The 72,089-nt window shown below is 41.5% G+C and overlaps 1 protein-coding gene across 1 annotated transcript; it reads right to left on the reverse strand.

The window, feature by feature from the left end:
* Nucleotides 1-431: 431 nt before the first annotated feature.
* fbln2 (fibulin 2) lies at nucleotides 432-53,295 on the reverse strand. Its single transcript, XM_070839351.1, has 16 exons — nucleotides 51,471-53,295; nucleotides 32,490-32,613; nucleotides 30,933-31,071; nucleotides 29,760-29,946; nucleotides 26,857-27,066; nucleotides 26,240-26,359; nucleotides 24,664-24,765; nucleotides 16,026-16,160; nucleotides 14,016-14,153; nucleotides 12,609-12,752; nucleotides 9,548-9,676; nucleotides 6,702-6,827; nucleotides 5,395-5,511; nucleotides 4,267-4,395; nucleotides 2,870-2,993; nucleotides 432-854 (listed from the first exon to the last, which is right to left on the reverse strand). Exons 1-16 carry the CDS (start codon nucleotides 53,293-53,295, stop codon nucleotides 494-496), a joined length of 4,110 nt encoding a protein of 1,369 aa, XP_070695452.1. The 3' UTR covers nucleotides 432-493.
* Nucleotides 53,296-72,089: the final 18,794 nt, after the last annotated feature.

A 72,089-nucleotide genomic window follows, 5' to 3' on the forward strand; every position in this document is an offset into this window, starting at 1 on the left:
CCACAGATGACAAGTGCTCTCAACTTCTAGTGCTGCAAAGGTTTATTAGTTTCCTCAGACTTTCATGCATAATTCTCATGAAAATGAACATTTACATAGGGAGGTTTTAGTCAAAGAGCAATTCTTAAGGAGAGTAGAGCAGAGCACAAACCACCGACCCAGACTTGTGCAGTGACCTGTGAAAGCACCGAGCCGCTGTGTGCATGAACCAACAGCTTGACTAGACCCTAACGATGGTGGTGCATAAAAGCTAAATTGAAAGCTTGAAAATTGAACAATACTTTGGTAAATACAAATACAAGGTATCTCAGGAAATTTGATTGTCACAGAAAATCTGCAGATAACCTGCCAAAGAAAAACAGTAAAGTCTTTGGCGACATTTGAAAGGATTCTTGTAAATTGCTGGATTGTGGGGAGGGAAGAGTCTGCACATATAAAAGTATAGCACCATGTGAAATGTCCGGTCCCTCTTGCTGTCTGTTTGTTTATGGTGTTACAGGGAGCCGGATGTGATAAAGACATAGATCCTGGCGAGGAACGAGGTGAACGTCCCCTGCCTCAGCAGCTTCATCTCCACATCTATCATGAAGTCTTTGGGCTCGCGGACTTGTCTCTGCAGATAGACGGCGCCCGTGAAGCTGTTCAGCTTCCTGGTGCTGAAGTAGCCCTCCTCGTTGCCCTTGACGATGCTGATGACTATGTGATCGCCGGAGTAGGCGGGGGACGGTCCGATACGAAAGATCTGGGCGGGAATGATAATGTTGGTCTGGAAGCTGAGCTGGTAGTACGTGATGCGGATTGGGGAGTTCTGACAGTCTAAGGAGTTACTGGGACAGCTAGTCCGCTCACAGCGTCTGAGGAGGAGTCAGGAAGGAGAAAGAGAAAAGAAAAGAGTAAATGACCAAGACATTATGTTTAACAAGACATTATACTGTAACATGAAATTGTAAATGTTTTATTGGTAAATATAATAAGTATCTTCCTCTTGTCAAACTTCGCTGTGAGTCCTGTTTTTGTGTGTTTCTCCAAGGCTGCATTTGTAATATCAGTGTAAAATAGTTTTCTCCCCCTCTATTGTGTATGTGCTGTGGGTTAGCATATAAGCTAAGCAGGCTGCACAGAGCTACAAGAGGCAAAAAGCTACTCAAAAGGTAAAGGTTTATATTTATCTGCCTAACTTTATAATTAACATAGGTACAACAGCTATAATAATTATTATTCTTTATTTTGTTTTTATATTAACAAGGTTGTCTAATCTTGTTTTATCATATAGAAATGTTACCAAATTCAAATCTGAGGTGCACAGACACTGAAACCATCTTTCCATCATCGTATTTATGTAACTATAATGATCTCCTAACAGCCTAGCCTGATCCCAGACAGATTACTGTCAACTCGTGACCCTCCATTTCCATTTTCAGTCTGACTCTGCCTCCACTCTAACTGATTTTTATGAGTAGAGGACTTCGATTTTGCCCAATCAACCACTGCAGACAAACGTAGCCACCTAAATCTAAACTTGTTTCAAGTATAAAACATATTGGATTTTAAGAGTGAAGGGAAGTGAAAGTAAAAACAAAGTATGATGTCGGGCAAAATTGAGAAAACATGCTGTCTGTGTAGTCATATCAGTCAGCATTCATTAACGTCATTAACAGGCATACATCAGAACACTCACAACGGACCAACCAAAATGTACTAAATGTAGCAGCAAGAACACTAACAAAAACTAAAAAAAGAGGTCATTTTAGTCCTCTTTTAATGTTTTGACATTGGTTTCAAGTTCATTACATTTCATTGCCTGGCCCCAAAGCAGATCTCTGAATAACTCGCACCGCATCAACCTGGATGCAGTCCGAGGTCCTCAAGCAGGAACTTGCAGAATCTGTAATGTGGCAATGCAGCACTACCCTGCTCTCTCGTGGAAAAAAAAACTGCTTGCTCCTTGCATTGCTAGTCCCTATCACCGCCCCCTGCTGTGAGGATTCAATGAAAATAGAATTGAGCTCAGAACAGAAAAACAGTGCCAGTGAAGGGAGCACAGGTCCTCCAGTGGCCACTTGCAGGGCTTTTCTGGCTTGTGCTCTGATTTTCTGTGACTGCTTATCCATCACATATCACGATTTACAGCCAGGAGTAAAGCTTGATGTAGTGCACCATAAAATTTGTACAGCTCATGCCAAAACAAGAGTGTCTTGGAAGCTGCTCCAATGAATCACAGAGTGGCACTAAAGGCACCAGGAGACATTTTAATCTCAGCTGTGTGTCTGTGGCTGCCAAGTCCACTCATGAATGAAAGATGCGTCTCCATGCCGAGCCAGGCTGCGTCACACTGGGGTTAATAAGGTGTCTCCTCATAGCATTGATAAGACGCCTCCTGTGGGCTGAGGGGAGACTGTGGGAGCTGTTTCTGTCCACTGGACTGCAGAGAGCTTTGGAGACGGCCCCGGGAAGCACCAAGCTGATCAAAGCCATCTGACTTCATCGTACTGCTCGATGGGAGTCATGTTCGCTTACCAGACGGCCACTATAGCTGCCACAGGTTCACAGCTAACAAGGCCCTTCTGTACTGTAAGGACATGGATGTACAGTACTTCTCATTAGAGGAGCACTGGCAGAGAGGAACTAAAGGGAAGCCCATCAAAAAATCCCACAGATATAGGTCACTGCTTAAAGGGACATTATGTAAGGTTTTTATTGCCCAGGATATTGTAAAATAACATAATAAAGTACATTTGTGAGCAGAGACTTTATTGGACCTATTTACCAATAAAACCTAGAAAATGATCTGCGGAGGCTTAACTTGACAAAGAAACATTAGAACAAAACATTTTAAGATTCTAAGGATACAGAGAAGAACTTCACTCACGTGTCTGACACTTTCTTGTAGTTGTGAGGGCAGTCAAAGGAGAGACATCTGAAGCTCCCCTGGAGGTTATAACAGGTCTGTCCGAAGGAACAGTTGTGGGTGCCAGTTGTGCATTCGTCAATATCTGGAAAATAAATGATGAATTAAAAGGATAACCACACTGACAGTGTGAAGCTGTTTGATTTTGAACAGACAAAAAATGGTCTTTTGAGCTGAAAATATACATTTGAATGTAATTCATTCACCTACAGAAACAGGTGACACAGGTCTCAAGATCTACTTACTAGCTGTTTCCTGGTCACAAGGTCTTCATCAACAGATTGATGTTTGAACTCTGTATCTACTAAGATTCCATTAACTATATTAAGGGACTTCTTGTTGTCTTAAAATTGAGTTAAAGGAGTGTTTAAACATTGTGAGAAACATGCATTCAATGTCCTGCTGAGAGTTAGATGGCAAGATCGTTACCATCGTTACCTGTCATGTCTGTCTGTTAAATATGAAGCCAGCTAGTGATTAGCTCAGCTTCGCATAAAGACCAGCAGCAAGACTCTCTAAAGTCTCATTGTCCAACAGCAACAACAACAATAATCCATCCATCCATCCATCCATATATTGTCTATACCGCTTATCCTTCAGGAAAGACCCCAGGTTCATCACATTACACATTAACATTAACATTAACATTAATTGTACATTATTTGTATAGTACTTTTCCTAACAAAGTCACAATGTGCCTTTCAACATTCTACAAAGTCACAGTCACAACTTTAAAGATTGAAAGTCACTGATGAAATTGTAGAAGATACTGAGCTTGCAAGTCAACACCGTGACAACATCCGCTGGCAAGTCTAGTTTACTGGCTGAAGAAGCTAGTAGGAGCTGGGATTGTTTTATTGACCTGCATCAAACTTCTGTCTGAATATGAATGAGTTATGTACAAAGGGTTTTTAAAGCAGGACATATGGTACTGTTTCTCTCATTAGTCCACTCTATTCTTTTAAACAGGCAATAATTTCATTAGTCATTATTTTTACACACACAAGAAACATTAATGAGCAGCCATTTCCTGCATTTTAACAAGTTCCTTTGCAGTTTTATTTTTATTCCCTTTAAGAAGTTTTTTTTCTAAAATTAGATATAAGATAAATGAATAAATCAGTGTTCCAATGAATTCAACTGCACACCATCTTCATAGGTAAGATGGAAAAATACATAAAAAATGGGCATCACAACTTCTTCAAAAGTCTTTAGGAGTGGTTTTCAGTAGATGAGGAAAACAAATATGTAACACTAAAGTAATAAGACGTTAGAAATGAGAAATCAGTGGATACAATCCATTTCATAATGTGTTCCATAACATTTAATAGACATGCCCAGGGTCACTGAAGCCTTACCTCTACACGTGCGTCCATTGGCAGACATGACATATCCAGTCGGAGGACAGGTACACTGGTAGCTGCCAGCAACATTAACACACTGGAAGGCACAAAGGTTTCCGATGCTCTGCGAGCACTCATCAATATCTGTTAGGACACACACATCTCGTCAGTCAGATTAGAGCCCTGTGTGGGAGCCAAAGGCAGCTTCACATAAAGCAGTGGGACTTTTCCTCCTTATCTGTGTGTGCATGTAAATGGTAAATGGTCTGTATCTGTAGAGCGCCTTTCTAGTCATTTTGACTACTCAAAGTACTTTTACATCACATCCTCATTCAGGAGGATTCTAAGTTGGAGGAGACTATTCTTTCACACACACTGAAGCTGCTTCAGGAGCAAGTTGGCGTTCAGTGTCTTGCCCAAGGACACTTCGACATGCTGACCGCTGAACTTCCAATTGATGGACAACCTACTCTACTTCTGAGCCACAGCTGCCATGTGTGTGTGTGTGTGTGTGTGTGTCTCCACCTGCGTGACTATGCCTTCCTGGATTAGCGACAGAAGCTACCTTGAGGCCCTGTCACCCAAAACAAAATAACATTTCTTATTTAATTTAATGTAGATCTTTTCATATGACTATAACGTCTCTGTCTTCCAAATAATTGACTAGATTAGATCCTTGAGTTGAGTTGAGTTGCAGGACAAAGGGTGTAGGGGCTTTCATACGTGTCTGCTACATTGTCTTTGGAATTTAAGGGCTTAAAAGCTGCACAGTTCTTGTTCTTGTTTCAGCCACTTGGCAGCAGACCAACTTCCCAGCCACATTATTAAGTAAACCTGTATAATCTAATGCATCAAGTGCAACAGCTCTCTCACATGTACATTTGCAGTTTGCAATCTGTTCATGACTGGAGTCGTAGTTAGTGGTGGTGTTAGACTCAACACCACTGCAAGCTACGACCTCAACAATAAACATGTAGTTAAAGAGGTACAAAAGTGAACATCATTAGCTGATGGCTGAGCTGTAACATCAAGCAAAGCCACAGAAACAAGTGGCTCATGGAAGTCCAGTATTCACTTTCGTTTTAGATTTGTTTCTGTCACCAACTCTACCAGTCTTTACCTAGTGGCTTTGGTAGGAAATACCTTCACAGGTGTGTCCGTCCTCTTTCAGGTAGTAGCCTTGGCGACAGTAGCACTGATAGGAGCCATAGATGTTGGCACACTCCTGGCTACAGGGGTTTTTGTCACATTCATTAACATCTAAGCACAGAAAAGAAAAGACATGATTAGAGTTGTTCCCGTTTTTTTATCTTCTTAGAGGACAAGGCTGAACCTATTCCACGTTTCTCTTACTGTCAACAAATCCTCTGAAAAGAAAAAAAAACTAAAAATGCGTTAACTTGTCTCTCAATACTCGTTCATCTCTCCCCTTTTCTGACCCACTGGCTCCTACTGAAGATGTCAATCTTTAAAAATGAGTCAGAAAGTCTCACATGTCTCAGTACTTTTCCAAAACAGCTGGTCTCTCTAATGTTTAGCAAATATTACTCACACAAAGGAAATAGTGCATTTGTTGTTTTCAGCTGTGACACGTTTGGTGCCCTAATGAGGATGTCTGGCTGCACGGTGCTAAATGCAGGATTGAAAAATAAACAACACAGCGTGTGTTCATGGTGATCGATGAACAAGTCTAACGACATTATTACGTTCAACAGTATGATGGATGTACACACATGCACACTTGGATGTAAATCCAGCATTTTAACAGGCAGAGAAATGAGAAATGAGCAGCACCTACGGAAACAGCATCAAATGAAAACGAAGACCTAATGTAGTGTTTCTGGGGAAGTGCACTATGGACTTACCACTCCAGTCATTTTGAAGGTGTAACGATGCTTTCTAATGCTATTTGTTAATAAATTGAGTATCTGGAACGAATTAATCTGAAAAGCGCTGATCAAAATCTAATCATGTCTCTTAGACGAGCTTTTCTAAAAATGCAAAGCTTCACCTTTGGATCGTGACCAGAAACCATAACAACTTGATTAAGTTCCCTGAATAACGGCTGTGACAAGCTGAATATAATGTGAATCAAACTCCTGGTCAGCTGCTCTTTGAAGCACAGCCACGTCTTCAACACATTGAAGACTGATGGCGCCTGAACCTGGAAACCATTATGTATGCACATAAGACGCCTCCACAACCCAGAGATGGAGACTAAATTAAATTCCAACAGAAAACCGTTTTTGCTGATAACAGACTTACAAAAGACTCATAAACAGTTTTCTATCAGTGTATAATCTCGAAGTCTGTGCAAAGGCTGCATTTGTCTTTTGTTCTTAGAGGCTTACCCATATGCCTTATTCACTCTTCAAGAAGAACAAGACAGGCCATCTAAACGAGCATTCAAATTCTTAATATAGAGGAGGAAAAAAAACAGCCTAGCTTACCTTCACAGTTCTTGCCATCAAACGCTAGAGAGAAGCCGGCTGTGCATGAGCATTGGTAAGAGCCTGGGGTGTTTTCACAGGTCTGGGCACACAGCCTGCCAGGATACCGCCAGCACTCATTTACATCTGTTAGTGCAGAAGTAGGAGCTATTAGACTGCAGACAGATTCCTCCGGGCCACTGAGGACTCATGTGTAGAGTGACCTTTTCACCTTGTTAGCTCTTTTTTTTATTAGTTTTCTTGTTTTATATATTTTGATTAGTTTTTCATGTCCCTACATACATCTGTTTCTCAATAATTCAAACATTTCACAGTGGTTTTTAAATCAAAACAGTGTGGAAGCAGAAACATTCAATCCTATAAAATGTCTTTCTGTTTAACAATGGAGGATGGTGGAAAATACAATGTCCTAAGTTTATATGTGGATATTCTATTATGGGTTTTATTAGGATCACATAAGTAATGCTGGCAAAAAAACAAAACAAATAACCCCCTAACTCTCTCTCTCCCACCCACACCCAACACGACCCCAGACAGAAAGCCGCCCACCTCTGAGCCGCACTGTGTCTGAGGTTCCTTCCTGTTAAAGAGGAGTTTTTGCTCATGTGGAAATTTCAGAATCCTTAATTTTGAATTGTTCTTAATTTAAGAGTTTGGTCTTGACCTGCTCTATATGAAAACTGTACTGTGCTGTACATCTTCTCATGTTGTTAACACAGAATATCTCAGTCATTCTGCCTTGTTTTCAGTCCCACTGTGTGTGCACATCTCACAATGATATTGGGTGGAAACTCTACCCTGCCTTAGTTTCACCTGCCCATTTATTGTTATAATAAATGTCATTAGATTATGTAAAAAAACATGCTGTTTCATGTTGTTTTTAATGTACAGGTTCATGTTCTTTTACAAAAGACAGATGGTGATTAAGCTGGATATGAGCTCTGCATCCAGGATTACTCCGTTCACAGTTCAGTGTGTCTGCCAGTCTTCCCCAGTCTCATATTTCATTTTTTGTCCTACTCAATATATACAGACAGGTTTTAAGAAAAGCTGTCTACAATTTGCGTGTAATATAATTACATTTTTTCAATTATTGAAAAATTATCATGGCCTTATGATCTTATCTTATTCTGGGTTGGATCACTTGGGAAAATGAAACACTGGGGAGTTACATTTATCTCAAAAATACAAATTCAACACACAGTGTAGTGTCATATATTTGTCAACCCCATCTCCTGCCAGTCTGTTCTTGTTCCTGAGCCTGCCTGTCTGCCTGATCGCTCCTGCTGCTGTTTTTGGTCCTCTACCAACCTGCCTTGTGTATGAATGCACTCATTGGTCAGCTGCAGTTCTGTGAATATTATGATTTGAGAGAACTGAGATAAATAGCTAAAGATCCAGCCTGGTGCCATTAAACCTTGCAGAAGAAGAGGGCACAACAAGATGACGTCATTGAGAGAGCTCCACTCAAACCTAAATTAAAAACTGAATGGAAAACAATGCAGAAAACACGCTAGAAATTGGACATTTGTGTTTATTTAACTTATTTATTGAGGAAGGTTAAAGTCTCCTCATCGTCCACACAGATCTGATGCCTCCATCTGCTGCTATTTTCTTCAATGGATGGGAAGCTTCAGTGGACATCACATGCCTCATGTACCTCATAACTTATTCACTCAGTCTGTTTCTATTATACTTTGATGCATTTTGCTTTTATCAATACACCACCTTTTCCACCTTCACTAAGCACACAAACTTTTTTTCAATTTCATGTGATGGAAACACACATTGTGTTTGGGTCCTCTTCCCTTTTTTTTTTCAGTTAGCAAGAATAAAAGATGCTTTTTTCACTGGCCTTTCGATTACTGTTATTTATTTATTTCACCATTAGCCTCTTTCACACATGCATAGCAACCCTGAACTTATCTAAACATTTCCTGGAGGGTCTGTACCTGAGAACGAGATGTTTACACCAGTCGGCACGGACATTGAACGGACTGTACCCTGCCAGCTCCCTATTGCAAACTCCATGTGATGTCCAACTGAGCATGTGTGAACAGAACAGGTCACTGTTCCGAGAATTACAACGAGCGGCTGTGCGTGTTGATGACGTTTTTATCGCGTAACTGGCACAAAACTGGAGGAATATAAACACCCCAGGCCTCTAGTCTTTGCAAGTTGCCTGCATACTGCTTTCCACTCTGCCACTCATACCTCAGTTACACGTAGTATTGATATCAGTGGAAAAAATAACATTATCAAGGAAGTGTCGATAGTATCTTCAGTGTACTGTAAATGAAATGCTGCTATTTCTACAGCATACTACTTGTGTTACGTTCTGTATTTCCTGTAGGTGAGAACACGTTTGACATGAACAATCTGCTGCTGTGTGCTCCATGTGTGAAAGGGCAACTCTGGACATTGTCCCAAATGGATTCTCAGGACATTGTCCGCATTTCATATGATAAATTGGCTATATATTGAAAAAAGAATGAAAAATGTAAAATCCATACCCAAAAATACTTTGAATGTGCAGACAGTAAACCTTTTTTGCTTCAGTGTTTGAAATTTGTTCCCTATTTCATTTAAAATTAGATCCCCGTGCAACAGTCCCCCAATATCTGGAAATTCTCACCTAATTAGCACTAATTAACAGAAGGCTGAAAGGAAGTGTCACCCCTGCCCTGGTTATTCACACTGGACATCACATGTAGCACATACACGTTGTTTTTTTCTCACTCTGATCTCTGGGATTTAATTGAACCAGTGAGTTATTTTCTTCAAAAACAGTTTGGGCAGCTTAATGCTACAATCTCGTCTCACAGCCCTGACACAGCCATACGTACCGGTGCAGACTTTGCGGAGGGCATCGTACTGGTAGCCTGTCTGACAGTCACAGCGGTAGCTGCCAGGAAGGTTGTGACAGATCTGGCCCATTCCACAGCGGTGTGTCCCCATCTGACACTCATCAATGTCTGGACGGGCAGATAGAGATAGAGAGATAAAGCACTTCAGCAGTGACCCACTCTGCACCTGATTGGGTCGATCTTAAACACAGGCAAACTCCTACTACTGTACATAGTACAAACACAAACACTCAGACAGTCAGACACATTTCTTTCTCATGCTCACTATCTGTCTCTCATTCATATAGGGTCACAAAAATCACAGCAATTGACCTTCAATTGTCCTATTTAAACTCTTCAAACCCAGAAGACCACTGTGTACTAACCAAACTGTGTTAGATCAAAACTAGAGTGTTGTTAACGACAGTTCATGCACTGTGTCTTACAGCATCTGGCATGCTGGGAAGGCGAGTTCAACTGGCAATTCAGAAGCAGCCACTGGTACTGTTGGAGCCACTTCATATGAATATTTCAAAAACTTATCAGTTGAAGGATCCAAGCAGTCTTGGAAAATATCTGCGACTGAATGATGATCAATGAAGGGCACGAGCACGAGCCAACAGCCGCAAAGATCCTCACAGAGACGCCAAACTCACAGCATGCTCTGAAAGCCTGTTTACCTCTTGAACTGACAGTGAACTTAATATCATATTCAAAATTGTGAACTATGACCATGAACATTTTAATCTGTGTGAACTGTGAACTTGGGTGAACTGTGAACTTTCTCAAGTAAAACTGCAAAACTGGTTCCCCCTTTTTCCCATTCCTCCGTAATATATATATATAAATAAATATCTGTTAGAACTGCAAGTTGGAGAAAACAAGCAACTTGAAGATGGAACAACGGGCTCTGGGAAATAGTGACGGGAACATTTAAAAAGCTAAGTGAGACTAAGGGTTATGTAAGGCTGTACGTAGGCACTGTTGCGCCTGTGTATGAATGTCGGTATGTCAGTATGTCAGTATGCTCTCAGTCCTGCCAAGTGACAATGACAATATGGAAAGTGTCATTTTAAATAGCGCTCAACACAAAGTACAGCTAAGGCTTATGGGATCACTAAAATCTGTAGGATTCATCCTATGGGAACCAAAGTTTCAGGGCAATCCATCCAATAGATCTTGAGATATTTCAGTATGGAACCAAAGTCGCCTAAAGTGATGCTGCTGGTGTGGATTGAGAAACAGACTGAAAAACAGAAATCAAAAACAATCTCACAGCACGTATTCAGTAGCTGCTCTGGTGTTTTTGTTCATATCACGTGATGGAGCAGATGGAGTTTGGAGTTCTTTTTTTCATGTGGTAAGATCAAAAGCTCCAAAATGGCTGCTAAACAGACCTTGTGGTAAGACTGTTTCTAAGGTCAAGAGTGAACAACGAGCCTCAATCAACACATTCATTGATAATTAAATGAATCATTGGTAACTAATGAAAGTAACTAAAAGTGTTAAGTGTTTCTACTTTGCTGCCCACCCACATACATCCTGCCCTGTACTCTATAATGTACTCTTCACCCAATTCTGGGACCTATGTAAATGTTAAACTTCGGCTTAGAAAAAAAATTGAATTATTGTATATGGCAAAATGATATTTGCATGTTTCTGAAGTTCAAGGACATCGTCACAAGGGAAGAGAACAACTTTGACATTGATTTAAAAAGATGACGACAAAGACTAATGGATACTTTTCATCTTATGGAGTAGGGTAATGGATTGAAACGTACAAATCATTGCTGGTACATAGCCCTGAGACGATTAGTTAATGAATTGATAAGTTGGTGGACAGAAAATAAATACTAATATTGTAATGAATCAATCATTTATTAAGCAAAATGGCAAACATTTCCTGGTTCCAGCTTCTCAGATGTTAAGATGTGCTTCTGTTCTACATCCTTTTAAACGATTATCTTTGGATTGTTGATTGGACAAAACCTGTCATTTGATGATTGTTTGGAAGTTCTCATTATTTTTTGACACCCATCCATCCATCCAGCCACCCATCCATTGTCTACACCCTTTATCCTTAAAGGTCGCGGGGGGGCTGGAGCCAACGTTTGGGTGAGAGGCAGGATACACCTTGGACTGGTCGCCAGTCAACAACCACTCACGCTCACACTCACACCTACGTGCAGTTAAGAGACGCCAATTAACCTGCATGTCTTTGGCCTGTGGGAGGAGGCTGGAGTACCTGGAGAGAACCCACTCAAACACAGGGGGAACATGCGAACCCCACACAGAGCTGTGAACATGGAACCTTCTTGCTGTGAGACAACAGTGCTAACCAGTGCTTTCTGGCATTTAACAGATAAAATGATAAATCGATCATTGAATAAATAATATTAGTGTCTCATAGTGGTCCAACTTTGCTGCCCACTAAAACAATACACACCGCGTCCTGTGCATAATCTACTACATTATTTAATCAGGGTAGTTTTGTAAATGCTGCTTCAGTGCCTGAAATATTGTATATGACAAAAATGAAGTTGCATCTTTCTTAAGTTCAAAGGCATCATCACAAGGGGAAAGGAGCTCACACAGCAGCCAAGCAGACCTGAATGAAAGGAGTTTGAATAAACAGCTCTGACACGGTGCAAAGAAAACAACACATGAAGACATGGAGTGTGAGGAAAGCGTGTAAAAAAGTGTAGTGAGCGTGCTCAATATCAAACAAATATTTCTCTACACTCAACACCGGTGAGACTGAAGCAGTTGGTAAAAGTCTTTCAGTAGAACTTTTACTATTTAAAATCTTTTTTTCATTTTTACTATTTTGGCTCTTCAGTCCTGTGACAGACTATCACTGACTAACCAATCACATGAGTTGCTCTGGTCTGTCAGTCTGACAAACAAAGACATGACATTATGCAATTAAATTGTTAATGATAATATTTATATGATAATAATTATTCTAGCATTATTTAACTATGCATTTGAGCACTTCTCTTTCATTCACATCTTTCCATAGTTAGTGTTAATGCTGTTGGGATGAAGAAGGAAATCTCACCGACACACTTGGCTCCATCAGGGCTGGCGTGGTAGCCATGGCTGCACATTATGATCTTCTGCTGGCACGTGTAGGAGCCCACTGTGTTGATACAGTTGGAGCCTGGGCTGCATGGCTCACTCAGGCTACTGCACTCATTTATGTCTGCAGAAGCACACACAAAGAGAATCAAGCCTCAAGACAGCTGAAAAAATGACTGTTCCACAGGAGAATGATTGTTAGGATGTTTAATCCTGATTGACAGGCCTACTTGTATGTCTGCTTCCTCCAAGTCATTTCAACAGAACAATTATGTAGTCGCATATTTACTTATTGATTCGTTGGCAGTAATCATTTGTCATTTTAATATATAGTGGTTCCAATACCTGATTAAACTGTGGATTTGATACACGTGCATACTTTCAGGTGGATGTGGGTGGTGGAGACATGGGATGGGAATTTGACTTTAAAGTGACTGAGAATCACAAAGGCAGCTAAACTGAAGTGTAATTACACATAGTCTGTTAGCTTTTAACCATCACTATGTGAACTGATAAAGCACCTTGAGGGAACCAACAAAGTCACAGAAATACCAATAGCAGTAGCACATGTCAAGTCACAGAGTTAGCAAAATTGTGACAAGAGTGGTTAGCAGGACAAATCATAATAATTACTTCAATAAAAGAGAGGAAAAAGAAAAAGAAAGGAAAAAGACTTCCACCACAGACAAGAGAACTCTGAAGGAAGCCTTTGGCCCTCTGTGACTGAGCTGTAATGTATGTGCAATCATCTGCTGGGACTCTTCAGGCCCGATGATTACTTTGCTCTGTGTGGCTGTCCGAGGTATATGAGAAACTTTTACAAGGTGAACATTATGGCTACCTTCTGATATTCCCCCCATTCCAAGATGATAATGTTTTCCTACACACTGGTAAACATAATGTAGGTAATTTAAAGAAAAGCGGGATGTTATTTGTTTAATCCGTTAAACTGAAGGGTAAAAGTTGCGCTTTTATTGGGGGTTCATATGAGGCAATTTCTTAGCTGAGCACAGGAGCTTCCTGTAGTCTTGTCAACGTGCGGTTAACAGCCACCCACTGTAGAGACTCAAGACGTCACTGCATCCAGCCAAAAAGTAGTCCAGCTCATAAAAAACCCACAGCTGGTCTAATTTACACACTGTGCTTTGTCTCCCCTTGTCCCATATGGGACGGATATGTCTGCTATCTCTTGGCAACAAAGAGCGTATTTCCCAAAATATCAAACTATTTCTTTTTTTGAATTACGTTTTGGGGCATGTTATGCCTTTATTGGACAGCCTACGGGAGAGGGATGACAGGAAACCACCCTCCTCTCAGTCAGCTCTTCAATGGTCGTGTAGTGTGAGTTCCCATTAGCCAGCAGAGAGCGGCACTGACGGTCTCTCACCGATACAGTTGCCATGGGAGTCCTGTGTGAAGCCGCTGATGCACTTGTGTTTGGGATTACACTGGAAAGATCCCACTGTGTTCTCACACACAAAGCCCATACCGCAGTTATGAGTCCGCAGAGCACATTCATCAGCGTCTGAAAGAAAGAACACATCAACATAAATCTAATGAGTCATCTTTACAAACTAACCTACACTTTATTAAGCTGTGATGAGCTTAAATCTGCTGTCAACTCTCTGTGCTTCAGTCTGAGCTAGTGAACGGTACAGTAGGTGGCACTGTGGCTCAAGCACAATATGAACAAGTGTAGCATCCCAGATATTCAGACTTTCACTCTGTCAATGTTAAACTCCGGGTAAAGATATAAAATATCACTCGCTCCAACTCTGCAATTAACAGAAGTTGAGCAAAACTTCTTAAATGACAGTTATTGAATCTCATGAGCAATGGATGGAGTTTAAATGGAAGATTGGTTCTTTTGTGCCACAAGCTGGTTTCTCAGCAGTTCACATTATATTTGGTCCTCTGAGATTCGTCCGTTGGCACACAAGCCGAAGGTCTTATTTGGGTTTTTCTCTACTGATCATCATCATCAGAGGGATACATTTCCAACAGCACCGCAGAGATCTCCTCTTTCTTTCATGCAGCTAATTAGTTTTTCCCCTGTTGGATAGTTGACTAAATATTACCTTCATTATCTAGCTACATTGATTAGTCCTCCCCGGTGCTGATGACACAAGCCACAGAGCTTCAAAGTTTGTTACTGCCCGAGCAATGCTGCCTCTCTGGGTGATTATCTTGTCACATACTGAACCTGGACATCTGCTGAAGCACAAACATCACTACTGGGGCCGAAAAACATTATCATGAATCTTAATGAAGCCTTGCTGATCAAGCTAAATGAAGTCATGGCCACAGACCCAGAATCTCATGAAAATGATATTATTCACCTATCTCTGTGACATTGCTCTGACAATTTTGTGTGGTTCCTTCTGCCACTAATGTTGACTATTTATCTAAACAGGGTTTGAGGGGGAAAATGAGGTGTCTAAATATATCCTGTTCCTGCTAAAGAGCCTCTTTGAAAACAACTGTCTACCATCAATAATTCCAGGACACTCCAAGAGCCTCAATGCCTATTCATGATGCACTACACTGCAGACTTGTATTCAGGGATTTGTGAGAGCTTAAGGGGCGCTTAAAGGACAAATTATTCTTGGTTTTCAGCAATACAATTAGAAAGAGCAATAGAGGGTATATGATGACAAACTTTAGGACCACAATAGCCTGACTGTGCATGCATGTGCATCTATTACGCAGTCCCTCAGCATGAGCCAGGGTTTTTGGACTAGTGCTGTTGCTGGATCCTCTCTAAATTGCTGAGAAACTGGCAACACTGAGTAACAAACTCCGACACTAAAAAATACGAGCCTCGGCCAAGCATAAGTGCCAAGTTGTGTTATGAGGTGGAAATGCGCTGAAAAGTAATGTTTAGAACAACATGAAGGCTGCTACTATATCTGAATGACTATTTCATACGGTGCTATACACATTGCACCTCTGTATCCTGAGGTAACATGAACAAACTGGACTCATTTAAAGCTCATGATTAATGTACGTGGTCAACGTTCAGTACCAATAAATAAAGAGTCCTGTGTGACCTGCAATTTACTTTACCTTTTTATCAACACTAACCATGGCTTCCTTCCTTTAAAATAAGAAATAAATAAATAAAAAAACATGCTGAATTTGACCATAAAAAATTATTTCATTGAAAATAATCCAGGATTTGCAGAATTGTCCAAAAGTGGCATTACAGTCTGGCACGAGGGTTGTGGTTTCCTTTTACTGTCCTTTCTTATTTTTGCTCTCTTACCACTAAGTTAAAATTCCTGTGCTGCAAAATGAAGAGGACATCATCAGCATTTCCACTGCCTACTTTAGTGGCTCTGGAAATGACTGCTGGGTAAATTGGCTTGATGAAATACATCAGGAACAACGAACTCACCCTCGCAAATACTGTTCCTCAGCTGGTAGCCAGCAGGACATGTGACCTGCAGCTCGCATACGAATGAACCCACTGTGTTCACGCAGTGCTCGCTGGGTCGACAACTGTGTTTGTTGGTGACGCACTCGTCCACATCTGCGATAGAAGAACATGGGTGAATGACAGTGGAGAGAGTAAAATGGTAAATGGTCTCTATTTGTATATCACCTTTCTAGTCATTTCGACTACTCAGAGCGCTTTTCCATCACATCCTCGTTCACCCGTTCACACATCATTCATTCAGGAGGAATCTAAGTTGGAGAATCTAAGTTCTTTCAAACACATTCACACACTGAAGCTGTTTCAGGAGCAAGTGGGGGTTCAGTGTTTTGCCCAAGGACACTTCGACATGCTGACTCATAGGAGCCGGGGATCGAACCAGCAACCTGCCGCTTGATGGACGACCCACTCTACCTCTGAGTCTGAGTGTGAGCCACAGCCGCCCAGAGGGAGACGGACAGAGGGTGGGTGACTATGAGGTGGAGCTGAAGCAGACAGGGCCTGTACGTAACCCCCCCCCCCCCCCCCCCCCTAACAAAGGAAGGGATTCTTTTATCGAGGAGTTTGAGGGATGCCAGGAAATTACATGTTTTGCTTTTGCCTGCATGGAAATCACTGGCTGGGAAGCTGCCAGGAGAGACTGAGATGCTTTCAGATTCAACTGAAAACATAAAAGTCATCTATTTGTGTAGTCCAAATCAAGTGAAAGTGGTTTTCAAATTCAGTGTGGATATTTTTCTATTAGTGAAAGGAAGAAAAAGGGGGTCTTTCAGAATAATCACAAATGCTGTGTTACCCTCAAAGTCTCTGAGTGGGGGGGGGGGCAGCGGAAACACACTGGTGACTCATGTACAAACCAAGGACAGACTGTTTTGTTTGTATCAATCAGCTTATATAGCGCCAATTCAAGACCAAATGATTCAAAGACTCAAAATATTTTGAAAGATTCTGAAATATCTGCTTATTTGGAGAAATCAGTCAGTTGTCTATTCTCTGAAGTGTGTTTGTTTATTTGGCTGAGACATTTCTTCATCAAAGGTCACACTACCTTGATATGTTAGGGTTTTAGTGTGTTTCTACACACAGACTTCAATAGAACTGGCACCGAGCAAAGCATCACAACATTGGCAAGATGATGTCATGACTTGTTTTTTTTAGTTCCCTTGCGCTTTAACAGGAACAATCCCCAAACAGAACCCGGCTCAGAGGTGGGCGGCTTTCTGTCTGGGGCTGTTTGCAGCAGTACTGATGATTAGAGCTGCACTAATCAAAACTTTTCTATTGTAATGTGAAATGGGTCATTCATATCGATGAATTCACTAAGAATTATTCAATAAACTTCCCCTCAGCCCTATATGGAGCTCTTTATGGTCTTTCAGCTCATTGCTTTAGTTTTTTAGGGCCTGCAATTTTAATGTTTTACTTCAGTTCAATCAATCCCTTATCCAGATACAGTTAGAATCTGATAAACTCACACAATTTCTCACATATTTGCCATAACATCTCTGTATAGTGATAATATATCCATGGTGTGCTTACAGGTGGTTCAAAATCAATACTGCTATAAGGACCACAGCACTGAGCATCAGAATTACATCTCACTTGCTAAATAGCAGCTAATCTAGCTTGCAAACTGTCACTAGCAAGTAATGCAAGCTGAGGTGCAGCACAATCCACATGAGCTAGAAAGCAAATACAGGCTGAGGTTCAAAGTTTGTGTTCCTTTTTGTGTTGTATCATCTGGCTCTTAGTCAGTGTTACACTCCGATAATGATAGTAACGCTGATGATTCATTCTTCATAAAACTATGTTTAAAATTAAATGATGTGATTGGCCATATACAGAGAAACAATGTCATTCTCACTGGTGTATCCACAGACGGGGGGGGGCATCAATAAACTCCATCCCGTATAGTTTTATTATTTTCTCCAAACAAAGCACAGGACACGGTTTTAAAAAGCTGACATGTATATGGTGGTAGAAAAAAAACAGGTGAAATCATTTTTTAGAGATTTGTTATTATTCCCATTGATACTGTACACAGTTCCCTCACAGAATGTGTCCTGGGTGCTGTTTGGTGGACCATTATATCAACTCTTGGACAGTTTTGACTGGGCTGCTTTGACTGATATTTTTGTTGTTATGCTTGTGTGAAGTAAAATACACAGTTGCAAACCTTTAAATGTGCATCAGTCAAACAGCACCACAGCTAGTAAAGAGGAGCTGCTGATTTATGACACTGGTGGGCTCATGCCAAGACAGTGGATCGTCACTGTGTTGTGACTCATCCTTATCAAACTGCCGCATTCCCTTATCATGCATCGCAGTGCATGACCGATTAGCTGGATGCGCTGATAGCATTGGACTGGGATTATTATGTGTGTATCTTCGCGCTTGTGTGCATGCGGGAGCGTGGCAGTCACCCAGATTTGAAGATCACCCCAAAACATGGCGCATTCCACAGGGAACTTGACGAAGAGAAACAAGCAGAGACAAGAGGGGAACATATTCTCCTGTGTTTCCTGTGTATCTGTTGGCAGTCCCTTGCTGAAATGCCTTTCTTGACTTTCAAAGCTTTTGCTACAGGGAATTTGAATGAACTGTGTGCCTTACAACACCTTCCCACAGGGAGCAGGAAGAGGAAAAACACTGATCTGAGGTTTTCAGCATGTACCTGGTTTGTGAGAAACATCCTGCAGTTCTTTTCCTGTAGGGTTATTCACCTCAGAAAACTACACAATCATCACCTCTCACAGCAAACAACATAGTTTATTGTATTATATGAAGCCTCTGTGGATTTGCAGCACTCACATTCATCTTACTCAGTAAAATGAACTATTTCCCCTTGTGACATTGTGTAACACTGTAGTCTACAGGACTCGTGCTGCACAGGCAGTGCAGTGGTGACATATTGTTGTTTTGGGGCCCGTCTTTGCAAATGTCGCTGTTTGTTCCCCGACCGACAGACATCTGTTGTCTTCGTTCTAGGGAAGATATTTCCGGGGGCAAGTTGTGCTGAGCACTGAGTCCGCCTCGTCCTCTGGGCCCTGCTCTCCGTCAAGCCTTGGGATGGACGGGAGTGTTTCCAATGTTGCGTATTGCCAGTGGTGCAGAAAGTCGCTTTTGCCTTCAACTCTGGTGGCCAGCATTATTTCCTTTGCGTCATTTGAGAAGGAAAAAAAAAACTAAAAGGGAAAAAGTGCCTATTGCCTCAAGGTCCCTACCTTCCCTGACTGGTCCCCAGGGAGAGCCACATTACACAGCTGTGAGGAGTGAAGTGATCCAATACAAAAACAAAAGACTTTTTTGAAAAATACAAATGCTTAGTTGAATGGAGAGGGGAGGTAGCAGTTTTAAAAGGATTTCATCAAGAGACCAGGGGAGGCTGCCTGAGAGGCAGCGCTATTGGGTACAGGAGCAAAGACACACCCTGTTGTTCTTTCACACTGGGCCCAGTAGACGAAAAAGAGATTTTTGAAAAGTTCAAGCTGAGGTGGATGAAGTCAGCCTTGGCTTGTTTGCAAATTTGGTTTGAAACAGGACGGTTAGGGTTACACAGATGCAGACTGGGGGGACTGTGAGGATCACAAGCTGTGACCTTGATTTCCCAAAGATCAGTGACAGTAACCCTACAAAGGGTGCAGATAACCTCATGTGTATACATGGTAGCAACCGTAAAAACGGACGTAGGGTTCTGTTTCAAGACCAGTACAAAGCAGGAATTCTTAAGTTCACTAAAGGTCGATCCAAGTGCATCTGCGAGTCTTTGTTCACAGACATGCAGAATGCTAAGTGCAAAAAGAGCTGGGGGAGGCAAGATCTAAAACAGAGGGTAGGGTGATTCATTATCATCCTCCCTACTAGTCACATTAACTATTTCATATCTTTGAAACTGCTCTACCAATGTGGTGCATAATTAGAAATGTATTGTGATTAATAAAGTTGCATTTAATTAGATTTGGTTATATATTCCTATGAGAATAAAGACACTGCTGCCAGAACTGTGTGTGAAGCAACAGTTTGTTTGGTATGTTTATATGATAGCATCAGGTCCCTATAATAGCCCCGTTCATATGACCATCCAGGGACAGTGACGAGGGAACCTGCTTAACTCAGCCTTAGAAAATGTAACCAAAAACTATTACAATCACAATTCCATTTATCACATGATTATCACAGGCATATTCAAGCTGTGTTTGTGTCTGTACTGATGTGTGTAAGCTGAATACGTCTACTTGTGGAGATTGTTTAAAGCCCTGATGCACCATTGGTCCTTGTCTTTGTGCTTGTATGAAAATAGAGCATCTAGAGTGACGCTATCACATATTTTAAAAGGACACATCATTTTATCTCTGAGGCCACACATCTAAATTCTCTGGCAAGATGATAAAAAAAATTTAACAATGAGATGACCTTTACCCTGAATGGGATAAAAAGGCTTCTGTTTTTTGGATGGGCAGGTCCACAAGGTTCCTGCACAGGGGGGGGGATAATCAGCGGGCCTTTATGACTGAATCATGCGACTGACAACGACGGATGAACAAAATCCAAAAAAAACCAATCCTGCCTGCAGCAGATTGTTTTAGTCCTCAGAGTGAATTTCATAAATAGGTGAAAGTGGCAACCACATGTGCTCAAGCTAGAAACCACTATGATGCCTTTGGGATTTGGGATTGTCAGTGTGATGTGTGAGTGTGTGCGAGTGTGCGTGCGTGTTTACTTGGGAAACTTTAGAATATCCATTCACAGCTTTGCAATGAGCAGAGATAATGGCAGCACACTGCTTAACTGCCTAACCCACACATTTACTATTCAGGTTGGGTATAAAGCCTTCTTCACACATCCTGTCCTGGTTGACACACTTATTCACACACACACACACACACACACACACACACACACACTAACACTAACACATCTCCATGGGAACAATTGCGTGAAAATTCACATTCATTCATGTGCAGCTGAATACACAGCAAAGATAGGAGCAGCTTTATTTACCCAGTAAACAATGTCATATATTTGGATAATCACATTGGGATTTCTTATAGAACTTCTCATATTTGCTAAACTCGATGCCAGAGTGCTCTACTGGAAACATCCAAGGTGTTAATGCTTCACCGTCTGTATGATATATCTACAACAACAAATACTCCTTAGTTTACTTCACAGCCTACTTACATCTCTGTCAAAACCTCAAATACCCCCTCCACACTCACATCTTCTAGTGCTATTTGCTCTGTTTCATTCCAGTCCAAACCAAAAGTTGCCCACCCGCATTTTCACATGTGGGAACACTTTCAGAGAGAAGGCCCTCGCTCTGCTCACTGAATGGAGTGATACGAGGGGAAACATTAACTCTTATGTAGTGCTCATGCATCCAGCAGTATTATTCTATCTGCTGACTGATAGACAGATTAAATAAACACAGGCAGGACTACACTTCCAGTGTATACATTCACTGTCACAACTGCAGGGAGAAGTTTTTTCACAGCAGGCCTTCAGTATTTAAGCAGCGCATGAATCCTGGAAAAAGCATTCATAAGAGCAAACTATTTTCATGTTAATATCACTCCCTTCCTGTCCATTTCAGTAACGACAGTGTGTGCACTCAAAACTACTTCTGGTACAAGATAAAATTTACCCAAGCAGCATTTATCAAGCTGGTGTGTTTTTTTCCAGAAGTGGACGATATGTCACTTTTTTCACAAAACAGAATTGCTGCCAACTTTGCAAATTCATGGATCAATTTACTAACTACTGCAGCAATGTATTACTGCAGAGTAAGGCCACTCATGGAAAATGGTCTTTGGCATGGTAACAATTACATTCTCTTCTAGGGAGGAGACGTCTAGTGTTGATGGTTTATCTACGTGATGACTTTTCCACAGTAAAATGTTAATTTGTGTGCAGTTCTCTGGCTGCGTCTCCTCCAACTTAAATTTCTCCAGTATGAATTATGGGTGAATGGGGATGTGATGTAAAAGCACTCTGAGTAGTCAATATGTGACAATATATGACTAAACTAAACTTCCTTTTTTTCATTTTTACCAGCAATGCAGGCGACTCCCTCAGGGTGTAAAAAGGCATTTAGCTTAACTTGCTTAACTCAGAGATGCCTCTTTGGATCTATGAGGCCTTGGATAACAGTAATGTGTCATTTCAATCAATGGTTCATATCATGGAGGGAGGTAAATACTGGAAACACCTCTCGACATTGTGCAACAAAATTCAACAGCAGCACAAACCACAACCTCCACAAAATGACCATAAAGCTGTATTAACACCTCTCTACCAAAGCTTGAATAAAAAGTGCAGTACTAGACTGCATTAGGCTTAGCTAAATGTACCTAATAAACTGCCAACTGAGTGTATTATCACCTTATAAAGTTGTTATGTCTAACAAACAGTAGCCTGTTAACACGTCCAGCAGACATGGAGTGACTTTAGCTTTCATTTGAAGTTGTGTTTCTGGCCACATAAAGAATGTAAGGCCATGTTCAGACTTGCCATTAACACGTGTCTTGGGTAATGTGATCACAAGTGAACAGCTCTAAGTGTGTTAGTTTACACCTGGTGGTCATATCTTACTTCCCTGCTCTATATGCAAATGAATATGTACATCATTTGTACAAACATGTATAAAAGAGTGTCAGCATTTTATTTGAAAAAATAAAATAATGAAAAAAATCTATTTAATAGCAATGTCTCCTCTATTTCCCTTTTTTTTTTTTACAGCTTGTAAGTTTGTGCCTGACGCAACCAAATCACATCATCATGTTCTGTTTAACATCACTATCTTATCTTAAGTATCATAATCCAAATCACATCCATAACATTAACCTCTAAAGACCTGGCGTACACATGCGTGGACATCACATTTTGGGTTATATCACCATAGTAGTTAATTCTGCTTAGCTGGGGCCGTATGGACATGTATGTGGGCAAAATTGTTGATATTTCATATTGTTTATGCACCGTGATTTTCAAAACATGTTCAAAATATGTTTTGTATGTGTTCTAAATACATGCAAAAGCAGTCAGGAACAAAAACTGCTATGTTCAGGGTGGAAATAAAGAGTTTTGCACAAAGGTGACTTTATTGTGTTTTCTGGAAATTAAGACCGATTGTCCACATATGTGGACATCATTTTTCTCTAAAACTACACCATGTAAAAAGATGATGCTTAGGTTTTATACTTATCAGGGTCCAATAAGACCAAATGTATGGGGGAAATAAAAAATGCATATCAAACAAGAGCTCGGGTCTTAAGAGGTTAACTAGTCTCTGGAAGCACAGAGCCAGGTTCTGGTGATGTGGGCTGTCAGATCCATGGAAAAGAGGCGTTCATTAACAAGGCTCAATATTGGCAAACACAGTCAGTGGAGTAGGGAGACAATTCTGTGATGGTTGGTCACTTTGAGCGACCCTTTTCACATTACACACACCATTTAACACAATGTTTATTTCAAAAGTATTGAGTAGTGCAGCATTTATTTAGTATCACAAACTACACAAATAGTAAATACTGTTACTATGATGGAGAAGAAATGTAAGTATTTTCTTTAGACATGTATCGAAGGAAGAGTAAAAAGTATACAATAATACTCACTTAAGTAGAAAAATCTCAAATCTAAAAGATTAGGTCTGATGATATTCTAGATTTTCTTATTTCTAATCCCACAAAAAGGCAAAAATCAATGACTCACACTATATAACATTACCGTGCTGTCCTGCTGTATATACCCAATGTGTATTGATCCGCAGCTGAAAATAGTCCCCGACAAATACCTCCTGTATTTGTTACCTCCTGTGTGAGTTAGGTTTGCTAAAAACTACTGCCCAGCTGTATGTATGCAAGTATGCAGTATGTATGTTTTTTTTTTTTTTTTTTATTTAAAGATTTATGTCTTCTGGAGGAACAAACTGGCTGGAGAGCTAAAGACAGGGTAGTGAAGTAGGAAAGTATAGAGAGAAGAACTGACTGCATTCTTGGTTTAGATTGTTCATGGGATATGTCAACGAGAAGAAACATGTAGAATATCACCGGTCTTACCCATAGGAAATACATTTTGGTTTCTAGGAAGATATGCATACGACATGATACGAACCTGACCTTCACCTGAGAGAGAAGAGGTGACATCACACAGAGCTTTATGAAAGGAATGTAGCTAAGTATACAGATGCTATGTGCATGCTTGTTACTGCAGCTATAACTGCCATAGAGTAATTGGCTGTGGTTGACTAATGCCCCAGGCAATGGCCTCCACCATCAGGAAGTGGGAGCCCAATCAGTCGATGCATTGTTTAGTATCACAAGACCTGCGTTTTCCTTCTTCATGAGTGACTGCATCCAATTAAAAAGTGTCTCGATCTCTGGACAAACTGCTCCATTGCACTTTCATTCTGTTGTCATGGCTGTATGTGTTTGTTGTTGTTCACTTAAACAGCAGCGAGTGGTATTGTTCAGGGTGCTGGACTGTTTTGTTACTTTGTGCAAACCCTGCTTGAGGGAGACGGCTTAAGGGACACATACGAGCATTGTGAATCGCTCCAATTACTGCCAATGGTACCACAACAAGGAGTGGCAGCCCTTACCTTCACACATGTGTCCATCTGTCATCAGCGAGAACCCTGGGAAGCAGGAGCAGCGAGCCCGGCCTGCCACCACAGCACACTGCTGACTGCAAGGACCATTTTCTTCAAGACACAAAAATATGAGCAGCATGATCACAATTATGTCCGGATTCCACACAGCTACGCCTCCAGGACAGTCATTCACTCATAATGTCTTAAATTCGTCATCCTTGTGCCGTTTGTCTGCTGTCCTGGTAATTCATTGCCCTGTTGTCATGCTCCCCCAGGCTCCTACAGACTCCGCCTTCACACCCCCACACTGATCATCACTCCCTGCAGGAAGGAGCCTCTCATGAGCCATCACATTCAACACAACAGAATCAATTCTCTCTATTTAACAGCTCGATAGTCCTGTCACAAAGAGGCATGGGCCAGGAACTGTTTCCCCACAATTTCTCACCAACACATTCCCCTCTAAAGCTCTGCAGTGGTGAAGTGTCGGAAGGCCGCTCAATATATTGATCAGGACATTCTTATGACTAACAATCAGAGAAACTTTGAAGGAGCAGGGCTTTTGTTGGAGCCTGGAGTAGCTTGAGGGCTTCCACTACTGATCTCCTCCTGACTTGATCAACACTCAGCTCGCAAAGCTGCAGCAGCGTAAACACAGCAGATCAACTATGATAGAACATCAGTAAAAAGTACATGCGGACAGGCAAGTGTCCCAGTTTTTACTCGCGGCCATGAGGGACTTGTGTGCCTCAGGGCAGTCAGACGGCACTCGGACACATCAGGTCAGCCCGGCCTACCTGCTTTGTTTCAATGAAAGCAGAGCTGATGTCTTAAGCAGATGTATCCGGCCAACTGGGCTCTAGGCTGGAGACACCAGTGACTGCTTGTGCACTTCACCGCCTCACATGTAACACTCTCTAAAGCCCCAAACACTCTCATCACCCACAACACATAAAGCTGTAACAGAACTTTAGCCAAGGAGAGGGTCCACGGAGAGGAGTCCCACAGTGAAAAGTGAATATTAGAACATAATCATGTTTCATATTTCTATTAATGCATTAAAAACCTTCATACAGTTGGTAATGCAATTTTGGGAAATCATCTGTAAAGCCTGTGGCTTACTTGCTTAAAAATGGGTCACCTTGAATGAGGTTACTTACAATTCAAAGTTACAGAATTTTAAGTTATATATATTGCAAGGACGACTGGCTATTTAGAGACGTTTAATCCTTTTCCTTTTTCTTGTTTTTTGGTCACAATAATACATTTAATCTAGCCTGACTGTCTGGAGACACAACATATAGTTCACAATAGTTGAATTTAAATATATATTGGGAACGGTAGGCCAGATGAAATTATGAACTGAACAACAAACACAAGATGGTCTTAATCATCATTGATTGATTGACATGTGGTACATGGACCTCACCACCGCGGACAAGCAAAACAAAATATCACAACCAATAACGTGTCGAGGTTCCATATATGACATATATGTACAATAGTTCAGCATCGAGGGGGCGTGGCCATGGCAACTCCTGCGCCCTGTCACATGACATGCATTTAAGTGTAATGTTGGCTTTACCTGCACAAGGACTGAGGTAAGATGGGCTGGTTGTGCTGGTTGTAGTTGTGGTGGTAGGAGTTTGTGTTGGTACGACAGCAAGACTGTCCTCTCTGACTCTGTTATCCTCATCAGGACTCACTGCACGTGGAAACAAAAAACCCAACAGAGACCAGAAAGAACATCTCAGTTTATGAAGCGCTCCAGCTAGGTGAAGGGTTAAACGACAGAAAAGAAATTTACATCTTCAAAAATCAATTAATCTACTGCAGAATGAATAAAGGCAGGTTGACTCACATTCTCCTGAGATATGAAACCAACACATTAACTGAAATTAGTAATATTCTACATATTTACTTAATTACACTGATGCCAAATGTTTTTGTCATCAAACTCTTTTTTTCTACAGCAGAGAGGGGGCTGGGAATAAATCATCTTTCATTAGAGGCTGTAGAGAATTTTGATGAGCCTGTTTAGATGGCTCTTGCTAACATGTATGACGATGACATCTGTTCCTGGTTTAACCACAGCATAATCATAGTGCAATGACCATACATTGTACATAATACAACAAAAACCAGATGACTTAAGTCAGAGAGCTTATGTGTGAATCCACCTTCCAAGGTGAGTAACAGTACCTGGTGCACAGGAGTGTCCATCCTGCTGCAGGATGTAGCCCTGGTGGCAGCCGCAGCGGTAGGAGCCCCAGATGTTGATGCATGTGTGCTGGCACAGCTGGCCCCAGTAGAGCTGACACTCATCTACATCCTCCTGCTCCTCCACCGCATTTGCAGCTTCATCTGTGGCACTGATGGAGAAGGCCTCCTTGGGGAACTTGCTGTCTGATACTGGAAGGAGAAAAGGAAAGAATGGGGGGGGGGGGGGGGGGGGCTCAGATTAGATACAGCACCAGATTGTCTGTATAATTTCTCCCAAACACTTACCTCATGAAACTGACTTACAGACAAAAATAACACCTGCTCCTGCTTCACATTTACATTTAGAGTGTTTAAGTGCAGCTTTTACCCAGAGCTTCAATTCCTAAATTACTGTCATTACAAGAAACCACGAGTAACAAGTGCAAAGGTCAGGAGCTTACTGGTGCTTTTGATTAACTCTTATGACCACAAGACAATAATGTGTGTGAGTGAAATGCTGGGAAGAGAAATGTACAAAAAAGTTTTCAGAGAGCAATTTGATTGAGTAGAGAGGGAATATCATTTAGCAGAGAGGGAATGATATGAGGCACTTTGTGAAATAACAATTTTTTTAGCTTAATGGTCTCATTACTGCACATATCACACTGTCTCTATCACAGTTGTTCACTTGGCCTCTAGTTTAGTTAATGTATACATAATTTAACCTGTGTGCTGCATTACCTCAGACAGACTACATGCTTTAAATCAATTCTCATTGGTTCAGTGCGCACACTGTAGTGTCGATTGGCCGGTCATGATCTACACTGAGCCAAAGACACACAGCACTGTGCGTGAACATGTCAGCTCATCATGGATACACTCATTCCTACATCAAGGGGTCCAGTTGTGGGCTTTAAGTAAATTTATTTCTCACAGTCATTACCTGGGGTTTAAATTCAGAGGAGCAAGGCGATTAAATGTTTCCTGTTTTAATTAAAAGGCAGTGAGTCATAAGACTGAAAACATATCCCCCATGGAAATAATTACAGTGCATCTCATCCATATTTTTTATCCATAAAACACTGCAAAAGTCAAGGCATCCATCATGCATCCTGAGAGAGAAAGAGTGCGTGAGAGTTACACACACACTAACTGAGAGGTTGAACAGTTTTTGCAGCTCTTAAACCTTTCACAGCTTTCCGCAGGTTAATTGATTCCCACTTCAGAATGACATCATTCAAATTTCCACTTTAAAGCTGAAGGAAATGAGCTGCAGTCGATGGTTAGAACAGAGCCTATTAAAGCGCGGGATTAGGAGGAATTCCTCTGATGTTGTGAATGAAATAACAGGCTAAGCGAAGCAGTGAGGAGACTGACCTTACCTCACCATCATACTTGGATACAACTATTTCCATTAAAGGACAACCACGAAGGCTGACTAATAATAAATTGCAATTCCATGCTGTGTCCGGTCCCAGTGTATGAACAAAAAAGCTGAACAAAGGTATACCGTGTCCTGAATCTTGGGAAAAACTCTTGAGTTACAACCTTTTCTAATTTGATGCCACAGGAGAGTAAACTAACACACTAAGAAATGTGATGTCATTTCACCCATCACATCTCTGATGTAAAACATGCAAATCCCAGCCCAGGATGCTTACAGCTATGAACAAGATAGAGGTCAGATTCGAAGGCCAGTGCACTAAACAGAACTAGAAGTCTTCACAAACAAACTGATTCATCCATGTTTTGCAGACACGAGGAGATGCGGAGAGTATTAGAATGCTTTTGCATTGATGCATGTTTATCCTGAGCTCAAGCTGCATGAAAACTCATTGATGCAAATGTCACTGGCATTAGGCACTTGATGGATCAGAGACAGAGGAAAACTTTTCTGGCACAAGTAGATAGACAACAGCCTGAGCTGCCATCTGTTCCTGATTCATCACAGCTTGCATACATCTTTTCCCATTACTCTGAATGGTAACGTGACTCCTGACCAATCATCTGAGAGCATCTGTCTTTTGGATGATCAAACTATACATACTCTACCTCTGACACAGACTTCAATGAGGACAAAAGAGTGATGGCCCAACCCAGAGCAATTGAATATTCTAGTACAATGCAAAGTTTGGTGATATGCAATATGTTTTGTACAATGACAAGGGTCAAAATGAACATGAACATGGCAGTTTGGCAGCCTAGTTAACTGGTTTACTTTAATAGCAGTACAATAGTACATCTAGTCTGAAGACTCCGGTGTTGTGACAGACAAAAACCAGTTACATAGAAGTTACTCACAGCTCCACAACATTAAACTAATGGCCAATTGTGGTAAGGCATGCTTAAGAAAAATCTTGGAAGTATTAAATCATGTCCTTTTTATGTTTTGGGGGAATTTTTGCTCTCTCTTTTCCTTTTGATTGGCAGTAACATCCAGAGCCTCACCACTGTGTGTACAGTGTGTATCAATACAATATCATAATATAATATAAGGTACATTGAGCTTGTTTGAGATGAGCCAGGACTGTACAGAATCAATCACCAGCAGTCACTGCACAATACATGCTGTTCAGTTTTCTGTATGACTTGCTCAAAACATCAGCATCAGCAAGTCAGCTGCAGTTTTTACTTGCTCTCCACCAGCTCCATGGAGGATGGATGGATGGGAACAATGATGGTTGATGACTCCACAGTCCCCTGATCGTCCAACTATGGCTGACGTAAGTATCAATGAAAGAAACCTATGTCTTGTATTCCCCCTCCTTTTGTTTCCATGTATGCAAGTAACTGTAAGGATGTTAACATTCTATTTATGCTTTGAATTCATTCCTTTGTGAATGAGTTTTGCATGGTGAAAGCTAATGGCAGTGAAACTGCTGTGTGCAATAGGTAACAGATACCTTCTCTGGGCATAGCAGTTGGTCTGGGCATCTGCTTTCTCCTCAGTGGTATCTGGCTCGGACCTTCCTCTTCCTCGCAGCAGGTGAGGAAGACGTGACCACATGGGTAGCCCAGGTGCTGGTGGGCATCGCAACCTCGTCCTTCTCTGCGCACCCGTAAGCCAAGGGCACAGCAGCTGCAGCACACCTGCCCATGCAGACACAACAGCAGAGCCTATTAGGAGTGTGCCACTGGGGTGCCCTTCACATCTCTAATCACCTCCTCTCTTTATGGCCCTCCACTTTTAGCCCTGTTTAGTAAACAGCAGAGGAGGGGGAGACATAACAGCTAAACAGGCAAGCAGGCTAGTTCATCCTATGAACACATTGGGACTTCAGCTGCTGCCTCAAGCTGAACCACATGTCATGCAAAGAAAACCAGACTTTCACCTTTTTTTTTTTTTTTATTTTCCTCCAAAACAATGACCTGGCACAATGATTTGGCTCAGCTGCCCCAACACATGAACTGCTGGCTCGAGAGCCAAACCACCGGGTTTCCTCTTGGAGAAACGGGGAATGCTATTTGAGCCGACTCTGAGCAAAAGCACGATTCCCATTTCCATATGGAAGCATTCACAGGTCTGAAGGATGCATAGAGAAATGGGAGACTTTGGCAGTTCCTCACTAATATATTTCAACCTGTTTGCCAATAAATACAAGTAAACTGTCTGACCTTTACAAAAGCCTCTCTGTTGGCACAGGTTTCTGAAACTGAAATCTCATGCTGGCCAAAACAACAATGCATTCCAGGGGATGTTTAAACAGTTTTAAGTCAAAAACGCACTGCCGAACTCAGTTTTTGCCATGTTATTGTGGCGCTCCAAAGGGTTCGCAGTACTTGACCACTGCCCACGGTTTAAACTTAGACTGTCCAGTTTTGTCTTGAAACATACAAAAGACATTGAGTCATACCTGACTCACAAAAACAGTTCATACTCTAGAGGAAGATGTAACTACCTTTAATCAAGAAAATGTGTGAGCCATCCACACACGACGCCAAGTCTTTTAGTCATGACTCAGTGTTCTCCTTCTGGACTCTTCCCTGTCATTTTCCACTGCATGCTATCTAATAAAGAATATGTGGAGGCTGTCTTTTGAAACAGGAGTTTTTATGGTGGTGAGAGGGTGATGTACCTGGTAGGAGTCATCATTGCACCGGTCCTCCATATCCACTTCACAGGTGTCCTGTGGTGTCCCTCCTCTTGCTGAAGTCATACCTGACACACACTGGCTCTCCCTGACAGAGCTGAGGCAGCACTGCTTCTCTGCAACACTGACACACACACACACACAAACGCATATAAAATATAAGATGTTTTCTACCTCTTCTCATGAAATGATTGTGACAATGTGATTTATTCTTGATAAATAAAATGTATATCTTCTCAACTTTATTGATCAAACTCTTCCAAACATATCACAGTGAAACTTAAACCACAATTAACCTTTGCAAACTGTGGATTCAGGCTTTAACAAAATTGGGGGTATTGAACAATTATTCCAACTTTATGGGCAACAGTGTATATATATATATATATATATATATATATATCACAAAATGGCAGAACAGCGCTTTGAGAGCTTTATTGTCACTTTATTGTCTAAACAGACTAGACTGAATTAAACTACAACCAGAGCAAGATAGATAACTGGTAGACATGAATTGGCAGAGGAGAAACCAAAGCGATAAAAAGAGAGTTATAAGAATAAAGATAAGTGAAGTTATTGTACACACTTAAGTCAGGCCTTTCAAATCTGTCATCTACACCATTACCCTAAGTTTAGAACCCAGATTAGTTGAGTCACTGTAATTCATAAGAGCATGGTTCTGTTGCTGTGGCTCCGTTGATCACATTTTATGTAAGAGTATGATTTTTGCAGTTTAAGTAAGAAGTCCCCAGAGTTACCACTCATTTATTGTTACTGAAATATATTTCTGAGCAATTCATATAGAGCAGATTCTGTTTGGAACAGATACTTGGCTGGTTTAAGTAATGATTCTAAAAATGACTATCCTGGTTGATAAAACACTTCTTGTCTACTAGGGCCAACCAACATACTTCGAGCAACTCCACTGCCAGAGATGCAACAGAAAAGTAGCAACAGATGTATCTGTGTGCAGCACAGACAAATAAACTCACTTTACAAAGATGCTTTACATTTTTTCAGTATAGAAGACTACGGTAGCCAAGGGCAAGTGCCCCTCATAAATGTGAAATAAGTCAGCAGACCCCACCAGACACATGGAAAAGCTTATATATCAAGATACACATATAAGTTTATATAGAGAGAGAGAAAAGAGAATGCATTGAACATTGAATTGAAAACTATTGCTGAAAAAATGCAGAGAGTTAATAGCATCAAATAGTATAATTCTAAGGGGAGATTGTGAAAATGTAGTTGTCACCCGAAGGGCCTTATAAAAGGTAGATTTTAGCCCCTTTTAGCCCCACAAAAACTGGATACTAAACTTGCCATAATGCTTCACAATTAACTCGAGCATCTCCCATTACACTTTACCTGCCTAATACATCATTCAAATGCCACAACTCCAGATTGTAATGCAGGTTTTCTGATTAAAACTGTAGTTTAGTTCTGTGAAAATGTAAAGGGACCAAGTGTCTGTCCTAACAACACAATGGTGGTTGTTTTACTCCACCCACCTCTGACACTTGACGCCTGGTCACTTACCTGCATACAGAGTGTTTGTCATGGTCCTGCAGTGGCATGTGGTTGCAGTGGTGATTTTCTGAGGCCCATTTCTGGCCAGCAGCACAGCAGCTCTGCAGCAGGTCTTCAGCAGAGGCACCTGGACCTGCAGCCCAGAGACACGCAGGTATGCATATATCAGCACACAGAATAAATGATTGAATAAAAACAGTTCTGCAGTAAATCCTCTGTGTCTGCCCAGCTACAGTGTATGGGACAGACAGAAGCCTGAACAGTGACGTGAATACAGTAAGCAGTCAGCCAGAAACATATGGTAGACTGTACCAGGCCTCAAAGGCGCCTTTAGGATTTCAACAGCTGACTAAAGAGGTGCAGTCACGTTACCAGAATACAGTAGCCCATTTTATGATTGGGAGTTTTTTTACTCAGGTCTGGGGAAAGTTAAGAGTTTATTCTATAAATAGTTTTTGTGAGTTGAATGGCAGGATGGTTTGAACCTTTTGAACCTTTTTCTGTATGGAGTTTGTATGTTCTCCCCATTCTTGCGTGGGTTGGCCCTGTGATTAACTGGCCACCAGTCCAGGGTCTCTCAGGCTAAGTCAGCTGGGATTGGCTCCAGGCCCTCCCCCGAGCCTTAAGGATAAGACGTATAGACAATGGATGGATGGAAGGAAGAAGAACAGCACTCCACAGATATAGTTGCGAACAAGGCACATGACAGACTTACAAAGAGTCAACATGAACATCATTATGAACATATAGGCCATAAGCCACAATGGGGCAGAAAGGTGGAAGGGGGTAGTTGGGGTGTTCAACGTCTACAAAGTCATTTTCTGCATAGACATCTTGTGGTAACAGGCAGCTGAGTCACTTCAAATGCTTGGATGGACATGAAACTCCCGGTTTAATCATCAGCGCAACTGATGAACTGCTGTATGAAGTATTTAGTTCTAGGCTACGGGTCCACAGCCACACACCCACACACGCTCGGGGGGGTTGAAATTAGGCACAGTGGCGCTTTGAGCGGGTATAATGTTTACCCTGGTCATTATCTTGGTTCAGCATGTTAGCATACGAAATTAACGAAACGTACAGCTGAGGCTGAAGGATATCATTACTGTAAGAAATGGTTAATGAAACTGACATCAGATGGCCATTGTCATTATTAAGTAGCCATTTTAGTCATTCAGTAAAAGAATAACTAAATAAAATCCCAGTAATGGCTCCTCTTCAAAAATATCTCCATTTTGCCATCCACTTAATAAGAGGAAAAATGGCATCGTTTCAGTGTCATCAACTGAAGGAAATGAGCATAAAACATGTGCTACACCAGCAGCCCATTAAATCCCCATAATTGAATGAATGCGCATTATATTTCTAAACCTCAAATTTCTATTTATGCAAAAAAAAAAAAAGACTGCAGAGCGTCTACCAGTGAGCCCGGCTGCTCTGCATGGAGCTCGGTCGGCGGATGAACACACCATGAGGCAAGCTGCTGCTGTTGCAAGTTGGCACTATAGAGCGCCAAGAGCTCGTCATCCTCCCCATCGTCTCCACGTCAGACCCAAAGCCGTCTCACCCTGCTGCTTTTATCCACATATTAACATGAATGCTGGAACACACACACACACACACACACACACACACACACACACCAACTTTTCTCTGTGCCCTTTGAAGAAAAGCCACTGACAAAGAGCTTTTGTTTTTCAGCTCAATAAACCTTAGTTGGCTTATATGCAGTACAGAACATTTGCATATTCTTCATATTCACACTGCTGTGAAATGTAGCTTTGTTTTATAACTTTGAGGACATGAACCTAATCTATGTCAACAAAACACAGGAGATGCAAAAAATTAAGTCTCGTACTGCTCTGATATTTAAAAGCACCCAGTCATGAATACACTTGTGCTACACACACACACACACACACACACACACACACACGCAGTGTTCATTACACTTCAGTGTGAAAATTCCAGTTGAAAGACGAAGCTTATTTTTTGTAATTAAAAACTGCTCCATCAGAGAATTTGCTCCACAGGGTATCAAAGAATTGTGATCAAATTTAGCACTTTCCGGCATATGTGTTATTTCCTTGATGTAATATCCATTGTGTTCACCTCGCAGTATGATACGTCTAAACTATGCTAATCCCATACTGCACAGTGTACATTCAGATAAAAAAGAGCCATAGAGCCAGGAATGCCTTAAATAGCTCTGCTTTGAGCTTCACTTTGAAACTCCCTTTATTTCACTTTGCTGCATTCAGTCCCAGCCCAGACTCCTTTAAAGCTCAGTAAACAATCATTTAAAGCAAAGGCTGTCTGCAGCTTACTGTGCATAATTTATGAGCACTGTCTTCAGAAAATAATGTCAAGTGGAGAGAGGACGTTTGAAAGTAAAAACAACTTCTTATTTTACCCCCAAAACATTCATGTTTCACTATGTAAAGCATTATTATTGTAAAATTCATGTGCTTGTTGACAGCCTACTTTTAAAGGGCTTCATCTCGAACAGTAATGGCTAAAGTGGATGTATCCATGTTGCAATCTGTGAGATCTGCGTCTAATCCCAAGAACGAACAAGCTAAGCTTTGAGGTATGTTTCCTTTCATTGTTACAGCAGCTTTGAGGACAGATGAATAAAGGCAACAGGAAAAGATTGCTCACAAAGCACGTTCCCAGGTTTTCTGAGCACTTTCAAGATGCAAAAACATCCTTGCAGTCTGATTTTGTAAAAAGGAAAAATAAACTGTGGGACTGTCACAATTGCACAGGTTCATTACTTCACACTGACGTTAAATGGGAAAGTTGGATGCAGTGTAATTTCCCACTGTTGAGTGAAGTATGTTCCAGGAGTGCTTGCCAAAGACCAAACATGAGGTTCAGCAGGAGAGGCGGATAGGGTCAGATGCAGCTTAACACTCCAAAGTAGCCTATTAATTACTGGGGAAAAAATGGAAAGTAGCTCCGAAACCATACTTTTGTAAATTGCTATCGTTGAAAGTGTCAAAATGGTTGCCAGGTTAACAGCACTGCGTCTTTTTCCAAACTGCATGAATGTAGCAGATAGACCAAAAATAAGAGATATCTGACCACTGCAGGGGCTCCCATGGGGTTTGACTGGACTGATTAGCCCAGCCTCACACTGCTCACCCATCATTTCTCTGTCTGGCCAAACACAGACTTGTCTCACACCACACTGAGAACACATGTCAGACACATCTGCACCACCTGACAACATGCAGACAATGTTTGCAGCCACTAAAGTCTCCATATTATGGACACTCTTGCTGCTAATGAGGTGACAATGCATTAATTTGCTGATTTATCATGCTGATATAGAGCTGTCCAGAGGTATGGCAATTATTGTTGACCACTTCTGATATGATGGAGATTCTTCTCTGGATGAACTTATAGGAAACAGGGACAGTTTGCAAAGTTGTATTTTAATGGATAGTTTGGATTTTGTTAGTGGGGTTGTATGAGGTATAAGTAGTTACTATATTCTGTACAGCAGATGGCAATCTACACATCCCCTATTAGGAGAGGCAGGCAGGACGCTGAGCAAAGTACAGCTGTGGATGGGGGGAGCAGAAAAATGTGCCTCAGCCCACCTAAAAAATGATCGGTTTTAGTTCAAATAAGCAGTGACTGGAATATGTGGAGTGGAAGGAGAATACACAATATAGCTTTTGGTTACGCTCTCAAACTTGGCAGTACCAGTCTAGTTTAGCTAGGTTGGGTCAGCTTCAGGTCTCAGTTTCAGCCTGTGTAGTCCTCTGGCCAGTATCTATACACTGTTCAAATAATGTTCATGTATTTCTTTGGTCCACGGGCTTTGAGAAGATGTTAAGCCTCTGTATGTTCATGCATAGAATGCATTTCACTCACTAAGTTTTTATGTCTGTGTAATATTTCCCATGAGTGGAAAACATTTCCAGCCAGGGATCACACTCACTGCAATCATTTCTATTTGGCAGACAGGACAATTTTTAAGCGAGGCTGGAAAGACAGGTGTATTTTTACATAAAAGATTGCTTTCAGTCTGCTTTAAAAATAGTTGCTTCCTGTACAAATAGCCAGACAATCAGCCAGTGTTGTTGTCTCAGGTGGAATCTCTCTCCAATGTCACCTGGTGAACAACAGCATTGTTTTTAGTCGCACTTGTTTAAGGTCAGTCCAAACGTTGTTGGATTTCTCACATCTACACAAACTTTTACCATGACCACAGCTACATGCAAGTAACATTTCCGTCCCACCTTTCCCTTCACTCTAACCCCTAAGGTCTCATCTGTAAAGCAGATGGGAATATAATGAACTGTAGGCGTGAGAGAACTGTCCTTACAATGAGTCAGGGCTTGTCCATGAAAAGTATGTTTTCACTAAAATAGAAAAATAAAGGCCTGCGCAGTACATCACTGTCCTCTCTTTGTCTCACACTCTGCCCTCCTCAGGGGTAAAGCCAGAAACCTTTTGCCTCTTGTTTCTGAAACAGAAGAGCCTGTGGCTTTGTTGTTGCTCTCAACAAATTTCCCTCTTTGCCGAGAAATGCTAATCTCCTGCAATGCCCAGCGTGCCCATCCGGCCTCCCACCACCAGTCAGCCCTTTTCATGTCTGGCAATCTATCAGCCCCAGACACCCGTCAACAGCAGCCTGTCCACAGCGGCACCCTGGGCCCGGCTCCAGCTGCCTCATGAGAAATGTCTGCTGCTGTTTTTCTCCAAATATGAAACAGCAGGGTGGCTCAAACAAAAAAATCCAAGTCAATCTTCCAAATTTGGCCACCAAACTTTATTTCAAACCAAACATTTTGGTTAAGTTAATGAGGTCTACAACTGATTTAGTGAAAATGTCGTAAAACGCCACCTTGCATTGTGTTAAATGGTTATTAAGCTCTAAACGTATTCACACCATAGGTAAGTAATGAGTAATTTCCTTTATATTCTGGGACATCCTCTCACTGCCAGGCTTCATTATGCTCAATTCTGCCAGCATCAGGAAAGATCATTCTGCTAAAAATCCACCAGCAGAAGCAAGTCTGGATGAGATCTGAGCTGTGGACCAGACACAGCCTTGAAAGCAGAGTTTCAAAGAGCTGCCTTCCTGGCAACAAAATGCCAGACTCTCTTTCAGATCGACCTCTCACATCTGCCAGTTATAGCTGCCCCACTGAGGACAGATCTGGTCCTATGCTGAAAAAATGAAATAAATGCTTTTAGAATACTTTTCCAAAAGAAAAAGAAATTCTTCATCAGTCAGAGGACACACTTCCTGGCATGAGCGAAAAATACAGACATCAAACTCCTAATATTCTATTCGGAAACCGGTAATAGTGCCTACTGTTTGCCAAAGTACCTTTATAGAAGTTGAGAAAGAAAGGAGACGAGATGAAAAGAGGGAGACAGGACTGCAATTACATGTGGTTAGCTTAGCTTAGCATAAAGACTGGACGCAGGGGAACAAGCTAGCCTGGTTCTGCCTCTAAAGCTAGTTCACATGTATCTTTCTTGTTTGTTTAACCCTAAAAACAACAATTTGTGGATTTAGATGTAATTCTTAGTAAGAGACCCAAACCAAAACTTTCCCTCACCAACTGTATTTGGCAACCCACTCTTTGGACTCTACAAAGAAGTAGCTGGCAGATGGTAGTTCCAGCACATACAAACACAAAATCACATTTTATATTTGTACAGATTCAACAAACAAGATGCAATGAGTTCTGATCATTTCGACTTTAGATAGGACCAGATTACTTGTGCCCATTTGCTCAAAGTAGGGTTGGGTGCCAAACGCTGTACTTTTATGGGTAACAACTGAATTACGCCAGTAACGCCAAGTACCAATTCACGTTTAATCACTTGGGCAAAGAGAGTAGGCTAGAGCAGTGTTTCAAACACAGCTGGAGTACGGAGACATCTAAAACATGCAGCGCAGTGGGCCTCCAGCACCACGACTGGGAGACGCTGGGCTAGACTTTACATTAGAGAGAAAGAGAGAAAGCAAGACTATGACCTCCCAGCAGCTAGTTCAAGTACAAACACTTGGTAAGTCAAGAGTAATCCTAAGTGTGATTACACTTTTCAAAGCCAAGGCAACATGTCAAACCTGAGGAAACACCGAGTCAAACATCAAATATATCTAAAAACTGAGGGGTGGACCATGTTTGATTGCCGGACAGCCAAGTCTCCTGCACCACGCCTGCAGCCTGCACAGCGTTGGACAACAAAACTAAGCAACTTATTAGCTTGTTAGATAAGTTGTTGTTGGAGATAGCTGGTCTTCTTTCATGTCTTGGTTGATATTGGCTAAGCATTCTTTAAATAACAATGTTAAAATTGGGAAGACCAGTACTAGTGCTGGTCCGGATATGGGTACCTGGGATTTGGTATACTGACTTCCAGGTACCCATACCAGTTGAAAAAAGAAGTGAATAAACGTAATTTATGTAGTCTATTTATGTAGTCTAAAATGTTGCACCTAAACCAAATCAGATGCAGCATAGTGTTCAAGCTGCTGGTGGGTATTTAAAATGCAACAAAATATTTGAAAAAATGGACAAGGTTGCTAAGATTTCTGCCACCACAGTGAATGGAAGACAAAGGAAGTGAACAAAGTGTTTTCAATTGAGCTACTTTACAGTTGTGCATGAAATAGTCACTATGACAACTGGTGATTATTCAGAGTAATGAGAATACAATTTCTGGAAATCGTTATTGTTATTGTTGACTTTTTTAAATGCCTGTGCATGCATGTTCAGTGCTGTGAGCACCACAGACAAATTCCATTTAGCTCTGTTGTATTGGGATGGAGGCAAAAATATTTCAAAACTTGGGCACATAAAATTAAAGCTGCAAGACCCGATACCACTAGAAATAGCTCAGTATTTATTTATTTGTCTGTTTTGTGTAAAATGGGTGAATTGATTGTTTGAAGATGACATGTAACATATGAGATTGTTTGGAGATGTCTGATTTTTGCCTCCCCCTTCAGTTCTGATTCTTTTGGCAGCAAAACACAGAGTGCTGTGGTTCTTAAAGCTCGACTTCCAGCTGTTTCACGTCCTTTCCTCACAAACCCTTTGTGTGTTATTACAAGAGGGCTTGTTGCCCTGATTAATTGCAAAAATAATAATTTTCTGTTTACCTAATAACCTCCACTCCTCCTCAAGAAGAAAGAAAAGTTTTTCACATTCGACAGCAAATCCAAGTGTTTGTTGACTCAATCTCTTGCTAAAATCCAACAAACACAGAAACAAATGCAGCTTTGCATGATTAGCTGCTTGATGTTCCACTTTGCCACTGGCAGCCAGCATTGAAAACCACGTGACCAAGGTCATACCGAAAGTAGGCAGCCTGCGCTCATGAACCAAGTACTTCTCCACATTCAGAGATAAGGAGGGTGACCCCCATGACGGATGAGGGACCTGCTCTACATCATCGTCTGCTTTTATTTAGACGATTTGCTTCCTGTCGATGAGCAAAATGGCCCTGGCATCAGCTGAGAACAAAGCAGGAGATAGCAGGCTGAGAGGCGAAAGCTTTCACAGATCCACTTAAGATATGTAAAAGAAAGCTATCAAGCTGAGTTATATGCAAGAAATATAACAGGAGATGAGAATCAATATCATCCATTATTCACGATATCTGTGCCAGTTGCTTTTAATGCCGACATCTTGAGAGACACTTTCTCCATTGTTGGGAATAACACTACCAAAAAAAAAAAATTTATGTCTCTTATTTTCTACCCAAACAGCCGGCGAAGAGCTGAGCTTATTTCATTCAGAGCTGAGGAAAAACGCCAGAGGCAGTGGAAGTAAAGCAAGTGTGTGTTCTTTTGTGTGTCTTACATTCTGCTCAGGCAGTACGATACAATAACACAAATGGGCTCAGTCCAAGTAAGGATCCGTTTTGTTGGGGCTTTTTTTTGTAGGCCACTATACAAACATTGGCACAGCCTTTTGGCTTATGCACAGTGTGCTACAACACCAGTGTTCTGCAATGTGAGATCTTCAGGGGCCCATTTGTGTAGTCTATGTGCTTAGCTGCAGAGAACTCAGTATTGTTTTGTTAATTGGGGTCATACAGCAGGTCGAACTGACACCAGGACAGGAGTGTGACGAGGAGCGGACTTTCATAACTGCAGTATTATTCAGGGACAGCAGGATGCAAGAATGTTGGGGGCCGTACTGACTCCCCTCTGGGGCCGAGGCAATAACAGAGCCAATGCTTTTTACACCCGGTCTTCCAGAAGAAAGAACATCTCAGAACACCTTGTGATATATCAGGGGTTTGGAGATGGCAAAAACATGGGACACCTGAGGGTCATCCATCTTGGAGTTGTTAATCAGACATACCTTCCACTGACATCATAAATAACAGAGATTGTGCCCCTGTTCTTTGTTTGCTTTTGAGTTACTGACACCCTGTTTCTGTCAAGTCACTACTGTGGATGATGACTTGATGATTTGTACCTTCTGCACAACCTGACTGACTTAATTTAAAGGTTTTCCTCTTGACCTTTTGGTCTCACTGCTTGCTCAGTCAAAGGGGGAACTACCAAGAGTAGACGATGCAACAGCTCATATGGAGTCAGCATACTGCAACTAAGAAATTATTATTTATTAAATAACATAAAGTAACTTACTGAAAATCAGTAAAGCTGCCAAACAACACGTCTATCTTCCAGCTGTGGTTTCTTATTTTCTCTAGCGACCAAACTACATGTAGGGCTAACCTTACTTACAGAGCCTTGCTCAGATGTGACGACTCACAAAATGTACTTTTGAATATCAACTAACTGATTAGATTTCTTAAACCCATGGACTTGAGGAGCATTCTAGACCCAAACAAGCACATAATCCTGCAAATGTAAATGATCAAAGTCATCTGAAGAAATATAGTTGCAATGAGGCTGAAAATAAGAAAACAGCCTTGCTTGAGAGTGCAGAAAGAGTGGCTGAAATATGTAAAAGTGCAGAACAAAATGCTGTGTTGAAATAATTTCAGATATTAAGAGATGATTACACGACCATCTGGAAGAGGCTGATGTATGTTTGTTTTGGGTGTAAGTGATTATTTCTGGAATGTATCACTGCAACAGGAAGAGACTGCTGTTTTTCTCTTACTTCTAAGTAAGTATAAGAGTTTCTATCACTATATGATACTCAATTCAATCTTCATCTCTCTAATCCTGATCCCAGTTCTGTTATTATTATTATTATGTTATTATTTCTTTAAGTTGAGCTCTGTTCTTTGTCTTGTCAGCTTCGGCTACTCATACCAACCGCCCAAATTATTCCTCGGAATAATTATAACTCGGAAACACTTATCACCTTCTGTGGACCAGAAGCTTATTCAAACATATCGTACACCAAGTGTTAAGAACAGAAGAAAAACTTGGACTCATGGACACTACATTTGTTGAATCCCCATTGTTAAGCGTGAGCTAATGATTAGATTAGAATACTTGACTTTCAGTAGGAGAAAATGTACCACTTAAATTTCCTCTGAATGAAAACTATTTAAACAGAGGGCCTGCCCTAAAATTACCCTTCTTCTTTTAAACTCCAGGACTAATTAATTTGCCATTTTGAGGTAGTCTTCATAAATAATCAAATGCAAATGCCCCTAATCAACTGTTGGAGGAAGCATTTGGGTGATAAAACCAGTCTTGGCTTAAATTGCAGGCCGCAGAGCCAAAGACAAACTGCAAATGGCTTTAGTTAACATAACATTTGTTTATTTTTGCGAAGTTTTTTGTAAGGTTTTAAAGGTGACCTTAGTGTGATAATCAGAATTTTTTGTAATTAGGAACTGGAAGCCACCCATACAGAGCCAGGTGCCAGAGTTGTACTGGGACAGGAGAGTTATGGGCAGGATGAGCTTGTCTTGATGACATGGAGCAAAGCCAAAAACCAATCATAGTCACTCTAAGACTCATCACAGGGATTAACTCTTTGGTTTGGTTTGATCCAAGTATCTGCTCCCTCTGCCTTTCACCATGGCTGACCTGTTAGCAAACTGACATGAAGCAGGCCGTGACGCTACTGTTGGAGTTAGACCTCAGGTCACATGACATAAAATCATTACTAACTGAACACAGCAACAAGGTAAAAAAAAACATTGCTGTTTACAGTCTGACTTCTTGGTTCAATACTGACCCACCATACTTGCCATGATCTAAAAAAAGTAAATAATGTGGTAGCTAATCTGGCAAATCTGTTGGCTGTATGATTGCCTGACTTCTCATGTGTGTTTATAGTGACACTGCTGCTAGCAAAGGTCTGAATCAACTTGAACTTGAAGAGATTTGATGAATTTAAGGTGTTCCTATCCAGTATCCCCCAAACTAAAGGAATGTGTTACAAATGTAGAAATTACATTTGTTCTTCATGAGAATAAACATAATTTCTACAGGAAAAATCCTTCATTTGGAGGTTAATCCCTGCTGCTTCTATTCTGGGAACCCCCGGAACAATGAAACATGTTGAGGGAAATATACAGTATATCACATCACATCACATCATATCATCATCTATTCCACATAGACCAAGTGTGCCCCACTGTTGTAAAAAAAAAAAAAAACCTCGACTATACTTGTACACTGCTTTTCTAGTCTTTCCTGCCACTCAAAGCCCCCCAACACTATTCACACTGGAGCAAGTTGGGGTTTAGTATCTTGTCCCGGGATGCCACTGAGTAGCTAGCCACAGTGCTGCCAACAATTTTCAAGTGGATAAAACCTACTTGAAAAGTTGCGAGACGTGGCTAAGGGGTGCCAAGTGCTGATTTGCATATGTGTGATGTCACAACGTAACTATCTACATATTTACAAGTAAATCTGCTGTATAGACTGTGAAACTGATGGAAATTAAACTCAGTTCAATTATTTGGAACAAAAACAAAGTAGAAGGTGTTTCACCAACAAACATCGGAGATCAGTGATTGGTTGTTAGGTATGCACATTCACATCTCCTTCACTTATCTGTCTGGCTGCTGATGCACTGGTTGGAGTGTGCTGCTGCTTTCTCCACTCCCTGAACACAGTCAGTCCGCAGAGCCACATCCAAATGAGAGTAATATTGGCAACTCTCTTTTTATGTAGAAGGAGTGAAGGTCTACCCAAAAAGATGCTAGATTTGTTGCTAGACACTTTTTCTCAAAAAAAAAAAAACGCTTGCTAAAGGGATCTTACAAATCCTGAAATGCATCACAAAGCTATGCACTTGACTTCTTGCACATGCTGTGAGTGTGACTATTGGGACCCGTCCCATGCATGTCACTGACATGGAGAGGTAAACACTGCAGTGAGTCCATGCTCTCCATGTGGTTTAAGTCCCATAATGTATGAGACAAGTGCTTCAACATGACACAACTGTAAGTGATGTGATGTAAGGAAGATAAATGTCCACTCTGCCAGAAAATCCAGTCGCAGTCACTTTAGCCAACATCACATGTGGTACATTTCATGCATTTCATCAATTCACCCATCATATGTTACAAATAGCTCAGTTTGAACTGTTTACACAGGAATTCCTTTGAAGGGGTAAATAATTTCTGTCACTAATCCAGACATATAGACAAGAATCTTTTAAACTCTGTGTAATACTCTGCTGTCTGAATTCAGTCCAGATTTCAGATCAAAGTCACATTTTTCCAAAGCGGACAAGCTCATTGTTTGCTATTGTATATCCCAGAGGAAGCAGTGTGATTATAGGTGACCAGATGGAAACTTTTGTCTTGCATTTATCTGAACATATGCAGATTTTCTCAATGTAGGTCTGAGAGAGTCTGCTGGATGAGCTCTGTTCAGAGCTGAATGATGGTGTGAAAACACGTTTTGTCTCTTGGCAGTGTAGCAGCACGGACAGCCATGAGCAGTCCAAATTGTGTGAAGCATATTCCATGACCACCCTATCTGTCAGGGCCCAGAAGTGTGACTGGCATTTTGATTGCAGTTTTTCTCATGGGACTGTCTGGGACCTTGAATCTGGATCGCACACAGTGGTTGTGGAAGCACACAGGATCCAGTGGGGACTCATCTTAAGGACATTATAGTCAGTTATTTCCTTAGCTGTGCATCTTATGTTTAAAGGTGTAATAATTAATGTTTTACAGCTCTTTAGAAGGTGACCATGTTAAATGTGCAGGCAGTTGAGTGGGTGGTTGAACGATAGTAATAATTGCTTCAATGTAATCAACAAACAAAATAGTCCCCAGCGATCTGAGTGTCAAGACGTACCCAGCAGCTACCAATCGGCGTTGTTGTTTTGCCATTTTTTATGGTGATATACTTAAATGCATGCTTCTGTTAGTTGTGATCATTGCCCCCCCCTTGCTATATACATGTACAAGTTATACAAATAGTTTAGAGGACGGTGTCTTTTTGCAGCATTTACAGCATTTGCTTAAGATTTGGTTGATCAGGTGTGTTTTTCATCTTAAATGTGAGCACACACATCTTACTACCTAGAGTAGTATTTCTAATGTAGTGATGCATCACTTTGTGGTCATGTTAGAAAAAGACCGGTGCTAGACTTCCTGCCCAGCACACTTGCAGAGCACGTAACATTATCAAAAACGTTTTGTCCTGGTCAGAGTTCAGTTCTAAAATCGTAGCACACTGTGCACTGCTGTCATTAGTGGCATCCCAGTGGACAGCGGAAGAGGAGGTTTTAGCAGCATGTGGCTCAAGCTTTGTAACAAACTAGATGTGTTTTGCTGTGTCACCCTGCTTTCTTTCTAACACCATCTCTATCTCCATTACGGTTGGTCTTGTAGTTAGGTACTTTAAGTTGTTCTTATACAATGACCCACACTGACAAAATTAGATGTGACTTGACAAGTGAAGAGTGGAATCATCTTGTCAGGATGATGGAACAAATACTGTACATATACTGTAGTTCCAGCCTGAGGCTTTCACCATCATATTTTGTATGTAGCTATTAAGTGCATGTTTCAAACCATTTGACAGGGGTCTCATTTTAAAATGAATCGGCTGGAGAGAGCCTTATGGACCAACTTAGCAAGCTATCAGTATTTAGCTGCTAAAGCTGATCAAATTGGCAGTTCAAACTGCAGCTCCTCAAGGTCATGTGTCAAAGTGTCCTTGTCAAGTCAAGTTTTACCTATGTAGCCCAAAATCAAAAAATCACAATTGCCCTCAGGAGAAAAACCCTTTTGACGGGGAAAATGTCTTTGTTGTTGTCCTTGAAGAAGAACCCCGCATTGCTCACAACGGACAGGCCAGCGCCTTGTGTGTGTGAGTGTGAGTGAGTCTGTGTGGGGGAATGGCGGGAAAAACTGTAAAGGGTTAATGTAGAAAATCGTCTGTATACCTCTTGAGTGTTGAGAGGTAAATCTGCCACAATTATTGTTGTCATTCTAGCAAATGTCCTTTCATTATTGTAAAGTAATGTTTCTTGTCACAGTAGAGTACACGCTGAGAGAAAGTCAGTATATAAATGCCTCAAAAAATCATCAAGTCCAAAGCAGGGAGATGTAACAGATGGAAATCTGAGCTACTTAGACACCTCAGACAGCTGTACTCATCATGCCTGATTTATCGTGACAGTAACCTTAGAAAAGCCACTTCAGGAATGACTCACCTGAGTCCAGGGACAGAGAGCATGAGGCAGCTAGCTGACAAATAAATCATTCAGCTTTCACCCTGACAGACTGTTTAGGATATCTGAGTGACTGATCATCATTTACACAATTCACTGCAGGAGACACATGAAGTACTGCACTGTAAAAAAAAAATAAATAAATAAAAAGTAAACAAATGGTGCCAGCAGCAATTCCCATCTCAAGTGAATGCAGCATAAAATCACTTTTGTGCCCTAAACTATGCAAACAGACTAATGTGTGGTAATTATACACCACAATACAAAGTGTGCATGCCAGTGCTATCCTAAATGTTAATTGTTAGAGGAAATGTGCTCCCGGGTAAATATGGAAGAAAATGCTCCTCTACTTGCATTAGGCCTATTTTATAACCATTCCTCCATGAGTGTTAATAACTTCCACCTGTTGAAAGGATGTCAAAACTAATCAATTAACTGAATAATCATTGCAGTTTTCTGATATCTATGGAGAGAGACTGGAGAGGTGGGACGGAGGTGTTTCTACATCACCACTTGTGATTTTCCATTTTAATTGTTAAAATACTGACATTCTGATTAATGTCCAACAGGAATATGGTACACTACGCTACAGGTATAAAGGCAGGAGAAGAAATAAATAACTTCTGAAAGAGTTCCAAAACATAACCCCATGTATTTCTAGTGAATGAGGTGCAAGACAAGCTTTGCCTTTCCTCTTCAGAAAAGGTTACCACAAAGACAGCTGGATAAAAATAGTGCTACGTGTGTCACATGTTAAGAGTTACTAAATCCTGTGTGCTTTCCTGGTGCTATCCTGAGACAATGTGTCATCAAAGCTGATAAACTTCATTATCAGTAGCCTGGAGAGAGGTCTTGCCTGCCCCCCCCCCTCCATCCTATCTCTACTGTGAGACTGTAGGCAGCCACCTGTCTTTAGTCTGAAGCCTTTCGTTTCTATCTGGAGGGAGCAGTTTATCAGCAATAAGAGCACCCTGGCGCCCCAACAGATAACTCCTTCTCAGCTTATCCTCCTGCATATGCTACAGAGGACAGAGCAATTTGTCATTTTTTGGAAGAAACTTTAGGATCAGGTTGTGACCCGCCAGCCAGTCCACTGCGCACAAGTCATTCCTTATATTCGCTGTGCCAATGGCCAGAGAATTAATCAAATGTGGCATACAGTGATTATGTAATTCCATTATCTCATCAAAAGAATAATTGATTAAAACCAGCTCCCTAATAGATGAAGTGGATCATTTTGTCAGCCACATGCTCTATTGAAAGAGCACTTTGTTTGAATGTGTTGAGTGTATTTGTCTCACTTGATGTCATGTTAGTGGAGAGCTCCACACAGTAAAGACACCAACTATCCTCATGCTTTTTGATACGATTTGTGTTGTCATCAGTTTGCACTAAAGATCCATTTCACTAAATAGACAACATGAACTGTTCACTTACATCACTTGTTCTCTTTCCTGCTGAATGTGACCTCTTGTCGGTATTGTATGTCATCACTAAATACAATATATTTACATTTCTTTTGTATGATTCTAGCGTACAGGTATGACTGTTATTATGCTCAGGCGATGTATTAGTCTACAGCAGTGGTTCTCAAACTTTTTCTGTCAAGATCATGACCTTTCTTTTTACTTTCCTACAAGTAATTTGTTGTGCAAGTAAAAACCAACTTCTAAGAAACTATTTTTTGTGACTTGATTGCTCCATCAGACTGCTTTTTCAAAAATTAAGAAAATCAAATAGAAATTGCCATCTTGGTTTTTTAGCACCAGAAGAGACAAACTGCAGCTAGTTTGTTTAAGGAAACAGGACAGGCAGCTGAATCCACACAAACTGTGATACAGAATTTTACTACCGTACTGCTGGTAGTTTAACGCCATTCATCGCCAGATATCATCTAAGGAACAGCTGAGCAGTCAGACAAAATTAAATTGCCCTGTCAGTCAAACCCAGTATCATTACCATCAACTTTCTAAGAACCCAGTGGAGCCTACAGGAAGTCACTGCACCTTTAGATAGAGCCAGGCTAGCTGTTTCCCCCTGTTTCCAGTCTTTGTGCTAAGCTAAGCTAAGCAGCTGCTGGCACCAGTGAAAGTGTAGTCTCATCAGCAACTGCAGCTGGTTTGTGTCTGTCCATCACCCGAATGGTGGTCCCCTGTCACTGTCATGCATTATTTAAGTGTGTCAGAGGGGGTGGGGTTGACACTCAGATTGGATTATCTGGTCATGTGTAATACCTTATACAAATGGTCTTTTTTAAAACAATTATTCATGCAGAAAAACAAATCAGCATGTTTTCATATCATTAATATATTAATACACTTTAGTGACTTTTCAATGATCCCAAACTACAGGGGATCAGTCTGAGCTCTGAAGCTCCAGAAACTTCCATCACAATTGTCACTCCAGTTATGTGAAATCTGGCACATCAAAAAATGACAAATTCCAGTGTAACTTACACATCGTACGTTCAGTCCAGCCACCGGCTGTATGCAGTAAACTGCAAGCTAACGTTGGCTAACTCTCTAACCTCTATGGGAAATTCCACTAGTAAGCTAATAGGCCAAGAAAGCAGCCCGACGAAAGTCGGAACAAGCACTTAAATCCGGCCTTGTAAATCTAATATAAGTGAATGTTCAGCAGCTGGACAGCATATTTCTCACCTGAAATTCCCTCACTAACAGCTTTTGGTGGACTGCTCAGGAAAAATATGTCAAAATGTATGTAGCTTTCTGAAATATCTCTGTTCATGCAACGGTATCCTCCTGTTTTTTTTTTGTGGACCGGCACTTTGAAGCCTTGAGTCGCCATATTGTTTTGTTTTTTTTCGATCCTGTGATATATTTATCATTTTGCAAACCTGGACTGTCTCTCTCTCTCTCTGTCAAATCACCATAGAAGCGTTTTTTAGTTTGGTGTGTCACCCGAAAATGAGTCAGAGTCGTCCGATGTCAAACATTAGTTCCGCGTGCTACATTTTCCCGACTGAAAAAAAAAACAGGAGCGGTCATGCCCCCACGCCCCCCTGGGGGCGCGCGCCCCACAGTTTGAGAACCACTGGTCTACAGTGTCGCTGCAGCATAGAGTCTAACTCTGTATATCTAATCCCTCCTGGGCACCAACATCTGGATCTGCTACTGCCTCATGCTACACAAAAGCCATTTCATATGCATCAGCAGCGGATCAAATAACTCAGCTATCCCACATAAAGTGCAATGACCTGCAAAACTATTACGAGCGAATGTTTAAATAGTAGTCCATGACGTTGTCAACAAAATAATGTCCTTTATGCACTCTACCATCAGCTTATGCAACACAGACGGTGATTCGATCTATGGCCACTTCATAAGAGCTTTTAAATTTGCTGTTGTGAAGAAAATGAACAGGAACAGATGTTTTTCACTTTGAAGTAAATTGAGGAACTGTATGTTTGGTGTGAGCAGTGACTGCCCATATACTATATGTCTGAAAACATTAAGAAAAAAGGGGCACCTATGGAAACTCAATTTTTTGTTTCCAACAGAAAATCCTAGAGGCTCAGTACCCCCACAATAGTGCCCACACTGGACTCCACAAACATCTCGAACAATACATAAAAAAGACAACACAACAAAAATACAAAATATAGCTTCCTAACTGTTCAAAAGAAAACTTTCAAATCTAAGACACGCTTCTGAAAAAGCATCTGAAAGCTTGAGGCCAGAGAGAATTTATTGCCCAATCCAGATTCTCAAGCTGCCGTGTGTGTCTCCTATGGGAGAGCTGAGGCAACATGCAGTAAAACAGTGGCGTGGCCTTGTGTGCTGGGTGAGGGATGGTGGTGAATGGTATGAGGCTGCTGTGACAGGACGTTGGGAGGAGTGTTTGACTCCCTGCTCCAGACAGACCCTGAGCTCACTATTTATGTTCCTGCTGAGATACCTGGAGACCGGCGAGTGCCTCCACTCCTTCCATACGCTCATGACATATGGTCTGGCTTGGTATTTAGGCTGGGACGGAGAAAGGGTGCATTGTTCTGCAAGGACAATGTTGTATAGCTTAACATTAGGAGGACCACATTTTAAATGATATAGGTTGGGTTTGTAACATGGACTGCAGAAATAATTCATAGAATTTAAGAAATATAATTAAGGTTTATGAAGTGCTACATTAGTACACACAGGGATGGGTCACTGTAAAATCTGGTAACAGTTTTTCATTGTCTAAAAACTGTATATTAAAGATTATATTACATAAAGCTGGGTGAAAGCCCATTGTATACTATCTGGCCACCAGCAAATGAAAGACAAAGTTAGTGACTAGCTGATGTACTGAAGAAGCTGAACAAGATTACATATTTAATAAAGTAACAGGAACTCTGATACATCAGAGCATCTCACTGGTGCTTCCGACCTAAGACAGCGGTACCACAATCTTAATAGAGTGTGTGTGTCTGTGCTTGGTGCGACAATATGACTACATAACGCTCTGTTCACCGTTATTATCACAGTCCAAATCATATCCATTCAACCATCACCAGTCTTATGGAGCACTAGCTAAGCAAAGACTTGGTGAGTAGGCATATAGAGAACGCAGATGTGTTCAATCAGTTGAAAAGAGACAGCTAACTAGTCTGTAATTAAGGATTTCACTCGTGCTGATTAAGGGCGCATATTCAATAGGATCATTTCATAACATAGTTTTGATAGAATGTTAGTTATAATTGCCTCAGCTCACACAGAGGACATTAGTGGAGTGTGTGGTCCTCCAATGTCATCCAGGACACATTTGACACACACATACACTCTGCTAAAGGAATGAGGTCCTATGTGGTCCCTCAGACCACCTGTGAATGTTGTCTGGGTGATCGGATCTCAATGCGTCCTCACTATGTCTTGGGTGTTTTCACATCTGCACCCAGCAGTCCACTTGTGATCGGGTCACAAAAGACATGTTAATGTGGTGTGAACTGAAAATGTATTTCAATATTGTCACCTGTAATGTTTCTATACTGGCTTCAGTATATGTTATAGTGTACACATGGCTGGACAATTTATCACTCTAGCTCTGTTAGAATGTAAAAAATGTGGTTACACACTCTCCAGACCTATGTTCTTGTTATTCCGTATTTTCTGGGCAGAGATAGTTACTGATATGTAGAAGTATATTTCAAAAAGTCTATTTTCATCAACCATTATTGCATCTTCTATTTTGTGTTCCAAATTTCTGGCATTCCCGCTCAATTTGACACATAAATTGACAATGTGTGAACTAATCTATAGTCAGTTCATGTTCATAACTGAAACTGATTACATTCTGAAAAAGGAAATCAGAAAATACAAAAGCAAATAAAAAAGATTGACGTTCTGTGCTGTGAAAGCATCTGTTGACTTACCTCCATTAGGTTTGATGAGCAAAACAGGGCGCTCTTTCCTCCCTTCCTCTCTCTCCGTCACCGCTTCCTTCACCTCTTCCTGGTCTTCACTGTGGAGGTCAAACAGGCCCTGGTCTGGCTTTCTGCTGGGTTTAGACTCATCCAGCTTGAACCTCACTGGTGGCTGGGTGGTAGTACTAATGAAACGCACCATGGGGGTTGTCAGGTACTTAGGCCTCCTGGGGGAGCTGGTGCTGTGCTCGGGTGTGGTCTTTTCATAGCTGCTGGTCGGATCGCTGCTCTCTGACTCCTCATGGCTTCTCTCCTGTTGTGCTGACTTTATCTTGTAGGGCACATCTCCTCCTTCTGGCCCAGTGACACTATGAAATGCTACTATTTCTTCCTCCTCCTCCTCCTCTTCCATCTTGTCTTCATCCATCCGTTCCTCATTGGCTGGTGCATCTGTTCCCTGTAATTCTTTTAGACCATGTGAGCTTTCCTGAGGAAGGACCGAGCTCTCTGGGCTTCTCAGCATGTACAATGGGAAATTCACTGTATCTGGTCGCCTCTGTTGAGTGGTTTGACTTTCTGTACCTCTCTCTGAATGACTAATGTTGTTCTGACTCTTTGAACCACTGGGTGTCGCATTATCTGGAGCATTTTGGTGATGTGTTGTGGAATCAGAGCTTCTCTGAAGATGAATTCCACTCTGTGAACTCATATGTGGATACTCAGGGTGCTTTTCATTCCCTAATCCTCGGTTTAGTGGAAATATGACACTATCCGAATCTAAATCTGTCTGTGTTGTCAGATCACTGAATGTGACACTTTGTGTACTTGTTAGACCCTGTGAGGGCGGCCAAGGGGTAGTGGCATCCATGTGCATATGTGGCCTGGTGGTACTCTGCTCTGTTCTCAGGGGACTTTCTGTCACTTCCTCTCCGTCTGCAGGATGGTCATGAACTCCGTATTGCTCTCTCAGCTCCAGCTTGCTTTGTCTGTCGAAGCTTCGAAAGGCAGAGGTTCTGTCTGGTCTGTCAGAGCCTCGGGACTCAGAGATGACCTTGTTGAAGGAGGAGGGCTGGGTGGGGAAAACCAGAGATTGAGTGTAGGTCTCTGGAAAGTATGTGGGACTGTAATCATAATCTTCTGACTCCTCCTTATCTAAAGGCGACAATTTGAAGAGAGGAAGATTCCCATCAGGAGGAAGGCGGTATGGTACGGAGAACTGATCAATGTGCCCTTGTTGGTCAAACCTGTCAGGGTACCCGTTGCCCCTGCTGACTGCGTCCCCCTTTGCTGATGCAGCTAACATTGGTTTATGCACCTTGTCTGGGTCACAGTCTGGCACAGGGTAGCACATTAGCTTCCCCCCTTCGTTGGGGCAGTGGCAGACCTGGCAGGAGTCGATGTGGAAGGAGTGTCCAGCCTCATATTTCTGCCCATCATGAATACATCCTATGCGTTCACACTGCATGCAGCCGTCCGCAGGCTCTGAGACCTCGATGCAGTTAGGCGGCATATCAGGACAGCTGATGAAGTGGCAGCTGATGCGGCCCCCTCCCGCTGGGCAGGCGCACTCTGTGCTGCCATAGTCAACGAAGTAAGAGTCTCCCTCAGGCACTTTGCCATTCTTGAATCCAGCATTGACACAGTCATAATATTGGTAACCCTCACATGTGCAACCTTTTTGCAGGCATGAAGCGCAACAGGCACCACTCTCCAGCACTTCTTCTATACAATTGTCCAGCTGGGGACAGTCCACACCGGTGCAGTCACGCTGGCACAAGCACACACTCAAGTAGAGAAAGAGAAATGTGCACCTCAGCAGCAATACTTCAGCCATGACACCAGGTGTACACGCAACAATCACAGGAGATCAGGTATCGTCCACGGCCTTTAGTTTGTCTTCAAGGATCCTGGCTCATTCTGGCCTTGCGAACCACCTCTGCTCTGCAAGACAGAGAGGCAGACAGGCAGACAGACGCTTATTTTTCAAAATGAAAGCAGACCAACATCTGGCCTCCTAGCTGAGCTCATACGACTTTAATTTTTACAGCCTCATAGTTGTCCTAGCATTAAGACTACGTACTCCTCATTAACATCAGCTGCAGGCTGTCATAATGAAACTTGGAACCTTCCCAAACCTTATATTTCTACCCCGTTCCTGATTATCTCCATAGAAAAAAAAATTGCCATTACAATCTTGTATTGCAATCATTCCTCAAGACTAACTGCTGAACATGGATCTTCATAATGCTTTAACAGCTGAGTTTGTTGGAAATTGATTACACTTTATGCAAAGTACCTTTTCTGAGCTGATTACTGGAGTAGAGACCAAAGTGCAGAGTCTCGTCTGACTAATGATTCTTTTCCTAAATAATGTGTTTCACCAGTGGCTGGTTTCACACAGCTCCTTTATGGAGTCACTTCATCAGTGCATTACGTTTCAGAAATCAGAGATGACCATTAACAAATAAAATCATTGACTCTTTTGCTAATTTTGTACAATAGAGTCAACAATAGAATCAAAGCCTTCAATTTGACACAAATTCCTACAGCTGCTTTGCTCTGAATTTGAAAAAATTCCAAAAACTACACATTCTTGTTTTTGATCAGATCTTATAAATCATCAACAAACCCTGAGCATATTTTCCCATGGCAATGGATGCTGTCTAGCCTGTAGGTCATCTGTTCAAGTAAGCCCCCCCCCACACACACACACACACACACACACACACTCTACATCACACTCATACTGCTTTATTCCTGAGCTGATATTCATGAAGTATCTTGTCACAATTGATACTGTTAAGATAACAGATAAACCTGTTTTTCCCTTCGCTCACACATATTTCTCACAAGTGTGTTATATTAGAAAACTTTTACATTTACCATGCTGTATGTATAAAAAAAGAATACAAACACATTTCCAACTTTACACCTTGCCCTTGGAGAATGTTGTGACACATTAGAAGTCTGATAAAAGTAATAACTCTTACCATCATAACTCTTACTATTATTTTAAAACATTTTGTCTTCTCGTGTTTTGGCTTCTCAGAACCAGCAAACTGAACTCATTAAATGTGGCAAAAAGCACACAAAAACAGTAGTGTTTAGTTGTAAAAGCCTTCACAAGCTCTGACATAAAGTGTTTGGTTCACACCATTCAGATAAAAAGGCTGGTTTAAATAATTTACAGCATCAAAGCCAAACAGTTTGAACCACAATACAATATATGAAGCACAGAAAAGAAGAGGAGTTGAATAATTGGCATTTCTTGCTCTAAACCTTCAGACTTTAAGCTCCCGTGACAGCCTCCCTGGGGGGATAACTAGCTCCAGCCCGCCCTGAAGGTCCTCTGCCACTAAACTGGGCTTATTCCTAGCCTGAGAAGTGAGGATCACTGCAGCTCTGTCAGGGAAAGTGACAGGCTGCGGTACTGTACTAGACATAATAAAAGTTGGCAAGGCACACTGCAAAAGAATGCAAACTGAGTGGTCTCAGCAGCCGGGTGTTTCCCAGAGCAGAGAGGGATGGGGGATTCCTATGTTTGCTATCTGAACACACACACACACACACACACACACACACACACACACATAAGCTTCACTTATGAAAAAGATGAGTAACAGGACAACTTCCCAGAGGGATGTTATGTGCCTTTGGATCGCAGAGAACACTCTATAACTTATTCTGGGATCCATACAGACAGTGAGGTGTTAAAGGTATAGAGGCTGTGTATTGTAGACACTGTGTAACAACACCAGTGTTACAGAGACATTTGGAAAGCCTGCTGAAGTTTCCGTGCTGGTGTGCAGCACCTGTATGCAACTGGACAATAAAAGCTAAATAAACAAGTCTGTATCATTTGTGCGCAAACTGTCTCCTGTCTCCACCTGATAACTGGAACAAATGAGTCTAGTTCACCGCTGATTGCAAAGATTTCAGTCAAAAGGAAAGTTTTAAGTTCAAGAAGGAAAACGTGTTGAGCGACTCAAAGGTTCTTACCACAACATCCGTGGATTAAAGAGTGTTTTGAGCAGGCGAACAGAGTCTCGGGGAAAAAGGCTTGGGACGGTGTAACGGGCGGAGCAGTGCGCAGACACCGGTGTGCGTTGCCTTGGCATGAACGCAGTGATGGACTGGAGAGCCGCTGCTGGTCCTCTGAGCGCCGCAAGTGTGAACCTTTTGACCAGCGCAGCGCTGCTGGGACCAGCCGGGGGAGGGAGGGGAGAGGGGGGGAGGAAAGGGGGGGAGGGACGGAAAGTTTCCCCTGCTGGAGACTCTGGGGGAGAGCCCATCCGCTGGCAGGGCCGGCCCATCCTGCACACCATGTATATTTATTATTATTCACCATGTAGATTTATTTAATGTGTTGAGCTCTGGACTGAAAATGACACGTTATGAAATGTTTCATGTAGAGCAAAACAAAACAAAAACGAAGGTAGCCTAAAGGGGGGGGGGGGGGCACAACCATGTTCTTAGTGTCTGTAAGATAGAAATTAGTAAATTATGACAAGAATTATATCCACACTGTCAGAATCTGTCACCTGCTTGTTTCTATAGTTTTCTACATTTTGCAAAGTTTGCCTTCTCAGTTTCTTGCCAAGACTGACACCACTCTCATATTTGTCCATTAAATATGGAGATAGGGGGGGTTCAAAGGTGTGCCTACATACCTGCATTTTTAAAGCTCACTAATTGGCACAATGTATCTCAGTGGTTTTAGTGTGTTTGGTGGTTAAAGCTTACCTTTATGTGTAATCTGGGCTTTTCTTCATACATTTCTACATCCGCCACTGTGATCAGCTACTTTGAACTCACATGAGGTTCACATCAGCCTAAAGAGGAAGATAAACTGGGGTCTTATTCCACTCTATACGACTTCTCACGTGTACCTTATTGTAGCATGAAGTCATGCTGTGAAGTTACAGTGCTGCTGCACCCTCTTATATTTCCTTTAGAGCCACGATGTTGGCCCCCAGGGAAAACTTTAGCCGCTGTCCACTGCTGTGTTTTCAAGGATCTTGTATGTACATCTTTAATAGAAGGCTGTAACCTTGACTAAACAAGAGCCTGGCGCTCACATCATCACTCACTGCTGCCTGCCTGTCTCCAGCCAGTTGCAGACCATGCATGATACGAGGCAATAGGCTATCTCAGCTACTCACAAAAGAACAAATCTCCTTAAAATACAGGCCTGTTTTTAATTACCTGTCTGATCCCAAGCTGAGCCCTACTCCTCGGAGGGATAATGATGTACGTCATTCAGGTGAGCATGTCTCTGAATTCACATGTGGTAAAGAAATTATTCATCTTCGGTCATTTTCACATACATTCACCTTTTGGAGGGAGCATGACCCTGCAGCAGCAAATGGCAGAAGACGAAGTGACTTTACAGCCCTCTTTTGTTTGAACCTTTAGAAGGCATCGTAAATTTGGCCCAACGCGGCACCTCCGGAGGACGTGTGAGTTCAAAGAGTGAAGGGAGTGTGGGTGTTGTTTGGAGTCAAATGTGGCATGCTAGATGTTTGAATGGACTCACTCATCATGTTGGAGCGCAGTGACCTGATCAGCAGTCTGGACCCCTCCCAGCAGCCCGGATAAAGGTCCTAATGAGGAGCTGTCAGGGCCTGGGGTGAAGTGGTGGGCGGTGCTGTGATAAACAGATCGGCTCTGATTGCAGATAAGGCCACAGCCAGGGGAGTGGGCTGGCTTTCAACTACAGATGAGAGATGAGGTGGAACAATAGAATAGGCTCAAATTCAAAGCGCTGAGGGCTGTGTCAATGGAAGGATATGTCAAAACGTGGTCGTAGGCCTACATTTTTTATTTAATCTACAGTACTGTGGGCCAGTTGCCTGGTTTTTCACTCATGAAAATAGACGTGGCTGTGACAGCACAGCTCCCTGGAGTTAGGTGCAGTTTGTCTGAAGTCGCACAAATGACACAATGTAAGATAACAAGATCAGAGAGGGGTTGCCATGGTGTAGTGAACAAACTTGGATTTTGCATGCGCATAACAGGATCAGGCTCAGCCCTGCTATAAAACACTGAGTGGGACTTGACAACGCATGGGTGAGATTTGTGGAATCCCAGTGTGATCTCCGGGGAAAGCCGTCAGATGCAGACAAGGCTTTGAAATAACCTGGGAGGCCTCAGGGAGCCAGGCTTCATGTGTGGGGTCACCGGGGAGCATCTGACTCACTGGTATCCCACTTCCCTGGTTTATTGAAGAGAGGCTCAGCAGGGGCGTTAAAACTGGCTTTGACACCACTTGGAAATTGGCTGCAAGTAATGTATTCATACTGTACATAACATGTGAGCAGCACCTACGTAAGCCTGTAAGGACAGGTTGGGTTAGTTCTGTACATTTATAAGGAACTGAAGAGGAAAGTGGAACAGTCTTATGATAACTTAACTTTGGCTAGAATTTTGGATCACTATCACTTCTCAGTGGAGCTTGTGGAAGGTGAGTTCATGTTATATGTGTATGTGCAAAATGTGCTTTAAGATTATCAACTAATATCATTTGAGCACCTGGACTAAACATCCATCCATCCATCCGTTATCTATACCACTTGTCCTTCACTGTTGTGGGGGGGTGGGGGGGCTGGAGCCAATCCCAGCTGACTTTGTGTGAGAGGCAGGGTTGAACTAAATATTATTACCCCAAAATAAAAAAAAGTTCTGGGTAGACACAAGCTGAATTGTAGCTTTGTTTTGGAAAGCCACAAATCAAAAGATCTAAATGTTCTTTAGATATACAAGCCACTTCTGGCTTGTATAGATAACAAACTTGCGAGCAGCACACTTAATCACTGAACCACTGATCGAAAAGCTGACTTCACTAACTAAACTCTAGGCATGCTTGAAACAAACTATTTCCTACAAAATCATGAAAACCGGTCCAGAGGACGGTAGTAATGCAGCTGAAGATGTTAACCTGCGACTACTGAAACTACCAGAAAAAGATTAACAGTAGTTTAATTAAAGCAACAGAGAGCCGAGGTCATGACATTGTGCCTAGGCTACCTGCTGTTCGACCAGCTTTTGGAACTGAACACAATCTACAGTCACAATCCAGCACAGCAGCCGCAAAGTTCAACAACTTTGTGGACATACAAAGAAACTACAGCTCCCATAAAAAAAAAAAACACGAGTAGGGTAATGCTGCTACTTGCATCATGGTAATTTAGTTTGACATGTATCCTTTTCTAGGGGTAATCTTTGCTTCTAGAAAGCATAAGCAAGGTTGGATTTTTATTCATCAATGTAAATATAAAGGTTCATGGGATTTTTAATGCAGTTTTCTTACTACTGGACAGAACCTGGAAGCTCTGGTTCCAATCAGCTCACAAAGCTATCAACAGCAAACACCTGGATGCTTCAGTTCGTACTATCTGATCCACCCAAGATGCATGGCATTGTAAGTATACATGAGATAAATGGAGAGAGTGAGACATCATAAAAATGTCTTTCCAACATAAATATTTGCCCCCAGTGTGTCTAGAGACCTTCACACTATGACAGCAGACCGTCCCATTTAGATCTGGCTCCCCTTATGATGTCATACCATGATCTGTGGCTCAAGTGACCTTCTCCAGCCCCTCAGCAGGCCGACTGTCCCTGCCCACTGAAAACCTCTTGAATACACTTTGCTGCCCGTCATTGTTTTTTCCCCACTAACGCCAGCTCCCAGTTACATGAAAGCAAAGCAGAAGATTGTTCTGTTCTACTAAAACCGAGTATTCAGACTGAGGCTGAATAACAGCTGCAGCAGTCACCTTTGCTATGAGAAAAATAACGTTTTCTCACCATTAAACCTTGTAAACCTGTCCTAGACTACGGGGCCTTTAAAAGTATTCATGGTGTTGTCAGTTTTAAGCTTATGATCTTAGTAGTTTTGTGATGAATTAAAAAAAAGAGCTCTTTAGAGAGAATTTCAAATCCTGGCTTCCTTCTCACTCTGTACACATTTCCAGAGTCGAACCAACTAGCACTTGGTCTGAAGCACACTGATACCTTTATTGAAATACACATAACATCTCTTTGTCCTGTCATGTAATGTGTTTGGGTGCCTCCTGTGACTAGGGGACCACAGCTATTGTCTACAAATGCTCTAATATATCCTTGTTTTGTTTGTTTTTTGACTGTAAATGCAGAAGTGGTGCAGAACACGGCGCAAAAGGCAGGATGGGGCACATTAGCCACCTAATGATGCAGGCCCCTAATTACACAGGGCACGTCACTTACAACACACCACCTCCATCTGCTGAGCAGTTCACACACGGGTCACCAATATCCTGTTTGGCTGAAACTGACATAATCATCATGCAAACAATCTGCATATCCTGCCTTTTACAAATGTATCCCAACTGTGCTTTTCAAAAACAGGACGCTGTTTATAATGCACTGTGCTCGGGAGAATGTATCACAATGCAATGCACGACTCTGCACTGATGTCACAAATTTTGGTTTGTCCTTGAATGGCACTATTTATTGAGAAGGGAAATAAACTATAGTAAAGCACAATGGAGATATTTAAATTCTGGAATGGTCTTGATTCAGCCAGTGTGTTGCTGGTTAAAACATTTGGTGAATAAATGCATGAAATTACTTCCAGACTTACTATGTTGAGATGGTAATGTGTACTGAAAGTATAAATAGAATATTTTGGAAACATTTTTTCCCATCATTAAAACTAGGAAACTAAAAGGTTTGAAAATATCCGCCTCTCTGTGAATGGCTGTGGTGTGTGCAGCATGTTGAAGATAACTTTCTGGCACCAGTTCAACTGCAAATTCTTATTTCCTGCAGAACACAGGGCGCGGAGGTACTGAATATATCCTCTGTACTTTCTGATATTCAGGAGATGTAAAACCATGGACAAAGCATCAATGCAGCATCATTTATTCTTTTTGCCAGTAACATTGAAACATCCCCACTTCTGCAAAAAGAGAAGATACTGTTTCTAGTGCATTGTTCTATGGGCTTGGAAAGAAGTGACCTTCACATGGGCATCAGTCTGCATGGTTACCTGAGAGATACAGCGCAGATTTGCGGTGCAAAAGTGAACTCTGAAGAGAGAAGGGAAGAGGGGAGGGGTTGGTGTCGTGCTCTGGAATCTCCATTAGTCTGCCACTGGAGGGGACAGAGCGGCCCTGCCCTGTGTCACTGACTCTCTTCACACTGGCTCAGGTAACCAAGGGTGTTTTCAAAAGCTAATGCAAAGTACATTTAAATCAAGACTTTAAAAGGCTTAGGTAAGCTAAACTTAGACCTGGCACATGGCTTTGTTCCATCTGTATTTGCCTCTGTGCACATATTTCATCTCTATCTGAAAATGGGCTGCACATGCACCAACATTAGGGACCAGGTTACATCAAAACTGATACCCCGGCGGACACACAAAAGCCTCATAAGCCTTGGTCACCTTTTTGCCCCCAGGCTGTTGTTTTGTACGAAATGGAATGAAACTTTCCACATAATTAAAAGATTCATTAAAAACAGTGACTCTCCAAACCTATTTGGCAAAATCAAACTTGCCAAATTGGCACGATGCCTCGTCTGAATTTGTCAGTGTGTCAGCTTGTCTTAGTTTCTGGCTGACCTGTCTTGTTTGGCAGCACAGTATGTTTGGACGGAGCAGGGTGAGCAAAGAGCGGGCCATTGACAGACATGTGCTCTGACTGCTGCCTGTGCCAGTCAACAGGATGCTGGAGACTTTTATCCTGTGTGCACTGATTAAGGTTAATAGCATGTTGATGACTACTGAGGAACACACAGGTGAGAAGGGAATTCAGTATTTTGGGTGAGATTAAAATTGGCCAGTTGGTGCGTGTCTGTTAAACAACACAGTCAAAAAGTGAAAAGCCATTAAGATCACAATTATTACACCTCATGTGGTCAACATATAAATCTTATTATTCATATTTTGTGAGGTGCATTAAATGGAAACCATTGTAGTCCACTGGAGGTGTTTGGGCAAAGTGCTTAAAGCTGCACAATCAATATCTTATACAAAAAACATACCAAGTTACTAAATATGAAAGGTGCCACTGGTATGTAGACACACGGAGAATCAGCACCGGATTTTGCAGTTGTCCTCAGCTGTACAGAACTTTAAGTCAGTTTGATTTTATAGTCTGCAACTGACGGAGTAAGCGACTAGCTGGTGGACATAGTGGAGGATCCAGTAAATTAAGAAACATGTTTTTCTCATTTATTTATTTTTTTTATTTAGTCAGTGAAGAAGCAGAAAGAAAATAAGGGGGAGAGGGTAACAAAGGTCGCTGGCAACCATATAGCAATGTGGAATTCGCTGCAACTATTTAGATATGGAGTCGCTCCCACTCAACAACCAACTCTTGAGAATTTTTTTCCAGGGGCCGTATGGTGGGTTAGTGCAGCCCTGAGTTGGATGATAATTCTCTGTTTTTTTTGTGTTCATTTTCCAATGCTAAAATACATTTCTTACATGATGATGAAGATAGAAAAGAAAAGTACAAGCTTATACAGCTGATGTCATTCCTATATGATGCTATCACTGTCGTTTGGTGACGTTTCTTTTCCCTAGATTGTAAAATAACAATTTAAAGGGGGTCTTTTATTTTGAATTATTGCAGCTGTTGTGTCTCAATCATGTTGTGTTAACAAACAAGTTGAAGTCATTTTGTATGTCTATAAAGCAGAGGACTTGGAGTGTGTGGCCATGTCCTATCTAAAAATGTATTCCACCTGGATTTTAACAAAAAAATGATGTTTCTTTATATTAGTAATTGTTTTGTTGAATGCAGCTATTTGAACCCATTCAGTTAATCAGCTTCTGATTTCATGAAATATGCATGGGCTACCAGCAGGCGCTCAGCAGGGAGCTTTGGTTTCCAGGGGATGTTGCTGGATACGGGGGAGGCATCCAAATTATGCATTGCTCCAAATTGGCTCCCTGTGTCTTTAGCCTTGTACACTGCAGCAAAAACTCAGTCGCGGCATTACAGCTCAAAAGTTTCAGACTGTGAAACTCTGAAATCAAGAGCTACACATCACGTCAAATGTTCCCTCAACCTTTTAACCCTTGTGGCTCTGAAGACTGGCTGCAACAATACTCAGCCCCCTTTGTTGACAGGAAGATGCATTCCTGTCATGAGCTGATGAATGGGCCTTCAAGTAAAGTGAGCATCCACAGCCTCTGTTGTCATTTCCCTTTGTGGTGATAGAAGCCGATGCTAAGCCAGAGGACAAAGCCAGCCTTTAAACATGAAAAAACAACACAAACACCTGGAGTAGAGTCAGCTGTTCCTTCTCTCAGCGAGGTGTCTGGCTGCAGAAAAACAACACTGCTGCAATGTGGAACAGGTCATCATGTCACAGTAGTCTGACCTTTACCTTGAAATAAAAGAGAGTTCAGTAAAAGGTTCTTGTGGCTGGATGACCTCTGTAAATGCCACATATTATCCTGTTTGCTTTAATAAATTCCTCCCCACAGTTTTCAAAATCCTCATCCAATTGTTTTAATCTGTAACTTACACATAATACACCTAATAAACATCAACAGCATTGAATGGTGATACTGACTTGCTAAAAGTAAAAAATGTTATCTTGTCCTGGATAAAGCATAAAGCTGTTCCATGTTGGCTCATTTGTAAAAAAAAAAAAAAAAAAAGCTGTTTGCTTTTGCCTGCATGTTCTTTTCTCCCATCGTTTACCAGCATTATAACACCTATTCAAATGAGTAACCCTTGAACACTGCAAATGTCAACCCAATCAACAGTCACGCTGAATGTCAACAGTGCACCATTGTTTCATACTGCCCCGAAGGCCATTAGAAAAAGCAGTGATTGTGTATAAAACAGGACAAAGATCTCTTCCCATATGGTCTGCAGATCCACATGAGCAAGCCTTGAGCGCTATACCTCTGTCTGCCAGAGAGAAACCAGCAGGAACTACAGGGAGAAACAAGAACTTATCCTCTCAAGACTGCCGTTGTTTGCGTCAAGAGTCATGTTATTACACTGGCACGTGATGATCATGTCGCATCACTTTTTTTCTCAGGTGGCTAAACGCCAAGTCCCCACAGAAGTGTTTACTTGGCGTTCTGCATTTCCCTTTTCTCAAAATGCATGGTGTCAAGTTGGGAGTCTTACAATGAAACCCAATGGGCCATATCAGTTCTGCCTGACCAGTCCCAAAGGCCATCGTGGGCCTGTGTTTGGTTTAGTGATGATCTTCCCGAGTGAATTAAAGCACCCAAGCAGACAAACTGGCTGTGAGATGTCTGCAAATAAACACATGTCTGATTGATGGGGATGTTTGCTCCAGGACATCCAACCATAACGACAAAAAGGGCTTTCAGATGACATAATGCATCCACTGGGAGTCAAATTGGAGGTCCTCAGCGAGAACACAGAACGTCTGCTTATTTCTCTTAATGGGCATCTTTGTTGTCTCAACAGGATTAGATAAACGTGACTGAGTTTTGTCCTGGTCGTTAGTGGAATGTCACGATTAGTGTCAGTACAATCGGAGATTTGTGGTACACAAGGTTTTAAACACTTTGAAAATGCAGTTTCAGATATCAAATATGCAGTACTAAATATGCAACAAAACAGGGTTTTTTTTGTTTTTTTCCCCCAATAAACCTTGTTGCGTATTATTTTTTAAGACGGTTAATCTGCTTTATCTGGACTTTTTAATTACCATGACAGCCCCCTGGTCACATAAGCTCACAAACTGTTAGTTCAGAAGTGATACACAGATCCCAAAAGTCAAGAGTCATTAATAAAGATATGCTGAAGGATCACAACAGGCAGGTTGCACAGTCTACTTAACTATAGATTCAGTTAATGTTTAACAAGTAATATAAAGTAACGATAAGTAAGATAATTGGAAAGATTTAACAACCAAATAATTGGCTTTGTAAGATAAAGGTGGAGTATTTCATGTATAATGTTAGCAGTGGCACGCTGAAATCAAGCACAAGCCAGCCAGCGCGGAACTTTACAAAACTTTCAGTCAACTCTGTTCAGGGCCTTTAGTTTTTTTTTTTTACTTAACAAGACCTGCATCCACACAGCGTTGTGATTTCCCTGGTACTGGTGCTACAGCACAGAAGGCGATCTCCACTGATTTGTCTCCACTTAAAGTCTGACACAATGGGCCACCCCGTCAGATAAAATGGAGACAACTGTGACCGCAGCTCTATATTTATGTCGAATTAGCTATTAGCAGTTTACACCAAGAAAGGGCTTGCAATTATTTTCTTTCAATACTGTTATCTCGAGATCACAATTTTGATTTCATTTCATTATCTCAAGAAATGATGTTATCTATTCCTTCTGGATCATTGTTGGATCCTCTCCAGGCCAATGGGGGCAGTGGTGCAGCTTTTGTATCTGAGGGAATCCCTTAACCCGCAGACAGCTAGCTTCTCATCGTCCTGCTGAGAGCGACCTATACGTTTTGACTGGTAGAAAGTTATACATTACACCATGTTATCCTAACTGAGACTGGTCCTATTTAAACCAGTGACAAGAACACAGACAAAAGACAAAGAAATTCTCTTAATGGAAATTCTTCTGACTTTGGCAGAAAGGGTTGTGTTCATGTAAGAACTAATCACTCGCAGTGAGAGGTTGATTGAGAAAACGAATGGGCCCGGAACCATTAGTTAGTGATGTCCCTATTAAAGTCATGCAGTCTATGGTTACGATCCACAGACTTCAATGTGAATTGATTTCATTGTGACTATTTCTTAGATAGAAATTATTATGTAGGATTTGAAAACAGTATGACTTTGAATCACCAATGAGGAAAACACACACAGGAGCACCCAATCTTAAAAGTGGAAAGAGACCAGGGTTCCATCTGGGCCTCAGCCACTGTGAATGGTCTGAGTGTCCGCTGAAGGCAAGAGCCTGAGGCAAAGTGCCAACCATGTGCTACATTATGAGGAGAGCTTTACACATTACTCATAATATGTCACTCTAGTTTGGCAGGGCCTGCTTGGCAAAACTGAGTATCCGAGACAATTTAAGGCGTTATGGATTGGTTGTAAAACCTTACAAATCACAGTATACATTTGTACAAAGAATCACCCAATAAAATTCAAGAGTAACAAGGTCTGGTCTTGTTAAAGGCTAAGATGCCTGAGCATTGGCCTAAGGGAAACCAACAGTCTAAACGTCGATGCGTGTTTCAGCACCAGATTATGTAGCAGCCTTTCCTAGGGCCTCATGTCTTAATGAAACTGCTTGTTCTGCAGTGGAAGGGCTGATGACAACACCGGGGTAACCAAGGTTAAACATACAAGCCAGGTTTTAGCTGACATTTACGTAATTGTATATTTGTGTATTGGTCTAGTTCAGTTACCTTTATCTGCATAACAGTTCCAAAGAACAAAGTCAGTATGTACAGATCGCTCTTATTCCCATGACGGAGGGAGGAAGCTGGAGTGGTTGGATCGCTCAAACACTGTCACCCAGGACATTAGGGTTTGTTTCCCATGTCGAACCAAAAGGGAACTTTGTTTCTGCACTTTACAGTAGTCCGTTCATCCTCTGTGCTTGTACCATGTACCATGACCGCATCTAAAGGCTTAAGTGTATATACTGTACCTGTTCCAAATGGCCGCTCTTGCAGGCCATCATAGGGATTGAAATGTAATGAATTGTTCAAACAGGGACAAAACCATAAACTTTAGGAGAGTCTTAAAGGCATCCATGTTTCTCTGGTTTTAAGTCTGAAGATTATAAAAAGACTATAAGAGGGAAGCTCCAACCCCTGTCTGCTTTATCACCCCTATGGTCCAAGAGGATGTGCTTATCAGGTTGTTGGATTTGGAAAGTTATAAAAAAATTGTCTGACACAGACAATTTTTTGCATTTCCAGTTCCGACAGGTGTGGGGGGGAAAGAGGGTCCAGTCAAGGTCCTCTTTAGAAACCTATAGAATAGAGCCTTTAGCCACATCTGCCACGTCAGTGGCAGCAGGCGAAACAAGGTAGCCCAGATGTCCTTCTCTGCAGTCATCTCCCTCAGCTCTTTCTACAAAGTAGGAATGATTTGAACTTTCTTTGAGAATACATCACATCTTCTACTTTTCCAGACCTAGTGTGGCCATGCACATGCACAGTGGGCACAAATAATCCAAACTAGTTAGTACCAGTTAGTGAGTGAGCCCTTTTAAAATGGATGAAACTGGATGACTGGTTTCTACTCTGTTCATTTAAAGTTTTTACAGAAATATGCTCCATTGCACAAAGCATCTATGCCTGGATGCCATCTGGTCCTGGGGCCTTCCTGATCTGCACTGGCTCAGCTGCCAGCAAATATCTTCCTCTGAACAAGGAGGAGCAAGTGAAAATCCAAAATGTTTCAGGCATGTAGATGTTCTTTGCACACATCTGATTGGTTAATGGAGTGAAAACATGTAGAATGAATCCATCACCTGAAATGGTACAGTATGTTCTGAATTTGAGTTGATCCAGAACTATAGAAAGGATGTTCATTTAACTTTCGCAGTAAGGAAAAAGAGAAATCCTAAAGTAATTCTAACATTACATGGGCCCTAAAGGTAGATGCTAGAACTGGTTGTGTTTGTAGAAGACAGGGAACAACCTTGTGGCACATTCTCAGGGTGCTTCTTATGTGATCCAGAGCCCTGCTGTGGCCCCTGGGAGCTGAGGCTGTGGGGAGCCTGCAGGATTTCACTGGAAACACAACTAACTCCATCTGTCTCGGCAGCTAATCAGTGTCCCACAACTTCCTGCACTCTCTAAAAACCAATTTCTTTCCTTTCTTCAGTTTCCAGTTGAAAGCAGAGACATACAGGAAGTCTGTAGGGGCTTTTCTCCTCTTAAGGTGCAATTTTCCCTCCAGAAACATCTTTTTTTTTTTTCCTGATGACATCTGCTTCGGCTTGACAAAACACAGGCCATCTGCAACTCTTTATTCAACTAAAACTTTATAGATGTTTAACCTTTCCTCTATCTCTATTATAGGAGATGTTGTGATGTATCAGAAGTGTGGCACAAAAAAGTTCAAACACTCAAGAGGATACGCTACAGAATGACAAAAGCGCTTGAAGCATTCATTTTCAGAACAAAAGCACATGCTTTCCCATTTGATCTCATCCTTAAAGGTACTGAGGCATCAGCACTGACTTTGATAACCCTTGCAAAAGTCCCTGACTGTCCCTCTGTTCCAGCCAATGTAAGGGATTTTTCAAGATGGCAGGAACAGCAGGGTGTATGCTGCTTTTATGGTTTTACTGCAGGGACAGCGTGGCTGCTGAGTCAGGAGCACACCAGTTCTGTCGTTTAATCCCTCCTTCATTCTCATATAGAGGTAGACAAATGAAAATTTATGTATATGCATAACTACAGGAACAGCAGGGAATACATTTTCATTTCATAAAAATGCTGCACAGTTTTTCTTTACTAATATATCACAGTGAAGACCACAGACACGTTCCAGTAAAAATAAGAAATAAAAGATCACCTGTCTTTAGAAGCAGTAGCCTCAATCAGCTGCTTTTGGGAAAATCATTTATCTAGAATATAGAATAGGCTACCTTTGAAGGAAAACTACTGTTTATGGCATCTTGGGTTTTGTTTTCCTTCTCCTGGCTAGTGATTCTATCAGTTAGAATTACACTGCGCTCACCAGGGGTGTATCCCAATAATAACATATTGTTTGTATTACTGTAATTTGCAGTAATACACCTCGATCCAGAACAGCTGACATAAATCTCTTTAGAAATCATATGAAAAGGTGTTCCTTAAACTGAAAAGACTTGGTGCACTTTAGGTTCAATACACAAGCACTCAGCGACGCTCATCCTCAGTAACTTTTCATCACTTTCCACAGATTAGTTTTGTTTGACCGACTTCAGGTGTTCATTTTTGGCCATGACAACAAACTGAAGAGCTGAAATTAGGGACCTTCTCAAAAGAGCATGCTATAATGATAATAATTTTTGGCAATAACTTTCTAATTTTTCTAATTTCTTCCTCAGGGACACTTCAATTTAAATATATTTTAATCCCTCCCACTGCATGCACAATCTCATTTAGACAACAATTTATTATAGAAAAAGAAGCAGATTTGGAGAAGAACCTTTGAGAACAATCTGGCTAAATGATCAATCAAGGGCTGTTGCAGGTACAATATTAGGTGTTTCAGAGTTGCCCATAAATTACCTTGAAAATCCAACATTAAAAAGTAAACTACATGACACAGTCAAATTAAACTACATGACACCGTCAAAGTAAACTACATGACACCGTCAATGTAAACTACATGACACCGTCAAAGTAAACTACATGACACCGTCAAATTAAACTACATGACACCGTCAATGTAAACTACATGACACCGTCAATGTAAACTACATGACATCGTCAAAGTAAACTACATGACACCGTCAATGTAAACTACATGACACTGTCATGCACTCTTCTCTATAGATTCATGCAGTTGCGGTAACACAGTATTTAGAGCCCGTAGAAAATTCAACAAATTTAATAAACTGTGCCTTTGTTATGAAAGACCTATTGTTTTCCTGATTCTTTGCCTCTAATTGACCGTGTCAGCTTGGATGTGGACAGCGGTTTCTCCAGTTGTTCATAGAGGTTTCAGAGACCTCCCCGACAGCTTCGTCTGGGGCACATGAATAAAAATGTCTGGCTTCCATCCGAGACCCACCAGCAGGCCGATCAAATGAGGGCTAGAACATGACTTCTTTGCTGTCTACACAGCAAGAGCAGCCGGTTCCCCAGAGGAGCAGGGTCAGGTAATCAACCTCTGAGTCTCCATACACTCTCCCCACTTGCCTCCTTTGCATGAACAACGGCACTCTCACTTGGCTACAGTCTCTCTCCTTTTCACTGGTTTTATGGAAGCCCCAGATATTTATAACAACAAATCTTGCTGAATAAGTAAATATAAGACAATTTGTGGCCTAGTTTCTGATCTCTGAATCAACGTCTGCATCTCTGATTGGTCCATTGGTCCAGCATTTTACATGTCTGGTGTTGTACTCAAGAATGTCTGTCTCCCAGCTGCTTGAGACTTGACTGAATTCTCAGATATCTGAAGCTGAGATTAAGAATGTCACGTTCCAGCTTAGACCAGACCAGCGTGTATGAGTACTTTGCAAAATGTTATAGTGGCACCCCTTTATGGGGGGCGGTAGTGTGTAGAAGTCACTCTATAGATATCAATGCAATTTGATTATCAAGTTTTGATTACAATTGCATGAAGAGTTTGTGTGCATTCCTTTCATATTAAACGAATCATTGTTTTATAGTGTCTAATAATTATTCTGCAGCCTTGTGTGGACCTAAGTAATCACAGCTTCTTGTTAAATTAAAATAGATTTTCCCACCAGTGAAAAGTGAATCAGTCAATCAGTGACTTAACACTGTGGCCAGACATTGCTTATGCGGACATTAAAATCTATTTGATGGAATCAGTTGGCTAATAGACCAATAGGCACACATACAGAACGCTGACTTCTTTCACCCTGCCTGACTTCTCTTCTTCGTAAGTGGAAAACATAATCAGAGGAAACGGTTTGTATTCAGTGGCAGTTAGTGTCTCGCAGCTTTTTATGTTTTGGTATAAAATCTACAACACATTACAGGATCATCATCATCATGCAAAAGGTCATATCGTGGACCTTTCAAAACATTTAAAAGCTACATTTTAAGGAAAGTACCGGCTCATCTCCCCAGAAAGATCAGGGGATATCTCTCAGATTAAATGGATTCCCAGATAACATTGATACAGCAAAGATACAAAATCATCACTTCCTCAATGGACATTGAAAGACTGCAGTGTGCCTTGGCCCGATAACTCAACAGCTTGATTGATTATTGTTCGGTTCACATCCAGGCAGAGGGCCATGTCTTTGCGGCTGTTGCTGGATTGAAGGATGAAAGCTCGGTCTGGAGCCCTGTGTGGTCCTGCAGCTCCAGGGGCCTCCACTCTGGCAGCCTTCTCAATCCTTGAGCACACCTACATACATCTTCATAAAATTCATTTTTTATTATGAGAAAATAAGGGCGGTAACGCATACCTTCACAAACAGTAACCGCAGATTATGGAAATGGGTTAAACTGCAGAAAGTTTTTTTTTTTTTTTGCTGTACATTGTCTCTCCTTAATTTGTAGCCTTGGAAAGCAGACCTCTAACTGTGCACCAGCGCCAGTAATCACAGTCAGGGATCAAGGAATGTTTGGATGTAACTCCTGATTTTACAGTATGAGCTGCTCTCTCTCTTCACAGGCCATGGAAACAAGGTATTTAATATCCAGTTGCAAGTAATGAATCAAAGCATCTATGTCAAACAGCTTAATGAGAACAGTCAATATGAGGGTGTAACTGTACAAAAAGCCTCATGATGAGTTTCTGTGAATTTGGAGAATATTAGTGTTTCTGTACATCCCTGCTACTGGGTTTTAAGTGTCACATCTCTGTTTGGTACGGTGGCCGGGAGGTGCAAAACAATTTTACAATACAAGAAACACTTTTACAAAGCTGGAGACAAATTTACATTTTAGAAAACATTTTTACAAATCAGAAAACAAAATTACATTGCCATAACACATTTACAAGTCCTGAGACAAATTTACATTTGAGAAAACAAATTTACAAGACGTGAAACCCTTTTACAAACGCTGAGACAAATTTACAAGTGACGAAACACTTTTACAAGCGGCCGAAACAAATTTACAAGTAACTTTTTCAACCGGAAAGGGAATGTACCGCGTTAATCGGCTCATATGTTCGCCACAAAATAGGCAAAAGACCGCTTGACTGCCGTCCATCGTGGGTCACCATGAACTCCTTATCACTTCCGGTTCTACTCGACAGTTGGTACATTCCCTTGCTGGTTGAAAAAGTTACTTGCGGCCGAAACAAATTTACAAGTAACTTTTTCAACTGGAAAGGGAATGTACCAACACAATGGACGGCAGTCAAGCGGTCTTTTGCCCGTTTTGTGGCGAACATATAAGCCGATTAACGCGGTACATTCCCTTTCCGGTTGAAAAAGTTACTTGTAAATTTGTCTCTGCGTTTGTAAAAGTGTTTCACGTCTTGTAAATTTGTTTTCTCAAATGTAAATTTGTCTCAGGACTTGTAAATGTGTTATGGCAATGTAATTTTGTTTTCTGATTTGTAAAAATGTTTTCTAAAATGTAAATTTGTCTCCAGCTTTGTAAAAGTGTTTCTCGTATTGTAAAATTGTTTTGCACCTCCCGGCCACCGTAGTTTGGTCACATCACACCCATTAAAACCAAAACATTTCAGCAAAAGCAATCACAGTAAGGCAGCGTAGCCAGACATCAATGACTTAGTAATTTGCTATTAACTTTTCAAAGATTAATTTAGATCAGGGGTGTCCAAACTTTTTTTTTTTTGGAGGGCCACATACAGAAAAACATACAAAGGGCTGGGCCACTCACTAGAAGTGAGCTATATTGCTAACTTTAATCCACTAGAGGTGATGTATATCGCCTCGCCTCACCACCCCCCAGCATCAGCACCAGAGAGGGAAGCTTGAAATAGTCTGTGCTAGAGCCCTGGTGCTCGATTTAACAGCCTTACCTCCACTTTCTTGCCCCTCGGCGGAC

Source organism: Pempheris klunzingeri, chromosome 2 (assembly GCF_042242105.1).
Source record: "Pempheris klunzingeri isolate RE-2024b chromosome 2, fPemKlu1.hap1, whole genome shotgun sequence".
NCBI lineage: Eukaryota > Metazoa > Chordata > Actinopteri > Acropomatiformes > Pempheridae > Pempheris > Pempheris klunzingeri.

Coding starts and splice junctions, on each gene's coding strand:
- fbln2 (XM_070839351.1), bottom strand. CDS start 53,295: ATGGCTGAAGTATTGCTGCTGAGGTGCACATTTCTCTTTCTCTACTTG. Junction 32,614..51,470: donor GCTCATCAAACCTAATGGAG/GTAAGTCAACAG, acceptor TCTGGGCTGCAG/GTCCAGGTGCCTCTGCTGAA. Junction 9,677..12,608: donor TGATGGAGCCAAGTGTGTCG/GTGAGATTTCCT, acceptor CTGCCCGTCCAG/ACATTGATGAGTGTCAGATG.